Source organism: Hoplias malabaricus, chromosome 2, assembly GCF_029633855.1.
Source record: "Hoplias malabaricus isolate fHopMal1 chromosome 2, fHopMal1.hap1, whole genome shotgun sequence".
NCBI lineage: Eukaryota > Metazoa > Chordata > Actinopteri > Characiformes > Erythrinidae > Hoplias > Hoplias malabaricus.
Genome location: NC_089801.1, coordinates 29,671,533 through 29,732,480, shown reverse-complemented (window position 1 = coordinate 29,732,480; position 60,948 = coordinate 29,671,533). Strand labels below are relative to the sequence as shown.

The following is a 60,948-nucleotide window of genomic DNA, read 5'->3' as shown; positions in this document are numbered from 1 at the left end:
TCTGGAAATATTCAGCGTGATTTCACCAGCAAAAGATTGGTTCCCAAATCAGAAAAATTTATTCAAAGCTCGAACCCTAAAATAGGTTCTTCAGTGTGAAGCATTGAAGCATTGGTGTCAAGCTGAAGAAGCCTCAGAAAGAGCACAGAGCCTTAAATAAACTGGTATAACCCTGTGGACCTGGATGTGTCATTTGCCACATGTTATATAAACAAATAAAAAGAAATTTAAAAAGTGCTCCATTTTTTCGTTTTTGTGTTCAGAGTGACACAAGTCATCCAGGTTCTTGTACCCAGTGCAGTTTCAGTCCCTCTGGTTTTAGGCAGATTCTGCCACTTTATAATGCACCTATTACTTACACAGAAGTTAAACACTGAACCCACAGTTTGTCCAAGCTCCTTTAAAGCTGCACAGGAGCCTGAATTCACCAAGTCCACTGGCAAGTGTGAGCTAGGGGGGTACAAATCCATTTAATGTTACTACAAACTCTTAAGAAGAAGAAGAAGAAGAATATTAATGCTTCATTTAATGTCCTTCTTTAATTTGTAGTACCAATCAACTTTGGTCCTTTAGCAAATACTGAGCATTAAAAATGCATCTTTATACCTTTAAGAGAATCAGAGAATGCATATGGCAAATAAATAGCACAGCGAAAGACAAATACAGCCTATAATTAACAACAGGAAAATTACTACATTTTCTCACCACTCACTATAACACCATTTCTTTAAATAAAGCTTCTCAGATTGGACTGGCACATGTACGCAATAAATATTCCTTGTCCATTTATAGTTCCTTATACATGTTTTGGGCTGGATATTGAGTTGCAAATGTGAAAAATAAAAAAAATACCATATATACCCAGGTCATAATAACTGCATTCTTGTTTTCTGAGACACTGAAAAAAAAATTGCATTTCTGAAGCATTGTTTTTTTTTCAGGTGATTTCCTTCTGTTCAGGCCACTGGCCACCATCAATGTCCAGTAGACCATATTAGTGTACACTTTGAATACACCCGAACGTCTGGACATTTTATTACCAATCTGACATGAACAAACATTGTCTTTCCACAGTTAGACCTGAGATAATCAGGCTTCCAGTCAACAGAGTCCTGCTTTCTTCTCATTCCATAAGTTCTGAGACACTGAGCTGTTTCTCCATCCTCATGCTGATTGAGGTCATAGTGAAAGTCCATGACAAACTCTGACCGTCTTTTTGGATTGTAGTCATGTGCAAAAGTTTATACACCCGTGGGCAAATCAGTAGATTATATGATTGTATAGTATAATCTCAGCAGAATAACAGGAAATCATTGCTAATAGAATGGGATGCTCTGAAGCAACAACAAATAAACTTAAGGTCAACATAATTAATGCTAAGCGTTAGCTAAAGACAACCTGTCTCGGCCTATGGAAAAGTAGAACTTCCGCTTCAGGAGTGATACTGCTTCAGGTACCTTTGGGAAGAGCGACTGGAATGGTGATTGTGATCAAGAACTAATCATCCAACATCAGTACCACTCCACACTAATCTTTATGTGGCTGAATAAAATCAAACCCTCATTGGAATGTGTCAATTTCTAATGTAGTGTTTCACAAGAAAAGTAGTAATATTCCAAGAATTCAGCAACTAAACAGTAACTGTGCATTAAAATGGATTCTCTGCTTCATACTAAACTCAACTTATCATTTGACCAGGGGTGCACAAACTTTTCCATGTAGCTTTTGCCATTTATTCTGTATATTTCATTGTGTTTTTTGCCAGTGTTGTTTCTGAGGCTGGAACATGGCTGGTTTTGTCGGCTGGGGTGGAGGGAGTGTCCAGTTTAGACTGCCACTGGGTTTGTTTTCAGGAGGTGAAGTAGGAGCTCTGCATGGAGTAGAGGCGATCAATGGGGTTTCCCACGCGAGTCTGCAGGGTGCCTGCCTCAGATGCCATGAAACAGTCGCTCAGACTTGTCAAAGATGTGTCGCTGTCAATGTCATGGAAAATTGGGTCTCCTGGAGAGACGCGAAGCAAAACCAAAACATAGTAAACGTTCAAAAGGTTATTACTGTGTAATAAATCAACGGCAAAAAAACAAACAAACAAAAAAAAACATACAAATGTAGGTGATTAAGGTATGCACTTAAGAGGATAAAGTATATACACTACATGTCTAAATATTTGTAGACACTTGTTTTATAGTTTGTGGATTCGGGTACTGGACACAGAAATGGTAGGCTCTGGGCACTAGGTAGATCACTATGCCCAATGCCAAGGGCTGGCTAGAAGTTATTGGGCAGAAGTGGGCCTGCATTAGCTGAAATGATGAAGAGCATTCACTACATAATTCTTCTAATAGCATTTGTGATCAACCACTATTTACTCTATGTATGTACATCAATGTCCTTGTGGCTGGATGCTATCAAATGCCCACAATAATGTTCCAACCAATACTGTAAATGACCTATTAGTCCCCTAAATACACTGGTTGATAGGGTGTCCTAAAACTAACCTAAAACTTTTGGCCACATGTGTCTATATATTTTTTTATTAAAAACAAACATAAAATAAAAACTTATATGAGGCTAGTCTAGCCCTTCCTTGTTTGGGAACAATTTTGGTGTGTGTGTGTGTGCTTAAATGTTTATATATATATATATATATATATATATACACATACACACACACAATATATATATATATATATATATATATATATATATATATATATATATATATATATATATATATATATATATATATATATATATATATATATATATAAAACACATGTTCTGCTTACCATATGGGTTCATGTGATCTCCAGGCATTTGTGGGGGGGTGAGTCCCTGCTGGAAAGGGTCTGTGCTGTAACCGTTTGTATCCATGGCAACAAGCTGCTGTTGTTGAGGAGGGGGCAGTGGTGTGTAGGAGTTCATCAGACTCTCCATTCTGTTTGATATCACCTCTATAACATACACACATTCAGAGTTTAGAGATCCTCAGTTTACACCAGTACAGTTTACACACACTCAGTTTGAACAGTATATGCACAAAGACCACTGAGCACTGGTAACTGTGAGCTCTGACCTTGTCCAAGTCTCTGTGTGTTCTGCTGCTCCTGTTGCTGCTGCTGTCGACGAGCCAATTTCTTCATCTAACGAGGAAATAAAGACGCAAAAATTAGTCCTCTACTTCTTCCCTGAAGATTCATGCAATAGAGTTAAAAGAGCAATGATTTGTTGGTCATAACACAACCATTATACTGACACCCAGTGACTGGGAAATGTCAAAGATTCTGTTCTAAACTTATTTTTTAAGTGGCGTCCTCCATGTTGGGGATCCTCTATATGGAGCATAAACTATATTTAGAAACTACCAAGCAATTTGATTCTTCAACTCATCTGAGTTTAGTTCATAGAAAATATAAAAACTAAAAAAGAATCACTGTCATAAATGTTGTTTAATGGGGTTTAAAACAGATTGCTCCTTTAAATGTGTTTGTTGGTGTTTCCTTACCTTGGCTCTTTGGTTCTGGAACCAAACCTGGACCACTCTCACACTCAAACCAGTTTCTGCTGCCAGAGTCTCCCTCACCTGCACCAAACAAGAAGACTTCATTAATATCGGCCAAGTTTGTCCTTCTGTAATTTGCCTCCTTTTTTTTTTTTATCAGCAGTTAACATCTCAGAGAGTGCCCACTGTTGGCTTTTCAGATCTTTACATGCTGACCTGACTTAATTCAAACTAAAATAATAACCAATGCTTTGGGGGCTTCCAGTGGCACAAGGTGGATTTATCCCACAGGGATCTTCTGTGTCTTTAGGCTGATTAATGCTTCTGCATCAAATCAAGGCAAAGTCTATGAATGTTTAATAACACTATCATGACCATCATCTGATTCGTTCACCTCAGTCAACCAACCAGAAGAGCGTGCTAATGCCCAGCTTTGAGGTTTGAGCAAAAGGAAACCTGTATAATGCTGACTGGTTCTTCTACCTGATTTACATTCCAAACTACTCAAGCATTACAGCGTAAATGCATCAATATTGTAATGGTCTAATAGTCGTACCTTCCGGCATGGTTTGGATGAGACCTCAAAAGAGGCTTTGAAAGCACGACGCTGCTGTGTGGTGAGGATGGTCCTGGGTCGTTTGGGTCTGCGAGAGTCTTTGCCATCATCACTGCCCTTGTTCTGCCCTCCGGAACCTTTCTCCGGCTTCACATCCACATCCTCATCCTCACTTTTATCTGCAGAAACAACAGGATGGTTGAAACTAAGGAATAGCTATCACCACAGAGAGGCAAATGGTAAACCATATTACTTTTTCTTTTTTTTTGACAGATTGACAAGCTTTTCATGTTTGAGAATTGGTCCAATTTCTCAACATCTTTTTACCTCCCGCTGTGAAAACTGCTGTTCTTTCATTTATTTTCCTATAAATGCAAATCTATAAATGCACCTGTGCAAATGAGTGCATTTGTAACACATCTAACGTTCAAACCTAGAATTATTCCACAAAAAGATAAAAAATAAGAACCCTTTCCTCACCAGAGTCGGACAATTCTGGGCTGACGGAGTTGAGCAGGTCTTTCTCTCTCTCGTAGTCGCTCTTACACAGCAGCTGTCCATCCTTCAGCACAAACTCGTCGCCTTTGCACAGCTGCCGCTCACACACACAGCAGCAGAAGCAGCCCAGATGATACACACTCTCCAGGGCACGCATCACAAACTCGGTCGGTGAGATCTTCTCCAGACAACCACTGCATTTAGTGGCAAACAACCTGCAGGAAATATATTGAGGGAGAAAATTAGCACATCCTAAATGGAGCTTCTAATAAGATACATTCGGTTATTAAGAATTAATCACATTTAGGTGAGAAGTGATGTTGAGATGTGTATATATTTTAATGTTGACAATCTAGAACACCCTAGTTAAAAGAAGTTATTAATGTAAATATTCAATATCAATTAAAGGGTTTTCCTTGTAGCGTACATTCAAGTCAAAAATGCTTTTGGAAACAGTTTTTCAGTGAAGAGAAGAATGCTGAAAAACTCTCAGGATTAAACCCATTCAACACACTCCCCTTTTCACTTCCTTCTCTTTCTGCTCTTTCTCTTTTGATGACCTGGTGATAATCTGCTGAGCTGAAGCTCTTTCTACTTCCTCTCTCTGTCACTGATCATTATGCCCGTGTCAGTAATTCTCATGATCCCCTGAGAGACTTTCCTGTCCTCCATTGTGTGTGGTGCCTAATCTGGATCTTTTCTCTTGCTCTTTGTAGAGAGGTGTGTGTTGGTCTTTAGTCACAGCTCTGAACTCAGCACAGCCACGCGTGACGCTCCTGTCATGGAGACCCCACAGAGGGGGCACACTGGGGAAGATGTGCTATGGAATTTGAGGTTAAAGGTAAATAAATAAATAAATAGCTAACCAGCACAATAATACACACCCACATTACACACACACACACACACACACACCAACATTTTTTATTTTATAGAGGAGACATTTAATTACAGTTAATTACTTATTTATAAACTTAATATTACTTATTACATATAGGTCCTTATATCAGATAAAACGTGGTCCCACTTTATATTAAATGCCTTTAGTAACTGTGATAAACATAAAGTACACCTTTTGTTTTGTAACTGCAGATGTATCAACTATCAAAGACAAATTACAGTAGTACAGCTTCTGTAAATACAAAAATTACCCTAAATTTATCTTGATAATTAGAATGTAATTTCATTTACTTAAATGAGTAAAAACCTGAAGTTGTTTATATAAGTATTTACAGGACCTGTTAAATGGTATGTGGCTATATCAGCAGTAGTTACGTAGTTGCTACATGCATTATTAATGTGTAACTACATATTTATTAAAGAAACAATATAAACTGAGCAAAAGTAATTTGGAAGGTTGAATTTAAATTAAACAGAAATGGCAAATTATAATAATAATAAAAATAATAATAATGAAGATACAAGTATATGTCCTGAAAGTGAGAATACACTTAAATTTACATAATACATTTCTTATGGTGACCTATGTATGACCGTAGGTCCCAACACAAAATGTGGTGTGTGCGTGTGTGTGTGCGTGATCTGTGAAGCTGACTTTTGACTGGCACATGCAAGGTGTGTGGTTGAAACTAATCCCTCTTTAATACCACTAAGAAGGCCCTGAGGGAGAGAAAGCTTTCACAGCTAGTCAAACACACTTAGCAAAAGCCCAGAGTGTGTGATCCGTGTGTGTGTGTGTGTGTGTGTTTGTGTGGAGGGGGTTCGCATGGTCTGTGTTTATTTGCTCTGAACCCCTCCGAAATGATTTGCCCCTTTCTTTCATGCCACCAATGTTGCTTACTATAGAGGCCATGTCTGGTGTTTCTTTCTGAAACCTCCTTTCTAGGAATGTTTTTCTTTACATTAAGTCATTTACATTTACATGAGTGACATTCATCCAGAGGAAATCATGCTGCAGACTTGCCTGAGCAGGGAATGGAACCCACTATGCCACACCAAAAACTTCATAACTTACAATGCTTAATTGGGTGCATGTTTTAGCGTGGTGTAATAAGTGGACAACCATCATATGCATGTATCCAGAATCCAGCTGTGAAATACATTTCACACAGATGTGTGCTGTGTTAGTGGTTAAGTGATTGGCCATAATTATATTCTTTTTTGGTTGACTCTTTGATGATGTATTGTGGACTTGCCGGCCTGCTAGGGCCCAGTACCTCTGTGTGTGCATGTGTGTGTGCCACATCCACGTAAAGCAGAAGCATGTGCACTACAAAGCAACTAAAGATGTCATTAAATTCAGCCGCTTCAAACATTGCCTTCCTTCTGATGGGCTGAGATACACTCTGTATGGAAAATACTCTATGACTCTTAACATCCATACACATACAGGCTGGATTAGATTTTTCCATAGTAACTGCGTCCTGACCTTGTCAAAGGCTCAGGGACAAGCCACAGGAAACCTCATTAATTCATGTAGTTCTCTGATGGTTTTATTTAAAGAAACGGAAACCTTTACAGTGCACAGACAGTTCCGAGCTCCTGTTCTACAGTGGCTCAAAAAGGATATGGATGTTTGCACCACACACTTGTGGTTGGTGTAGCTTTGAGGACATGGCAGGCTAAGGTTCCATTCCCAGCTCAGGCAGGAACACCATGCTATAGCGGAGTCCCAGGGACAAGAGTCCTAACTTTATATTAGCCAACCTCTGTGACATGATCAAACTCTAAAGGGCTCTGATAAATGTTTGGTTGATTACCTGAGTGAGCATACACTGAACATTCAAATATTCAGTGGGCAGGTGTTATTTGGGCTCATTCTCAGCACTGCAGTTTAAGTTTGAGTTGTGCTGGCATGCACAGATCAGACACACACACACACACACACACACACAGTATGCGGAGTAACAGATGGACAACCGTCTGTAATTGTAAAACTACCAAGTGCTACAATGTGGTAAGTGGAGCCAATAAACTGGACAATGAACAAACTTAAATGTGTAATTTCACTGCAGACTACAGTGCACAACTTTTTATTTATTTAAATGAGTTAACATAATGTGCAAATTTAACACATTGGGCACAGTGGAACTTTTGCACAAACCATAATTTTATTTTTATTATTTCTTTTTTACATGTTATAAAAGCATGTTTTAAATTAAATAAACAGTATTTATGCAATCAGATCTGCAGAAATTTGGTCTTTGTAAAGGATGTGTACATATTTTCAGGTAGTATGACAAAAACAAAACAATATTTGAAATTAGTCATTTTAAAAAATAATCATTTCAACAGCGGTGGCAAACTTTTGCCTAAAACTCAACATGTTAAGTTCAAACAAATTTCAAAACCGAGTTTTAAACCTTCACGGCCAAGGCTGCTATTTTCTTTTTGACAGCCTTCTTTCAAAGGACAGCTGGTGTGTTTCAGACCATAATCATTTTAGCAGTTTCTCTGCAGACGTCTGCAGGTTTGTGTTCAAAATGTCTTTGCACACATCTGAGTCTATGATCTCATCAATGAACCCAAACTCACCAGCTTGGCTTTGTTTCTCATGAACAAAGTCCTGTAGATGCACTGAAGGAAAATGCATAATAGATTCTGATTCACAATGACTTTCAACTTTAGACTAAAAGGTAAACAATATTAATGAAAGTGATGATAAATTATTTTACATGCTTTCTACAGAGTTCATTTCACATGAGGTATAATCCTTGTATGAAGTTATTTATGCTCCATAGAGTGGGTACCTTGCACAGGGGCGGCCATATTTAAAATCAGTTTAGAACATAGTCCAGAGACACAGTCGGGTCACTAGGTGTCAGTATAATGGTTTCAAAATGTGAAGAAGAATCACTGCTGGCGGCTACTTTGAGTGGTGTATCTGACTGTGACCAGCTGTGATTTTGTACACACAGCCCAAGGAGAATCCATTTGTATCCATTCACTTAACATTGGTATATCCTGCCCTCATCCACCACATTGGGACATCATTAACAACATGAGCTAATCACTGGTTTTATATCTCTTCAGAGGCTTAGGCCAATTAGTGCTAATGTGGCTAATTAGTGTGTGGTTAAACAGAAGCACTACCGGTCAGTGTGTGCGGCTAATGGTGCTGACAGAAGAAGTGTGTGTGTTTGCCCAGGCCCCCTAGAGCAAACTTCTGACTAGCTGTAATGTCTCCTGAAGTCATATCCACAGCTGCTATACCAGCACATTAGCATGCTAATGGCCTGCTTGGTTTTCTAATTACGTCCCAGCAGGTAAACTTAGTAGGGGCGGGGAAGAAGGGCGCAAAATGAAGAGCGCGGGTCTGACAAATAAATACTTTATCTGGACTGTATCCACTGTATCAAAATCTGGACTGAAGGAATGAAAAGGAAAGAAGGAAGTCGATGAGAATGGTGCTTTTTGGAAACCCAACAGTGGAAATATGATGAACAGAAAAGTGGGGAGAGAGCTGGTAAAGTGAACAGATAAATGGCAGGAGGGATGGAGAGAGAGAGAGAACAAGAACAGGTACACACTGTGTTTAAACAGCTGCTCTCCTAAGCTTGGCAGTTCCTTTCAGAATAGAGTTTACTCAACTCCACTACTACACTAGGCTACATGACAGAAGAATGGTGAACACACACACACACTGCCATACAGTCAACATGTTTTTTGGCAAGATGTTTTAGGCAAAAAAAAAAATAATAATAATAATAAAATCAACCTATGAAAGGAAGTAAAAGAAAGTTTAAGATAAGGTAAATGTGCATTATTGGTCACTAAGTGTACACTCAATGTAAATGTACCTTTAAAAAGGTACAACAATGATTTTAAAGTCCATTTGTGTTCCTTAAAGATACATTAATTTCTCTTCTCCAAAAGGAGAGGTGAATATTTGTAATATTTCATTATAGAACTGTGTAAAATAAAGCATAATACAAGTCCCAAATCTACAATTATAATAGAATAAGGTACAGTTATGTTCCCTAACTAAAAGTACTGAGTATGTACCCTTGAGTGTACCACCACAGTGACAATTTTTTTGACAGTGTAGCTGGGACTCGTAAAAAAAATGTAAGTCCCCACTAGACCACCAAGTGGTTTCCATCAGATTAACAGTTTTCAGAATAATAATTCCAGAGAAGCCAACCTAAAACTGAAACAATATGCAGCTGTTGAAAAGCCATTACTGTGAAAAGGAAATAGACAACAAAGAAGAGCATTTGCAAATCAAACAATGGTCTGACCTCAGAGTCCGTATGTAAGATGCAACCAACTTTGGAGTTTTGCTGAAAACTCTATGAAATCCCTGAAGATTTCCCTGAAAAATACAAGTCTTTAAAAAATAATAAAAGCTGGGATAATTTAAAAAAATGGATGGACATAGTGAACTGAAGAACGAATTCTACCACTGCAAGTCATTCACCTGTGCCTCCATATGCAAAGAAGGTATGCTATAAACATGCATGTTGATTCCAAAGTGGTGTTATGCTGGACCTAGATTGCTGTGAACCTGAAACCCTGTTTAATGACATTTTCTTTCTCCATCTGCCCCACTTCCATGTCAATTTGGCTGAGGTAAAGCAGATGCTGGCTTTTAGCGTGACTCTGCAGGAGTCCTGGCTAACAGATGAGGCGTTTCATCCAGCACTGGGCCCAGAGCTCCACTTATGGGTTCTAATGGGCATCTGGGGAATACAGCTGCTTGGCTCAAAGTTCGGCCTATCAGAGAACAGGCGGCACATGATGGACAGGATCATGTTGTTCACAAACTCCACCCACAGTTTAAGGCCACACCCTCAACCTTTCCCTATACAAAACTAAAAATTTATAAAAAGCCCTTTATTATTTCCAACCAATAAGGCAACAAAGACATAACTGTTCTCCCAGCAAAACAAACCTCTCCCTAACATTTGTGTCAGTTCAGGAACTCCACGACTGAAGGTGGCATTTTTATTCACTCGTTTATAACTTGAGCTGTTCAGTTTTGTAGCACTGTTGGTTTGCGTTTGCTTTCAAAATTTGCAGTCACTTCCACATTAAGTAATGTAAATTGGTGCATCTTTTAAGGTGGAACGGTACGTTTGAGTTAGAAGCCAACTGTAACTTTTGTTTTGGCTTTTATAGTTAGTTTTTATTGACTGTGGGAATTACCACAGAAACTCATTTGTGACTTGTGTGGTTTAGTTTTGTAGCTCTTTAGATGTTTGTTTGCTTTAATGCTGTTATGGTTCTCTAAAATTTTAATAAATAATGTAATTGTAACAGCAAAAATGTCACCTATGAAGATGGAACAGACCAACATCTACTCCTATTTTCATGCTTTTCAATGTTCAGAGGTCTCTCCACCATCCAAACAACATTTCTCAGCTGAAAGAGAACACCTGAGACATTTCCCATTTACAGAGCCAGGGCTGCATAAAAACACCAGACCTTTTCCAGTGCACAAACAGAGTGGAGAGCTCACAATTTGGTGAGAAGAGAGAGGAGACATTTTCTGAATTTTATAAAAAGGGTATTGTACTGATAGATATTGAGAGGAAAATGAAAGCAAGAGGTTCCAGGTCTAGTTGAGGAGCACCTGGGTCAGCCAATGAGGATTAGCGAAGCTGCCCAAGTGGCCGGTCACGTTCTCCTCCAGATCTAATAGCAGGATAATCCCTAGTTTAGCTCAGATGGCAAAAGGCCAGGGCAGGCTCTTGAGCAGCAGATGTGTTCAGCCATGTTTTCTGACGCAAACCATATGATCCAGCACTGGGCAGAATCAAAGTGAAGAGCACATGGAGGAGAGTTAATAAAGCGACTGCATAGGGTGAATAGGCCCTGGTATTAACTCATTGTTTACCAAACACAGGGTCATCACATCCCAAGCCTGACTCTAAAGTAAGAGGTGAACGACCAGGCCCAAGGGTAGATCCACCTTAAGAGGGGTTCTCAGACAGGTTCATAATTACACATGACCCCCGATCTTTATCCCAGAGTCTCTAAACAAATAGTAATATAGGGCATGCTAGAGAGGGGGCTTCTTGAGCGTGTGAAAGTGGGATGTTACCCAGCTCTGTCTCTTATAACAGGATCTGATAATCTGCTGGGTGGGGGTTTACGCCAGTGGCCCAGCTGTGAGATTACCAATGCTCTGGCCTGGCCGTTTAACATGCACCATCTCTTATTCACATGCGTGCGCACACACACACACAAATACATATCTAAAATAAAGAACTGACTTCAACAATTAATATGTTTGGGATTATTTAGATTATGAGAAACAAAGAATGCAACCAACTTCTGAGACTGAACTTTGTAAGAGTGGGAATAATATCCCAGAAGATGTATTTGAAAAATACGAAGCAAGCTCCCCCGTAAGAGGATGAAAGTTGATCATAAAACTTGATGTATACTTTTCTGTTCATTTTTATTATTAATATAAAACAATCATGGTTTTATGGTTATATATATATATATATATATATGTGTGTGTGTGTGTGGGGGGGGGGTGTACTTTGGCTGGAAATAAAGAAATTAAGACTGGGCTCTGAGATTTGCACAATCCTGTATACCATCAAGGCTTAGCCCTGGTCCCTTGGGTTTCAGAGACCTTGGATTAGCATGGGTGCGTTTTCCTGCCATCTTAAGGATTTCTCAGTGTGTGTGTGTGTGTGTGTGTGTGTGTGTGTGTGTGTGTGGAGAGGGGAGAGGGGATAGGGGCCAGTTTGTTGGAGTTTTAATTAGCTGTAGTAATCCTCAGATTATTGGAAATGACTCTTGGAATGTTTACTCTAGAAAAGCCCTCACAGAAGTGGGGGAAACTTGAGACGTAAATCACAAGTGTACAGCTCTTGTGCTTCTCTCTTTCAAATGATTACCTTTAAATACATCTTTAAGGGTAGCCCAACACAGTCACCTACTTAAAGTGTTCTTGTTCTTCATAGTCATACCATTATTCTGAAAAAAAAAATAAAAAACTACCAGGAATGTCCCAACAATGATCCCAAAGTCTCAGGACTTTATAGTAAATAGTTAAAGTTTCTTTATAGCAAAGCCATAGAAGAACCACTTATAGACATTTAAACAGGTTCTTAAAATACCAACCATCAATATATAACAGACTCTTATGAATTAGAAAGAAAAACCCCTCTATGTTATATGGCTTTGAAGTTGGTTGGTGTACTGAGTTAAAGCATTGGCCTCCGCTTGACAGGCTAGGGTTCAGTTCCCAGCTTGTGCAGCTGCACCCCTCAGACAAGAATTCGAAAGCTGTTAGTCTATGTCTGTAACACAATTAAAATTGAAAGTCACTTTGGATAAGTGTGTCTGGAAAACAATGCTTTTAATATCAATGTAATAAATAAGTAATAAGGCTAATATCGCTAAACGTTTAATTCTTTAAAAGGAAAATGTAAGATCAAAATGGAGCCATTGCTTGGCTAAGCTTCAAAAAGGAATATGTAGGAACTACTGTACTTTATGCTAATTTCTACAAACACGTCCTAGTGAGTGCCATAGTGGTCCAAACCTCCTCCTTTTTGCTGTGCTCATAAAACTGGCAAGGGACTAGGGGGAGCCTGAAGACAGACCACTCTATGGGTAATGAAAATCTCTCTCTCACACACACACACACACACACACACACACACACACACACAAACACACAAACACACAAACACACAAACACACAAACACACACACACACACACACACACACAAACACACAAACACACAAACACACACACACACACACACACACACACACACACACACACACACACACAGCTTAAAGAGTAAATATTGGACTATAGTTTTTTTTTTCCTGTCAGCTCACACTCCAGCCTAAACTCTACAGGGCGACTCTTAAACAAAAGGCTCAAAGTGTGCAAGGGGCATTGTCCGACAGGCACGTTTCCATGGCAGCCTTGGCAACTTTTCTGGGATACTGGAACCTGATGAAGGGCAAACGAATGGAGGGGTGAATCCCATGGGCTGAATTTACAGAGTCCTGTTCTCATAGGGAAGTTAAAGTTAACAAACACTTCAGCAGTCTCTCCCAAGATTACACCTAGGTTTTGTCTGTAAAACCTTGCACCAAGTTCTTCTGCTTGATCTGAGCACACTGGAGAATACACATTTACAAATCAACAAAGCACACAGAAATATGTGAACATTGCGCCAATTTTACATTTTCAATATCCAATGTTTGTCAAGATATTTCCGTTTATTTGTGGGCACTTCTTATAATCACTGAATTCAGCTGCTTTAAAGTACACAGCTGATACACATTCATTTGTACATGCACAGCTTCAATAATCTCAGGAGAAAAGCAAAACACCAAATAAAATCGGACAGCTGCAAATGAGCGTCAGAATCACCATGTCCAGAGCCAGGCATCAGCTAGAGGGGTATAAATATCCCCAGCATTGGGTTGTGGAGTGATGGAGCTTCATCAAGTACATTTGTTCATGTTTGACTGGTTGTGTTTAAGATCCAGAACTAATTTTCCAACGTCAGTACCTGCCATCACTAAAGCTATTGTAGGTAAAAACCATTAAATCACCACAGCATTATTCCATTAGTCTAAACATTTTCTGAAGAGTAGAGATTTTTACTAGAGAAAACTAGTAAAGCAATTTTGGACAAGATAGTGTCCAAACACAAAAAAAAAGTGTTTGGTAAAAACAAATAGATAATATAAATATTATGATGTCATAATGGGTTGGCATCCAATTAGTTACTTGTTGCTAAGCAATTTATTTGCTACTGTTATTGTTTACAGAATCTAAATCCATCTTATTTATTATACCTGTAATATATTAGTCATACTGACAGTAACCATAATCAACTCAAGAACACAGCGACACAATTTATTACATCATTAATAATAATGATAACAGCTTCCTTTCTGCATTTTGCCAAATGTAGCAAGACCAAATCCCACCTTAAATAGCCCAGCTTACATACATCTGGAGGGCATATGGTACATAAGTGTTAGTGCTGACAGAACGATGATGTGGTCCACTCACTGGATATACACAGTGATTCATGACCGTTAGATGTAATCAAAACCATATTAAGATAACAGAGCGCAATACTAGACATCCACCAGTAGCAGCTACAGGGACCCATGTGTTTGGTTCAAGGAATACATCTATGTATACTATGAGCATGTTCCAGCTCATCTGTTATTGTGAATGAGATTTTTAATCTCATCAAAGTTGTATAAGATTGTATTTTAAATGTGTTTCAAATATTTGAAATGTTTTTAAATGTCTTGTGTAAACTGCCAGTAGCAGCATGTGATTTATTAACATAAATTATGTACAAGTACAGAGGAAAAATATTTAAAAGGAATAAACTGCCTCGTTTCTGTATTGTAGGGTATGTGTTGTGAATACAAAGTTTGTGAAAACTCCATCTGAAGTTGCACCCACTATGGACTCTTTAATCTCCACAGAAAAGGATTAAAACAAACAGGATGATGCCTAGCGTGAACAAACTCAATGCCAAGCATCAGTTAGAGAGGTAGGAACTTAGCACTGAGCTGTGTCAATGTTATTACTGCAGCAAAGGTGAGAACAAAGTGTGTTGATATATGTTGTATGCAAAGGTGTTCACAAATCATATGCCAATATGCCATCAACATATCACTTACAAATCTGCTTCTAAAGAAGAGGGCAGGCAAAGTGTGCAGGGCTAGCTTATCTGTAACCACTTATCCAGTTCAGGGTCACGGTGGGTCCAGAGCCTACCTGGAATCATTGGGCGCAAGGCAGGAATGCACCCTGGAGGGGGCGCCAGTCCTTCACAGGGCAAGTGGGAATTCAATGATTATTAATCGAATAATGCCATGAAAATATTGTCATTAAATTTGATTGAAATGTCCATCCCTAATATAGTGCCACTGTATTTAGCTAAGGTTCCTGTACCTTTGTAAATCACTGAGAGGTTCTTTATGGCAGTGGTGGCCCAAGATTTTCTTGGCAGCTTTATTTGTAAGAGGGGAGAAGGAGGTCTCTGAGATGTTGGGGGGGGGGAAATGAGACAGGAAAAAAATGCCATATACGGTTTCTACAGCGACAGCCTTCAACAAAAAGGAGAATAACAAGAGCAGACCACAAAATATGCAACAGCATGACCAATGCGTAGGCCTTGGTGACGTATTTTAAACAAATGCATAAAACACACACGGACGGCCAGAGAAGCCAGACATTCTCTATAAAGTATTACCCGAGAGAGAGAAAAAAAAAAAGTAAAAATATACAGCCATGAAATAAGTACAATTAAAGAGGTGTTTTGAACTGTGGGCTGCCTGCTGCAACACGTCTCTCGTCCATCTGTGTTGTTTATCACACGAGCAGACAATGGGGATTTCACATGGCAAAGTGTATAGTGTGAGACAGTTTAGTAGCGCACACACTGACATCACCCTGTCATCTCACCGCGCACAGCCTGAGGGGATCTGGCAACCGAGCTGGCCTGTCTGGTGCCCTGCTTTGTTCTCTCTACCTATGTGTATGGTGGTCTGTCTCTGTCTCTGTCTCTGTCTCTCTCCCTCTCTCTCTCTCAAAAGTCATAATAATCCAATTGTTTTCTAACTTTGCTTTTTTTATATTATACAAATATACAGTTGGATTCTTACATTACAATTTCAGTTTTATTTGATATTAAAAATAAAATATTGTATATCGGGCACATCTGGAACAAATATTCTGTTTCTGATCATAAGGAATAATAATAAGAATTTCAATATCAAATGGTGTTTGATTTATTCAGGACTGGGGCTTAGTAAAACATTAAATTAATGAATAATACAGCAGTGTTAGTCAAATTTAATCACTAATTATTATTATGCTTATTATTCTATTATTAATGTGTGTCCCCCAGTTTAAAAAAAAATCTTCATACTATTAAAACAAGAATTACCATCCTAGTTCAATCCGTAAGTGCAATGTGATTACAATTTTAACTGCAATGGGACACTCCACTCTGTAGCAAAGTAAATATATTACCCCAGTCCATTCCTTTGTGCACACCAGTGCTGTCAATATGTTTACAGAGAAAAGTCCCACTGATATGAGGTAGGAACAGTAGAAAAGAGTTCCCCTAGTGGCAGGCCTCCCTATATATCATCTATACAGTTACTAATGCAGCAGGTGGCAGGCACCATGGGTATAATCCCGCCAGCAGCTAAAGTCATTACACTAACCTCAGCAAATTATCCTCCAATCACTCAACACATCTGTCTCCAGTAGCCAATCACAGGAGTCCATTAGGGACTGAAAGACAGAGGGGGGCTATAATACCCCTTAGAGCGTCCATATTTCTATTGTTGCCCTGAGGCTGACAGGCAAGAGAAGCCCAACTACTTGCAGGTGTTGGTCTCCAGCTAAATATCAACCCCCACAACCATCACACACACACATACACTCTCTCTCTCTCTCTCTCTCTCTCTCCCCTCAGGCAACTCTCTCACCTGCTCTTCTGTACACACCCACTAGCTGTCACATAACAATCATTTCATTAATCGATTCACACTCACTCCCTCTAAAGCACACACACACACACCCCACACAGTGGATTGTTTTCAATTAGCATATATTACTAAGTACGGCATGTTCTGTGAAAACTGCCAAAGTGAAAACATTAGCCATAAACTCAAGAGACTCAGGTTGTCCTCAGTTGCTGCTTAAATGATTATGAAACTAAGAAGTTTAAGTTTTCTTCTCTGGTTTTAAAACTATATAAATAACAATAATACAAATCCATGATGTAATACTTTAATATTTCATTTTTCTAAATCGTAACTCAAATCAAAACATAACAAATTTGTGTTTGTTAATAAGACTTCACTCTAGATTTTGGAACACAGCTATAGAGAATTGATTCCAACATAAACACCACTGATGCTGAACGATTACTTCTGGGTCAGAAACATCACTCAGTTCACCCCAAAAATATTGGATGGCTCTCCGTCACGCCACAGTTCCACAGCCCAGATCTGGAGAGTTTCATATCTCTCAAGCTGACACATTGAGCATGGTAACCTCAGGCTCATGTGCAGCTGTCTGGGAGTTTATCTTTCTATTAGTCTATGGAAATTACGGTAAATATAGGATATCTCTCTACTAACTTACATTCAAAGATATTAAGGCTTTTTTTTTTTTTTGTTCTGTACAGTTACCATTTGGGAGATACGAGGTTTTGTTTCAACAGTGTCAGTACACGTTATCTTTGCGGTGCCTGGGTGAATGTCTCTTTTGTGTGGGAGGGACAAAAGCAGTGTCTCTGAGGTCTACGCAGCTGCTGGCTAAGAGAGTGAAGACAAGCTCGTCGCTAAACAAAACACATTAAAAGGGGAGGGGTCTCTGGGTTTAATAATAATAGTGGGCTGGCTGACTTGGAAATTCAGTGTTAAATTCTGACTTGACATAGATATATTACCAAATTATTTTCCCATTCATTATGAAGATCAAAAGGTAAGTGGTATGTTCAAAAGTATTGTATTAATTTTATGTTATAACAGGAGTGATGGATGTTCAGTGTTTTTATATTTTTGACTTGCATTAAAGGCAATAGGCAAGAAACCTAACGTGCTATATATATATATATATATATATATATATACACACACACACACACACACATACATACACATACAGTCTCAATATAAAAATTCAATTATCTTTAACAGTTTCTTATTTGTTAAGATTTGATTTAGCAGAGTCCTGTTTGCAATAATAAGGTAAACAGCTGGATAGACTTAACTGAACTTAAACATTATGAGTTTATGTGGCATGACGTCTGAAGTCACAGACGTAGAACCAGTGTGCAGCTATTTTCAGCCAATATGGCAAATGATCTGGGCTTCAGTGCTTTTGATGTGTTTGTGTGTGAATTTCATGTGAACTGGTTCATATATTTATTTCACTGGGAGGGATGGGGCGCATCAGGTAGCAGCTGTGACACAGCTCCAGAGTCCTGGGGTTGTGGGTTTGAGACCCATATTGGGCCACTGCCTTGAGGAGTTTAGTGTTTTCTCCCAAAATCCAGAAACGGGTAGGTGTACTGTCCATGCAAAAGTGTTATGAGAGCCCAGTTTGCTCTGATAGTGGCTTTCAGCTCTTCTGCATTGTTGGGTCTGGCATATTGCATCTTCCTTTTCCTATGGGGTTAAGTTCAGGTGAGTTTGCTGGTCAATTAAGAACAGAGATACCATGGTCCTTAAACCAGGTCCTGTTGGAAAATAAAATCTGCATCTCCATAAAGTTGGTCTGCAGCAGGAAGCATGAAGTCCTCTAAAACTTCCTGGTAGATGGCTGTGTTGACCTTGGACCACAGAAAACAAACTGGACCAACATCAGCAGATGACATGGCACCACAAACCATCACTGACTCTGGAAACTTTACACTAGACCTCAAGCAACGTGGATTCTGTGCCTCTCCTCTCTTCCTCCAGGCTCTGGGACGTTGATTTCCAAAGAAAATGTAAAATTTACTTTCATCAGAGAACATAACTTTGGACCATTTAGAAGCAGTCCAGTCCTTTTTGGAAGCAAGACGCTTCTGACGCTGTCTCTTGTCCAAGAGTGGCTTGACAAAAGGAATGCGACCCACGTCTTGCATACGTCTGTACATCTGTGCGCATGCGCGAAAAGTGCGTGCAGCCTTTACGGTAGCTCCCGTTTGTGTATTCGTTTTTTCTTTTTAATTATAGTTTTATCTTAACAATATCTATTTATTTTTACAAGGTAACTTAGCGAAGTTTTGCCCTCTCGAATCATGCTAGTAGAGAGAGTTTTGGTCAGTTTTTTCGCTGTGAAAGTTCTAATTTCATGGTGCACCACGGCGCAGGAGCATGGTCCCTTTGTTTACACCCGGGATCAGCTGATCACGCTGAAGCCGGCCGGCATGGAGATCAGGGCCGCGAACATCCCAGACGAGCTCTGGAGACGGACGCACAGGGGATGTAGAGGAGGAACGAACCAGCGCTCGGGGAAATCGAGGGCAAAAAGACAGAGGCTTATGGAGAAAAAGGGATATAAGCGCGTCTTCCCACCGTCGTCATGGGCAACGTTAGATCGCTGGCTAATAAGATGGACGAGCTAACAGCGTTAGCCATGAGTCAGAAGGAGTATCGGCAGTGTAGTTTAATGTGCTTCTCGGAGACATGGCTACACCAGGACATTCCAGATGATAATGTTTCAATCGCTGGCTTTCAGACTGTTCGGGCCGACCGGAACCGCACCGAGAGCGGTAAGCGTAAAGGGGGAGGGCTGGCTGTGTTGGTTAACAACCGCTGGTGCTCTCCTGGTCACATTACCATCAAGGAGCGTATCTGTTGTCCGGACATTGAGCTGTTGGCTGTTGGACTCAGGCCATATTATTTGCCGAGGGAATTTTCCCATGTTGTTGTGGTCGCTGTGTACATCCCCCCCTCTGCCAACCCGACGTCGGCATGTGACGTCATTCACTCCACCATAGCGCGTCTCCAAACTCAACACCCGACTGCCTTCCTTGCCATATCAGGTGACTTTAACCATGTCACTATGGCCAGGACATTACCAAACTTCACTCAGTATGTGGACTGTCCTACCAGAGAGGAGAGAACATTGGACCTGATGTATGCTAATGTTAAGGAGGCATACAGCTGCTCCCCCCTCCCCCCTCTGGGTGGATCTGACCATAACTTGGTCAACCTTAGTTCAAAGTATGTGCCTCAGGTGAAGAGTCAGCCCGTGACCATGAGGACAGTGAGGAGATGGTCAGAGGAGACTTCTGAAGTACTGCAGGATTGCTTTGAGACCACAGACTGGACAGCACTCTATGAGCCTCATGGAGAGGACATTGACGGGCTCACAGAGTGCATCACAGATTACATCAACTTCTGTGTAGAATCCACTGTCCCAACCAGGACTGTTAAATGTTACCCAAACAACAAGCCGTGGGTAACAAAAGACATTAAAGCACTCCTCAATAAGAAGAAGAGGGCTTTCAGAGCTGGAGACCGGGAGGAGGTGAGAACGATTCAGAGGGAACTGAAGAGAACCATCAGGGAGGCTAAGGAAAGATACAGGAGGAAGCTGGAGTGGAAACTCCAGCAGAACAACATGAGGGAGGTCTGGAGTGGTATGAGGACCATCTCTGGCTTAAGGTCCAGCAACAACAGGGGAGTAGAGGGCAGTGTGGACAGGGCCAACGAGTTAAATTTGTTTTTTAACAGATTTGACACTGTGAGCCCTGACTCCTCTGCGGTCGGGCCTCAACAGCCCACTCCACTCCCCCTCCCCCCCTCCTGTGATAGTCCACGTCACACCTCCTGTGATAGTCCACGTCACACCTCCTCTCCTCCCCCACCAGGGACCTCTACAGTGAATCTCACAGCTGACCAGGTGAGAAGACAGCTACAGAGACCCCACACGAACAAGGCTGCAGGCCCTGATGGTGTTCCCCCCAGGGTGCTTAAAGCCTGTGCCACCCAACTTTGTGGAGTCCTGCAACATGTCTTCAACATGAGCCTGAGTCTCCAGAGGGTCCCGGTGATGTGGAAGACGTCCTGCATTGTTCCTGTGCCAAAGACTCCGCGGCCCAGTGACATCAAGGACTACAGGCCGGTGGCACTGACGTCCCACATCATGAAGACCATGGAGAGACTTGTCCTGGATCACCTCCGGCCCATGGTCCAGCCACTTCTAGACCCCCTCCAGTTCGCCTACCAGCCTCGTCTGGGGGTTGAGGATGCCATCATTTACCTGCTGAACCGAGCGTATGCTCACCTGGATAAGCCAGGCGGCACTGTGAGGGTCATGTTTTTTGACTTCTCCAGTGCGTTTAACACCATTCAGCCTGCTCTTCTGGGTGACAAGATGAACGAGATGCAGGTAGACGCCCCCCTCGTGTCCTGGATTGTTGACTACCTGACTGGCAGACCACAGTATGTACGTCTGCAGCACTGTGTGTCAGACAGAGTGGTCAGCAATACTGGAGCCCCGCAGGGAACTGTCCTCTCTCCCTTCCTCTTCACCCTCTACACCACTGATTTCAACTACTGCACAGAGACTTGCCACCTCCAGAAGTTTTCTGATGACTCTGCACTTGTTGGATGTATCAGCAGGGGTGATGAGGATGAGTACAGGGAGACGGTGAACGACTTTGTTGCGTGGTGTGAGCTGAACCATCTGCAGCTCAACGTGACAAAGACAAAGGAGCTGGTGGTGGACCTGAGGAGGGACAAAACGCCGGTGACCCCTGTGTCCATCAGGGGGGGTCAATGTGGACATTGTGGAGGACTATAAATATCTGGGCGTACACATTGACAATAAACTGGACTGGGCTAAGAACACTGACGCCCTTTACAAGAAGGGCCAAAGTCGTCTCTATTTTCTGAGGCGTCTGAGGTCCTTCAACATCTGCAGAACTATGCTGAGGATTTTTTATGAGTCAGTTGTGGCCAGTGCCATCCTTTATGCTGTTGCATGTTGGGGCAGCGGGTTGAGGGTGGCAGATGCCAACAGACTTAATAAATTGATCCGTAGAGCCAGTGAGGTTGTGGGTGTAGAGCTGGACTCGCTGACGGCAGTGTCTGAGAGGAGGGTGCTGTCTAAACTGCAGGCTATCATGGATAATGGCTCCCACCCTCTTTATCACATGGTAATGAGACACAGGAGCACGTTCAGTGCAAGACTCATTCAGACAAAATGCACTACAGAGCGCCACAGGAGATCATTCCTACCAGTGGCTACCAGACTTTATAACTCCACACTTAAAGCACGACACCTTTCACACGAACAGTAATAACAATAGAACAAATTTTTTAATTATGAGTGTAACAACTCAAATGTGCAATACTCATACTGCTGTATACAGTATATCCGTATTTATTATTATAGATGTGTACATATTGTAAAAAAAAATCCTTTTGTGTTAAATTTTTATTAGAGTGTTTATTCTTTTACAACTGGCTGCTACTGTAATAATTGCAATTTCCCCCTGGGATCAATAAAGTATTTCTGATTCTGATTCTGTACGTGGTGTTTCTTGAAGCACTGACTCTAGCTGCAGCCCAGTCTTTGTGAATCTCCCCCACATTTTTTAATGTGTTTAGTTTCACAATCCTCTCCAAGGTGTGGTTATCCCTTTTGCTTGTACATTTTTTTCTACCACATCTTTTCTTTCCCTTCACCTCTCTAATAATGTTCTTGGACACAGAGCTCTGTGAACAGCCAGCCTATTTAGCAATGACCTTTTGTGTCTTGCCCTGATTGTGTAAGGTGTCAATTACTACAGACCTAAACTGAGAGACCATTTAAAAGCCTTTGCAAGTGTTTTGAGTTAATTAGCTGATTAGAGTGTGGCACCAGGTGTCTTCAATATTGAACCTTTTCACAATATTCAAATTTTCTGAGATACTGAATTATGGTTTTCATTAGTTGTCAGTTATTATCATCAAGTTAAAAGAAAAAACAATTGAACTATATCAGTCTGTGTGTAATTAGTATTAGGTGTTAGAATCACACCTAAGCCTTTATGACAGTTTAGCTTTAGTGCCCCACCCTGAATACTCTGGCCTTAAGAGGGTTAATCAGATGATGATATTTTTGCCTCGGGTCATGTGGCTGACACCAAAAGAATTAATTATGATAATAATAATAAATTTATGCCACTGTCAATAAAATAAAAAACAATATCATAACATGATTTTATATAAAAATTGTTATGAAATTATACAACAAATTAGTTCATGTGATCTGTACATTTAAAAGAATTGGCCAAAGCAGCCTGTTTGTAATGTTTTTCACAGACAAAGCCAAAACATTTACAGTTGTCTGTCAAGTTTAACCCCACATATCATGAAGATATAAGTGATAGATAAATGTAACCGTAAACCTCATCCTAACATTTAAACTTAACCCTAAACTTAACTTAGATCTAAGACTCATATACTAATATATAAAATTATTAGTCATTATCAATCATGTGTTATTATATCACCTGGAAAAACAAAGTGCTACTGTTTAAAAATGACAAAAGATAAACAAGTGAGCACACGCCACATGTTCATTTGATGGACATGAACAAACAAGATATGGTACTTGAAAAATTTTGAGATATTTGAAACATGACATTATGTGGGAGCGTTCTTCAACACTCTTTACCATGTACAGGTGTAGAGAATACAAGCACTGCTGGTATTAAACTGCTCATAGTAATAGTCATAAAAATATATAAAGAGTTATCAGACATATGTAACATTTCGGAATAACTCAGATGTAAATATGAAGTCGTAGTGATATTTTATGTTAAAGAAACATATTTATTATTATGACTGATCAGGAGCATAATAATTAGGACATCATTTAAAAAAGTTGTATGTATTCGTGTGTGTGTGTGTGTGTGTGTGTGTGTGTCTCAGCTGGTGAGGAGCACTGACTTTTCTCTATCCACACCAGAAGATGAGATCCTATGGGAAATAACATTTATCTCTCCCCCTCCCACCTTTTTTTTTAATCCATACCCCTCCCTCACACTCTCTCTTTCAGACTGGAGAAGTGCTGAGATTAAATGGAGACTTTAGGCCCTGTGCCTCGAAGAAATTTCAGATAGAGCTCACAGTAAAGGCAGGTGATATAATAAATGTGCTCTCAGCAGGGGATAAGACTGTATTTACCTTAAAACAAATAAGGCCCAAGTATTACATCAACTGCTGCTGCTCAAAACTTTATGCCTCAGATCATTACTCATTCAGAGAGGATTTTATAAATGATTGTTTGTTTCATTGCTCTCTGACAGGTAACAGTTCCAAGTAAAACAAAAGAAAAAGCACAACTCAAGCTGAACTAATTTTACCCTGTGTACAGTCAACAGGGAATGTGCTATTGTAACAAGTACTAGGTGTGATATTATATGTAAGAGATCTGTCTGGTCAATTCATATTGGATAAAATATGGATCAGTTTTACTAAGTGTAAAATAATAAGTGATGGATGATTGACAAGATGGTTCATAGTGGATTAAATGTTAATAAAAAGCTCATGAATAACTATTGGCTGTTTATGTTTGAATTATAAAATAGAACGAAGGCAGGACGGAACCAATGGTATTGTCCATCCATCCATGCATGCATCTTCTGGAAGTGCCAGTCCAATGCAGGAACTCTCTCACACACACACACACCTCTGGACAATTTCACACATTCACCCAGTCACGCCTGTGGACAATTTCTCCCACACACACATTCACTCACACAACTTTGGGAGTTTCACACACTCACCCAGTCACTCACAGACTTATAACTTCATACACTTTCACTCACATTGTCACTCATGCACTCAAAAGTCATGCAAAGTTCAAACACAGTACATTGGCGTAAAGAAACAAGTAGCAGCGGCCTGAAGAGTTGAACAATTAAGGAACTGAGATGTCATGAGAAGCCCCACAAACATGCACACACACAGCAGGAATGTAACACAAGCGCAAGCCACAATTTCCATAGAACACTGTTCTGAACATTACTGCCCAGCACACCCTTCACAGCTGCACTCAGCTCACAGTAATCTTTCCAGGGAAACATGGTGAAAAGTAAGCACATGACAGAGTTTAAAGAAACTGTATCACATAGAATAGTTTATTCCTTCTGATATTTTGTTTATCTGCATCGATGCTTAAAAAATGTTGGCAGGAAGTGGGGATCATTGCTGATGTCATTACTGTCTTATTAGCGTGACACAGCTACCTGTTATTTAAGGTTTAATTTTGAATAAAATGTTGCTAAACAACCTCAGTGGCCTAGAAAAGGGAGTTTTATAACAGTGTCGGGTCGGCATGTGCATGTTGTGTGTGGAGGTTGTGAAGTTTCGAACTCTTCTTAAAAACCATGTTAACAAGAATTTAATCCAAAATTGTGAGAACAGTCTGATCAATTCTGGAAAGGTTTCACACCAGAAGGTAGTGTCGCAGTCACACAGCTCCAGGGACCTGGAGGTTGTGGATTCAAGTCTCGCTCCGGGTGACTCAAAAAAGTGCCCGTAGGTGTGAATGTGAGTACTTGTCGCCCTGTGAAAGATTGGCGCCCCCTCCATGTGTTTTTCTTCCTTGCACTCAGTGATTTTGGGTAGGCTGCGGACCCACCACAACCCTGAACTGGATAAGCGGTTACAGACAATGAATGAATGATATATGACAATTAGTTTTGACACTCCAACTACAATCCACTTTCCACAGTGTGTTTTGTGAACAATGGGAGGAAAGAGTAACACCCAGAGGAAACACATGCAGACACAGGGAGAACACAATAACTACTCACAGGCAGTCACCCAGGAGGGTAGAAGAATGGTCCTGCTTTACACTGGGAGTCCATTAATCCCCCCATCCCACCACACACACACAAATATCTTTTCTGCCATCTGTATGAAGGGTAAATCTGTCGAGAGGAATCTAGGACTAATCCTCAGAGTTATGTTAGTTATTTGCCTGCTGTATCAGGTGAAAACAGGTTAACACTGTGCTAAAGGCAGATCAGCTCATCCTTGCTCCAAGACTTTGAAGTTAAAAAAAAAAAAAAGTAAAATCTGCATTTGCTTTTGGAGCTCTCTCAGGTGTGAATGATTTGACAGATTTCGCTTGGAGCTATGCTCTCCCACTGAGGCATGAATGGATATGACTTAACTACACTTCCCATGCTCGACTGCACCAGTGAAACTCTCTGCTAAATCGGCCTGAGAAATATGGGAAAAATGACATTAAGATAATTACTTATATATATTAATTGATATTGATAATTAGTGGCTATACCAAATATTTTTAATGTCTTTAAGATCATTATTTATAATGTAATATTATATAGTATTTTACATTTTAAAAATTCTAATATTTATCAGAATGTAATACACATGCATACACTTTTCAAGATGTAGCAGAACGCTACAGGTTATTGGCTCAGGTTTTCTCGCAGTGATTTTCAGTTAGGGCAGCCGCCCTGACAACAAAGGGCAGCTGCCTTGACAATGTCGTCCACCCCTCCCCCCCCAACCCCACTGTAAACACTCAATAATAAGAAATCCTTCCGAATTCCAAAGTACTTTCAGTGCTTAATGCGTTATTCCTCAGGTTTCAGTCACACATGCACGTACTGAAGTGTAATCCAGCATTTAAGGTACCGCCTTGACTAACCGATTTTCTGCGGGAAACCCTTTGGCTGTTGGGAAGGGATTGGATTGGCTGTTTAAGAGCCAGGGTGGAAGCATGCTTGGGGTTTGTCTATTCATGGTGCTTTCCTGGCAGTTCACATTTAATGAATTTGATAAACGAAACTATCAAAAGTACATTCTTTTTGTTATTTTTTATGTATCTATTGTTATATATATTGCTATCATTTTATCACTCAGGCCTACTTTCTGGTTAGGTTCCCTAGGGGTTATGTGCATTCTCTCAGTAGTGAATAGTGGGACAAGACGGTGTTATTCTACTGCACAATTTTTCTTACTGGTTGTAGGGATCAAACCAGTGACTTAAACCTGTCCTCTCTATCCCAAACCTGCTCGTCTTACCATTAGGCCACAGCTGCCCTGATTTTAAGATCTAAAAAATATGATGTACAATCCAAAACATAGTCTAAAATATCATTTAAATATTCAGCCACAGAAATCTAATTACACATGCTATGAATGTTCAGGACATGACCCAACTTCTAGGGCAGTTTCTATTGAGTAAAAATCATCTGTCAACAGATTAGGTAAGTCAAGGAAGAGGAACTTTATATAATCTGTCAGGAAGAAGACTGAAATATAGGTCAACTGCATAAAATTTTCAGGACCATCAGGTTTTTAACACTGACAATTTGGTTGCCTTTGTACTTGTTTGCTAGTACAGACTACACCCATGAAGGAGGAAGCAAACTCAGATAAAATTTTTGGGTAGAAGTTTTTGGCATTTTTGGAATGCACTCCTTTGATGAACATTTGAACACTAAAGATGAACAAAGATGAACACTAAAGCAAAGTTGGAGATGGAGCAGAAGTGGGAGCGCATTTGTCTGATGTAGAAATGAATGCGGTGGACATATATAGGGCTTAGGGGAAGAGATCCAGTGTGGTCCTACTCCCAAAACTCCAATTAGTGAAAATTAAAGGCCTAAAAATTTCTGTAAAGCAAAAACATGTTCACATTTTTTTTTATTTATTTGTATATTTTATAATCATGCACAGTTATATAATGTATTCCCATTTAGTAAGAGATTACTCATAAAAAGTAAAATATCTGACCATGCCTAATGAAAGCTTCATATAAAAAAATACTCAATGACTTTAACAAGCTTAAAATATCCATGTTAAAATTATAATGACCTATATAATTCTGTGCTGCAGAATTCCCTAAGGACTAACATACCATTAAAATCCCTTAAGGGTGGTAGCAGAAATTATCTTTAAAGGTGAGGTGGATTTTTGTGAGCTTGTCATGACATTTATGGCTCTAACTGAGAGTCTACTTCTTATAGTCATGGTTTGGTGAAAACACATTTCCAACCTCAGAATCCTCAGAGCTCGCTTGGGAGCAGACCCACTAACAGTGGTATCAGTGGTATTCAAGAATAATACCATAAATGTGCTGCTAGGGAACCTAATGTAAAGGCTGCAATCTTGGTCAATGCTGGGTTCCTCTGAGAGGAATGAATGTCTTGGCTTCAGCAGTAGTTTGATTCCACAGGAGTCTGACAGAAGCTTTTCTCTCTGTCATTATGTTCCATCAGCACTGAGGATTAACCAAGAGCCCGCTAACAGTGCTTTTCATTACCAGCTCAGCTCAGGATCAACCTGAAAATACAGGCACTGTTGGGGAACCCATTATTTACTGCGTAATGTACAACAGTGAGTCCGAATTTGTGTGATTTCCAAATGAATTAAAAATTGCTGTATCTATATGAATACATTTCAACGGTACAGTTGTTTTGTTCAGTTCACATTCAAAGTTGATGCATATATTTTTCATGAAAGAGAGCAAGAGAGCGAGAGCGAGAGAGAGAGAGAAAGAAGTGCAAAGACAGAAATTGGAGAAAGAGCCAGATAGAGAAGAAGTGATATCAAAAAGGTAATGGAAAATATGAGGGGCAAGTAAATGACAGAAATGGGAGGAAGAAAAACAGAGAGAATGAAGAGAAAGAGAACATGAAAGAAAGAAAAAATGACATGAAGGGAAAGAGGAATTGGAGGACGAACCAGGATTAGAGAAAGAGAGAGACAGCAAAAGTAAAAGATATAGAGAGAAAGAAAAGAGAGAGATAATGGAAAGATATAAAGAAAGAGCAGAACAGTTAAATAGTTTTTCCCTCTGTCACTGTCTCTACATTACTGGTTCTTAGAGAACAAGAGAGAGAGAGAGAGAGAGAGAGAGAGATGGATGATGTGCGAGGTATGGATTACATCGCTGGTGTTGGTGTGGCTGCAGGGTGAGCTGAGTTGTTGCAGATAAGCCACTGCTGTGTTATTGCAGGAGGAATATCAATGGAGCAATTACTGATATATGACAGAGCAGTGTCCCTAACACACCCACACACACACCCACAACAAACACATATAATTGTATAATTACATTTCCACTAAACATACACAAATGTACTCACAGTTAATTAATAATGTGTTCGTGTGTAAGAGCATCAATGTGTTGAGCCTAAGGGGGAGAGGCTGCTAAACAGCTGAATCACAAGCTGCAGCACCTCTTAACTATAAAAAAGAAACTACATAGTATTAAGACACCACCCTGCTGTCACACCCTCTGTATAAAAGAATCTAGACATAAACTGTACGGTATCGATTTAATCTCAACAAGTTTTTCAAGGTGTATTTCACCTGAATTCACACCCTCTTAAAAAACTAATCTATTTTAAAAAACTATTTTTTATGGTTAATTTCACTTCAATAGCTCAAGAGCAGCTTAAAAAAAAACACTACAGCTAAAGGAAAGGAAAGGAAAGGAAAATTACAGAAAGGCATTTATGCGTAACCGATATGATGTATGATAGCACCTGTACTTGACATGTACTTATACTCAAGGCAAAATATTACTCCTGTAAAAACAAGTGGAGTTTTCATTGATGACCTAGTTTCATTTTTGTAACATGCATATGCACTCATGCATAACACATTGTAGGTTAAAAGATTAGAGTCACTCTTAGTTTCCCAGTCTTTTAATAGATAGTCATTATTTAGTTTGACATGGATGAACACTGCAGAAATGGCCAGTTTTAAGATTAAATACAATGAATGATGTTATATCAACTATTACATACACCCATGATGCTACCCCTCCAACCCAACAGAGGTCGCTGTCTCCTTTTCCAAATTTAAAAAATCCCAATTTATGCTTCTGTGTTGAACCTATGCTATAGGCAGTGGCCTGATTTGCACCTTGCCAGAAAAGTAACTCATCACGCGTACGCAGACCACAACGACTGTGATTGGTCTGCAGTCAGATGAACATGTCAAGTCAAAATGCTCAAGCCAAGAAGTCCAGAAATATTAACTCGCTACACTGTATTTCCCTAAAAAGTGCACTCTAAAGGTTTGTAAATCTAGTACCACTACACCATTACATTGTGTATTATATTGGGTTGAAGAAGATTTTTGAAATTCAGCCCTAGTGGTTGGTGGTGTAATTGCAGGGCAACGCACAAATATAAACTTTTACAATGGCATAGGACACTTCAGGAAAACTAGGCAAGATTTGTATTTTTTTTTCTGTACCCGGGGATGCTCCTAGTGCAATCAACTTTATATCACTGTACTGAAATTGGTAGCGAAGGGGTGGGTTTCTCACCTCCTCCAAAAGCTACATAGTGCAGTTTCTGCAGTGCTGAGCCAAAAGTAGCAATGACACAGGTTCTATTATCCCTATTACATGCCAGTGAAGCATCACAATGATTTTGAAGCTTTACTTTTAAGCTCAAAATATTACATAGTGTTCCTCTGTTTTGTCTACATAGTTGCAGAGTATAGTTTGAAAATCCTGAGACACCTGTTTCTTAAACAGGCTACGGTTTTGTTTTTCTAACTTTTTTTGCCTCATACTTGTTTTTGTCTTTTGGACTTGTTTATCACTCTGTACTGATTTTGAGGTTTAGCAATAATCATTTTGGTTTTGACCTCGCTTCATGTACCGTGTTTAATAAATCTCCAACTGACTCTTGCCCTCTGTGAGTGATTTGTGACATCTACAGATCCGTAAACCGTTTATGTGAATGGATAGTAGTTATTGATGACTCAAATAAAGCAAAACACTGAACGGTACAAATCATGTTGTTAATTCAGAATGGTTCTTACAGTCTCAAATGTGCACAACAGTTGATTAAAAAAATGCCTTTGGTATTATTGGTTTTAGGTGTTGTTTTAGTGTGGTGACTTTGTGTCATGTGGAGAGCTGTGCGGAGCAGGGAGATTTGTTCAGAAATGTTACGGTTGTTTTCACACATAAACCAAAAGGAACAGCAGATTTTCATGATATAGTGGAGTAAAAAATAAGATATTCGACTTACAGTTAGAGACTTAGGCTAGAGATGTGGTGGAGTTAAAGTACAAAGTCGCCCTAAATGGAAATACTTCAGTAAAGTACAGATACACAAAAAACTACTTAAGTACAGTAACGGATTACATTTAATTCGTTACTGTCCCACTGGTTTGTAGCCTCAGCCATATAAGTTCCACTATGTTAAAATGATGCCCTATAACAGTGTTATAAACAAAACCAATGCCCATGCACTTGGTTTATGACCCTTTACAATTCACAAATTGTCAATGTTATATAACACATACACAGGTAGCCTTCAAAAAACACTTTAACAGGGCTCTCTTTTTAGTGTATGCAAAATAATACCATTTGTCAGGGACAATGGAATGACATGTATAAACTGTTTTCTCTTCTACACTCCGTTGTCATGGCTTTAAAATCACTTACGTCTGGTTCCACTTTGCCCACTTGGTGATAAAAAATAATTAATCCAACAAATTGTTTTGTCCAGGAACATGTTTCCCCACCCAGGGTTACATAGTAAATCTGACAATAACCACAAACCCACCTTCTCCCTCTCTGAGAGACAGAGACTTTGATGGCAAAAAGCCTCATGAATCTATCACGTAAATGCCCCTGGTCAGTGGACATGAAGTGGACAGGGGTCAGGCTTGGAAGTGGAAGAGGTGCTAAGCCAGGGCTGGACGCCTCTCTCCCTGCAGACACTTTATGGGTAGTTGCATTTCACTGGAGGAATGACTCAGCCTTAAACACATCTATAAAAGAAGCGTTTTAGACAGTGTTATTTCAGTTTTGGCAGCCTGGACATTCATCGGCTAAGGACTGAGCTTTGCTTTGATTTTGCAGGGAAAGAAATTTTTACTAATAAACTTTTGATGGTTGTTGTTATCTGTTTTCAGTTATTTAATAATAACTTTTAAATGCATTATTAATTTATTTATTATACATTTCTACTATATTTTTGGTGGTTTGTGCATTAGAGGGCGGCACGGTGGTGCAGAAGGTAGTGTCGCAGTCACACAGCTCCAGGGACCTGGAGGTTGTGGGTTCGATTCCCACTCTGGGTGACTGTTTGTGAGGAGTTGGTGCGTTCTCCCCGTGTCCGTGTGGGTTTCCTCCGGGTGCTCCGGTTTCCTCCCATAGTCCAAAAACACACGTTGGTAGGTGGATTAGCGACTCAAAAGTGTGTGAGTGTGTGTTGCCCTGTGAAGGACTGGCGCCCCCTACAGGGTGTATTCCCACCTTGCGCCCAATGATTTCAGGTAGGCTCTGGACCCACCGTGACCCTGAACTGGATAAGTGGTTACAGATAATGAATGAATGTGTATTTCATTTATTAGCCTGTTGCATAATGGCATGATAATTTTATAACAACCTACAGCACTTGTATTTTTGCAGTTTATAATGCATTTATTGGGAATTCTTGTACAGTGTCAGGTTCAGTGTCATATGTAGCCAGAATGGGCACAAGCTTGTTAATACCAAATTTGTTGAGAATGTATTGGCATTCTGATATGAGAGCAATGGACCACTTGCACAATGTTCTGTGACTTACATCTGCATTCTGAATGACACTTCTCTTTACTTCCGGCTAGCGCCTTTCAACCCATACCCTTCAGATCTCCTCGCCTGTTTCATTAGTTTGTATTGATTTTACACAGTCTTTTTATGTATAGTGTTTTTAATGTTGTAGCGTATTTTATAGTGTTTGTTGTTGTATATCGTCGCTGTCTGATTTAAAACTTGTATATTCAAAGAACTTATTTTCCAGGAACACTGCATTGTGCAAGTGGTCCATAGTGACGTCAGACAGCAATGTTGGTTTGTGTCACAAATGCCTCTCCAGTAATGGAGGTCTATATACAGATTAGGTCCCATATGTTTTTCAAGCCCATATCTCAGCTTAATATGAATGTGTTTGGGATCATCTGGATGTTGAGAAACAGAAAATGCAACCAAATTTTAAGACTGCAGGTGTGTTTCATGACTCACAGCTAATTCATAATTACTGTTTACATTTTTAGCACATAGACAGGTCAATTTTAGTCATTGTAAGGACTGTCGACATTCCACTGACAACTTCTCATGCCTTCTTGTAGCATTCACACAGAAGCTATGGACCTTATTGTCTTCACTGTTTACTGTCTACTGTTTGTTTTATTTGTAAATCATACACTAAGGGTGCATTATGCCCCAGACTGTTGTCACTATTCCCTGCCCTGCCCTTTTTTTATTTCCATTGCATTGTTTCTTCTCAGTACAGTGTAGATCCTGTATTTATGTTGCACCTTAACTCCTGAATTGAACACTGAACTTTAGAAGATGTTCCCGGTGTGTTTTTGACTACACTCTCAGAAGAACTGGTGGTACTCTGAAGGGTACATATTCAGTACTTTTAGATAGGGAATATAATTGTACCATAATCTTTATTAATTGTAGGCTTTAAAGCTGCATTGATTACATATGCCCAATTTTATCTCTAGGACTTATGGCTTTATTATTATCATTATTATTATCATCATCATTATTATTATTTTACACAATTCTATAATGCAAGACTTGTACCTTCTTGAGAAGAGAATATAATGTGCATTTAGGGAACAAAACTGGACTTTAAAACCATTATTTGTACTTTTAGTGTTCAATAATGTATCTGCATTTCTGACAGTGCATTATTTACATAAATGAGTCGGTGGTCGCTTTTATTTGTACAGTATACTGCACTCATTTATATATTGATATGATATTGAGTCAGATCCTGACATTGTAAAATGTCTGAGAGAGAGAGAGTCAGCTGATGTGTTAAAGGAAAGAACACATCAGAAGACACACAGACCCTCTCACACATTGTATGTGGAATAGCAGGGGAGTACCATGTGGTCACACTTCATCTCTAAAACCTCTCTGAACCTGGACCGTTCACACTTTTCTGCTGACAGCATGCTCACTTAGCCAAACACACATAGGCACAAGGCAACAAACACACTCTCACATTTACACACACACACAGAGAACCCACATGACTTTAAAGTATTGGCATATGGCAACATGATGTTTACCAATGGCCTTCACCATCGAAAAAACTATATATAAGGAAGGTAAAATCACAGAAGTAGTAGAGGTCTCTTGTTATACAATGATGTGAATGAGCACAAATGAATAAGCCTATAACCTTCTATCTTAATATTTTCTATAGGGGTTTTCCATTTCTCTTCAGGACTTATTTCTGGGAACGAAATTCCATTTTGTAGGGATTTGTTTCCTTGTGATATACATACATTAGGTGGAGCATAATTGTTAATTGTATTATTAGCTGTCACAGCAGCAATATATATGTAGTAGCTTGCTAATAAGAGCCAGTTTGAACACAGAAAAATCAAAGTATTTGAACACTCTAGCTTGTATAAAAAGCTAAATCCAATCATATCAACATTTGGGAAGCTAAATCTGCACTGAGATTGACTATTAAAGGTATTTGGAAAAGCTATATAGTATAATAAAAGAATGGACCTTAAGATCTCATAATTTTGTGGCTATATATATATATATATATATATATATATATATATATATATATATATATATATATATATATATATATATAAAACAAAGTGGAAATGGAAGGGAAATATCTTAAAACTTCGCTGAGACCAGCAAGAGTGACATGACCACAACATGAACGCAAAGGCCATAAACCAAAGAGAGGTTAGAGGCAAATATTTTTGGGAAACACAAGGCAAGGAAGCAACCAGATACTGAATAAGCAAATGATAAAAATAAACAATAACAAAAGGAAATTGAATTACTCGTCTTTGAGAGCAAAGTTCAGCTAAACTGTCAAGCAGTGGAGCTTGTTCGCTGGAGGACAGTAAGAACAGTGTATTGCAGTTTAAAGAATCCATAATGTAAAAGGCTCTTAGAAAAGTTTCCTAGAAACATTTTGGGCACTGTTGGTTAAATGATCGTGTGAAATGTGAAGTAATGGAAAAAACAAACAAACAAACTGTTGTTGTATTTGACTTTTCAACAAGATCAAACACTCTCTACTATGTACACAAAGAAGAATCACAGAAACAGTGCTGTAAACTGAATGTTAAACAAGATAAATTCCTGCCAATGGTAACCTTTTGACATTAGTGTTAGGTTTGGGGTTAGGTTTAGAATTAGGGTTAGGGCCGGGCTAAGACAGATTTTACATTTACAAACTATTGTATGCATTAATTTTTCACATATGAAAAACCACAGACTGTTTTTACACTCCAGTCAGGGCTCAGATACATTTACACTAGAACCACAAACTGAAACAGCCACTTTTATAAATGCTGAGGGAACGGAGAAGGCACTGACCCAAACCATGTGTCTTTCTCTCTCAGATTGGGCCGGACCCCAACAGCACATAGGCGCCATGCACAGTGGCACATCTCCCCCTCGCCTTGTCTCCGTCCACCTCCGTCAAAGCCCAGCATCCAGGCTCCTGCTGGGAGCCCAGAGTTACAGCTCGGCTCGAGTTACGGCCTGCAGCCGCCCCGAGGAGGCCTTTCGCATGGAATCTCACTCGATTTAAGCCCCCCAGACCCCCGGCCCAGCGCTGCTGTGGGGTACAGGCAAACCGGACCCTGGTGACCTCTGCCTGCAGGGGGTGGTGACGAGCATCCAGAACCACGAACTCCACCACTGGACGCTTGACCTCCCACTCGTTTTGTGTGTGTGTGTTTGGTGCGGGGGGTGGGGGGGGCATGGTTGCAGATCTTGTGAGTGCTGCTTTGCGTTTCTGGAATTTTACTGTAGTGCTGGAAGCCTAATCTGGTATGAACTTGGAATAATAACATAAAACTAGTTTCATTTTTTCAGTTAATAATATGTTTCATGCAGTCTCACCCCACCCTCTCTATCACACCCACACACCACCCAATACAACAATTCAAGAATTCAGCACAGTTGATAATAGGTTTTCCGCAGTTTCCTCACACCTTCAAGGTGCATCATCAGAAGATGGATTTTCAAGTTTTTAAACAGGAAAGACTCACTGGAGTCACTAACGAGACATTTACAGCTTGGGTTCATTTTTCTTTTTTTTTTAATTTCTGATCAAACTGTTCCTTTAAAATGCCCAACACCCCCCCCCCCCCAAAAAGAGGATGAGTAATGGTGACATTAATCCTTGAATCCACAGCAAATAATAAAGGTTCACTTGCTGGAAAAAAGCCAAAGCTGCAGTGTAGATTCAGTCTCCATTAACTCAGCTAGGACTGCCAGGTCTGACCACCAGCTATCTGCCTGTTGTGTATGTAGGCCCTATGTGTGAACATACTCTGTTCTGTAGATAGAGCTGATGAGGTTTGCTCAGAGACGTGTTGGTGTTGAAAAAAAGAGGGTCCGTCCACTTTCGATTGTACGTATCAACTTTAACGCACAACCTTCAAATCTGCCACCCAGAAGCTAGGTGGCTATTCTAGGATGCTAAAAGGAAGACTCCTGCTTTGAGAGTGGCAATCCACACTCAAATATGACTCAAAACAAACTTCCACCGAGGTGGGTTAAGGACACACAGGTAAGCAAAGGCATGTTATCAACCTCTAATTCAGGGAATGTCATTAAAATTCATTATGCTCCAATCAAGACCTGCCAGCTCTGGAGATTGAGCTGACAACTTTCCAGTTACAAGCCTAGTTCCCTAACCACCAGGACACAACTGCCCCCATCGTGTACTAAAGTAGCCGAGTAGGTATATCAACATTTTACCCTTGTTATCAACAACTGAACGTCTAATGAAATTACAATCAGTGTTACAATTCTGTATATTTCAACATTATTTATCAGTTTTCACATAGAATTGGACAAATTATAAATAATAGATGTAAATAAAATGTTTTCTCATTTCTGAAAATAAATGTTTGAAAATAAAACTATGCTTAACAAATGTGCATATTAAAGTGCTTAAAGACTTAAAGTCTTTTAGTTGTGGTTGACTTTAAGCTGACAGTGACACAATATCATCACCCAGCGAGCTGATTGGCTCTTTTTGCCGAAGGGCAGGATTTTATGTGCTACTCGCAAGCTGATTGGATCTTTTTGCCAGAAAGCGGGACTTTTCAATACCAAACAAGCTAAGTGGCTCTTGGTTGCTGAAGGGTGGGACTTTATCCGTAAAAATACTCCATGTTGAACCATTCATTCATTTCATCCAGAGTTCAGTCTCCTTATTTAAAACTGTCATCCTGAAAGTGTCCCAAAAGAGCATTTATATCATCCCACGGGCTATTTTTATTGGCCTGAGGACAGCGGTGTCTGAAGCACTGCCCTGTGTATCTCATTCAATCAAGTTGCATCCCTCAGCATAATACACAGATCTGATTGGCTGAGTAGTGTCACACGTGATATGTATAAAGCATGTGATTGGTTTGTGAGTTTCCTAGACCGTTAAACCTGTACTGTAATGACAAGATGATTTATACCAGTTAAGATACACACTTCAAAATTAAATATTTTCAATTTTTATCAGTTCCCAGTAGTTCTCAAGGGTTTATAAGTTCTAGGTCCAGTTCTGAATGGGACAGCGTCTGTGACCCCACTGAGACTGCAGTCTACCTATCAGTGACCCCTGTCTTTGCATTAGCATTTGACAATTTTGTTTTATTGTTCCTGTTTTGTTTATCTTAAACTTATCTTAAAACCCATTTTTACCTTTGTTTTATTAGTTTTGTTTTTATTTAAGTTATTTATTTGTCCTTATTGTTATTTTATTTTATAAACATCTTTTGTACAGCCCTTTGTTTCAGCTGTTGGTGTTTTTTTTTAAGTGCTCTATAAATAAAGTTGAGTTGTTTATGAGACAAAAAAATGGACACCTCTTATAATTATTGAATTCTGCTAATGTAATGTGCACCAATTTTGGACATATGTTTTTTTAGTACACACACGGTTTGTAGATTAATAGTATGGGACACTGTAGTAGTGCACAGGGGAGCTAGGGAAATATTTAAGAAATACTGTGCTTCCCCTATATTTGCAAACTGTAATTCACATTTACAGAAGTTTCCTGGAATCAAGTAGGAGGGGGTGGTTCCCTACCCTCTGGCAAAAGTTACATAGCACAGTTTCTGCAGTGCTGTGCATGGAGTAGCAACAACAGAGGCTCCATTCTCCCTATTACAGGTCATTGGAGCATCAGAATAATTTTTAAGATGTAATTTTAAGGTATAAATATTCCCTAGTGTTCCTTTAAGAGCCAGATTGGCCTGTGCAGCAGTGGACTTAGGCACTACCAGGGTTCTTTGTAAAGTACGTCTACAAAAACCATATCGTGCAACCCCTTAGTTTTCCCTAGAATTGCACGTAAACTCATAACACAATGGAACTATCAAAAGCACTCCTGAGCCGCGTATGGGCTCACATGCGTGCTAGTTCTGGAACATGCCTGAAGGCCATGTGCTTGCCACACATTCTAACGGCATACTCCCGGCTGTCAGCAACTTCAGCTCTGTAATCCAAACAGCTCTTTCGCACACTAGCCAACCTCCCCAGCTCAGCGTCCACACGCCACCCCCTGCCTCCCGGCTTCTGCCAGAGCTTTTCCTTCACTCCTTTTTTTTTTTGAAGCTGCTAGAAGGGGTCAGGGGACTTGTGCACAAATCATCTTAAGCTAAGAGAGAGTGGGGTGTGAGTAAAGGGGTTTAGTGAGGGGAGGGCCAGAGCGTGTGTGTCAAAGGCAGAGAAACACATTCTTTAAAGAAAAAAAAAAGATTTTTAAAGCTTGTTTTCATAGCCAGTGAGAGTACCCAAACTGAGAAGGGGTTGAAGGGTGCACTCTTGCTTGCTGGTATGCTGGGTCTTTCCCTAACGTCTCCCCTAATATGCCCCTCTAATATCCTTCAGTAATGTGTAGTGTCCCATTACTGTTTGCAGAAAAGCAGTCCCATATCATGATACTCCCACCACCAAACTTCACAGTGAATATCTATCATGCAGCTCTTCTTTTTCACTAAATGTGACAAGCTGAATTGTAGCCAGGATCCTATTTTTGTTTCATTTGACTAGAGTACTGGAGTTTACTTAACGCGCGCCCCCCCTTCTCTCCTCCTCTCTACTCCACTCACAGGACACGGGCTTGTGTTTAGAGTCTCTGACAGCCTGCTGGGTCCAGGAGCCGGGATTTACGCACGGATGTCCAACACCCTTTGATAGACAGAGAGGACACTATACATCTTCAGGATCCTAATAAAAATGAAAGGCTTCATTTTTACAACTTGACACTTGTGCTTGACTCCTCGTTTCTGGGTGAGTTATGGCTATAAGCAATGGGCTAAAGAACAGATCTATAGAAACTTTGAAAAGTCATCATTATCACAGTAACAGAAGAATGATATCATATGCCAAAACTTTCTATAATTTGTACTGTCGCACCAAACTGACAATGCTTGGCCAAAACCAGAATCTAACCTATCTAAAAGGTACAGAAATATACCCTTGAGAATACCACCACAGTGACAGCAAAAGGTACCACCGCAGTGACAGTTTTTCTGACAGTGTAGAATGCTGAGGGCACAAGACATGAGGAATCCTAGTATCCTTCAAGTTAAAAAAAAACAAAAAAGGAGGGGGGGGGCGTGGCTTTAGAGCACATTACAAATGGGATGGGAGTGATGTTACTGCCCCACGGACCACCTGCCATCTCCACATTAGTTCTGAGTGAGTGGAGGTCAATGTGAAAGAAGCCGGGCGATTACCTCCATATCACGATAATGAGATTGGTCTCGGTTCATCTGATCTATTGGCCCATAACAGACTTCCAAAAACAATTGAGCATGTAAATAAAGCTCCTGGAGTGCTGGTACTTGGCCTGCTCTGAAACACATTATCACCCCAAGTAAAAGAAGGAATGCACTGGCCGCGATTCTTGTCAGAGAAGTGTGAAGGAGTGGAGTGCAGGAATGGCTGTGACTTAGTTATATTCTGGGAAGTGTTACCATCCATAAACTAGTCCATATATCTAGTGTTTCTTGCTTTAGAACACAGTAAGGATTAGGATTAGCTATTTTTATTGGTATTATGTGCATTAAAAGGAACACTAGGTTTTACCCTAAAATTACACATTCAAAATCACTGTTATGCTCCACTGACCTACAGGCTCAGCACTGCAGAAACTGCACTATGTAACTTGTGGGGGAGAGTAGGAAGTACCCCCCACACACTTGATTTCAGGACAGTGCTGTAAAAGTGAATTACACTCTGCAACTGTTCCTTTATGTCATTGACTCTAGTGAGATATATATATATATATATATTTTTTTTTTATTCATTTGGAAGATTTTACATTTATCTTGAAACCAACCAAATTCAAAAAGACCACTTCTTTACATAAAATACCTCTGGAAATAATTCATAATATGCTTTTAATATACTTATAACTATATCATAACGCTAAATATTAGCTGTACTGATGAGATTTAAGTTGTTTTACTTGCCAATATTTTTTTTCACCATGAACAAGGTCTAATATAGTTAGGCCACATTTTTAAGGATTATTTTAATGAATTAGCATCTTAACCAGGGCATACAACAACATTACTCACAAATGTGCTTCACTGAATTCATGAAATATGCATTTTCAAGTTCCCGAGGACAGAAAAGGATGCTGTTCTAAGATTCTGTGGTTAGTGCAATGTACAGGGAAAGTGCAAAAAAGAAGCAGGCGACCAAAAGTAAACACGCAGCCGGCCAGCAGTTAACCACCAGCTTGGCAACTTCTTAAAGCAGTGAAGGCTTGCAGAAGAGCCATGGACATATTTGGATGAAAAGACGCTTGGAGGAATGCTGCCAAATCTATACTCTCGGCAAAAGTACAAAGGTAAAGGGGGGGTGCAATCTCTTTAGAACTCTGGGTAAGGGGGCTGGGCTGGGGTAGAGGGGGTGCATAATATCACTCTCATTCTGACTTGGCAGAAGAGCAGAATTTCAGGGGAGTGGACTTCTCTTTTATTCCAGATTGTTCTGTCGCCCCCTTTTTCTCCACATTCTTGACACAAATAAGGGGATTAAGGCAGAGGGCTTCCGTTGAGAACAAAGCAGTGTGTGGGGGGGGGGGGGGGGGGGGGGGGGCTCTGTGTCACAGTCAGTGATAAAAGTGTGAGACTCGGTCGGCCGGTCGGTGCGGAAACATGGGGCTCGCACACCTAATCCCATTAGAAGATGAAGAGGACACAGGAGTGGGGTTTTTAAGGGTGGGGCGTGGGGGTGAGTGGTTCAGAAATGAGGGAAGAAAAGGGTGAAGGCCTGAAATATTCCCCATTTCACACTCTTCCTCTGAACATTTAATGGGACCATGAATCCATATATAGCAATAAAAAATTCTCAAGATTTTTAAAAATAGATAAAATTAAGGTACTGCAGAGCTGAGACAATCATTTGACAAGAATACCACAGAAAGACTTCTTTGCTGGGCAGCTACAGCTTGGGAAAATAGATACATGTACACATCTGTATTTTTGCCAAAACATTGCTTTAAAACAAAGATGAAAAAAAATCATAAGATTGACCAGCAGGTGAGTTCTTGAGCTGCAGGGTGTGTCAGTGTGTGTGTGTGTGTATGTGTGAGTGTGTCCTAGGAAGGTGAAATCTTTTCTCCTGAAGGCAGTGTACTGGGCTGCACCCTCATCTACACACAGCGATAGAATGTTGGAGTGAGGCGTGAGAGCAGGTCTCCAGGTACGCAGCAGCTCAGCAACAGCTCTTAACAGGGCAGTGCCACCCTCTCCTCACACAGAGGCGAGATCAGAGGAGGGAGAGTGTGCTGTTTAAACAAACAGCCCATAAAAGACAGAGAGACAGAGAGAGAGTCATCAACAGCCTCTATATATTTACAAATTAGTTTATTCCTACCCTGTAGCCTGCACACTTAGGCTCCTGAAACAAAGTTTCCATGACAGGTCTTGGCCTTGGAAATATAACATTTTGTCATCGTCCAAAGTAAAACATGCATCTCCAAAATAGTAACATTACAAGAGAAGGGAAAACCTTATCTTCCAATGGAATTCAGTCTAAAAAGATTTTATTCCAAGTCAATTTAGAGTACTTCTGTTGGTCCATTCATCATGGATATTCTTCACACAATGTGAACAGCTACTGTGTTCAAATAAAGCTGAAAAAATCTAAAAATAAATGGAGATACATATTTTTCTATGGACAGAGATGTTTAACTGCTAGAGAACCTTTATTTCATACGTAGGTTCCTTACAGTCCTTTGAAGGATTCTTAGGAAGACTTAAGTGATCTTCACCACCAGGCCTGACCAAATATGTTGGGGCCAAAGTATAAAATTTGTGTTAGGACAAATATCAAACTGTCATTAATATTCAGAGTTATACAAACAGGTTTGTAAACAGAATATTTATGTATGTAATCGTCTACTTTGAGTTAAATATTCTTGAAGAACACGTTTTCGCTTCCATTCCGCTTTTTCTCGGTTGCGCTTCTCTCAGTCTCGCTTTTCCTCCAGAAGTTTCTCGCTTTTGACTTTTGACGGAGGTCGGGACCTAGACAGTCATTGGCTGCTTAAGTTAGGCCCCACCCACCCAGCTGATTCCACGTTACGTCAGCGAGAGCTCGGCAATCTTTCCCTGATTGGAAAAAGACAGATTGGCAAACACAGGTAAGCCATATCAAATATTAGGGTGTGCAAAATCTCCTGGATGGGCGGGGCTTAACTTTAACAGCCAATGACTGTCTAGATCCTGACACAGTCAAAAGTGAGAAACTTCTGGATGCGAAGCGAGACAGAGAGCGCAACCGAGAAAAGGTGTAATGAAAGCGAAAACGGATTCTTCGAGGAAATATTTTGTTTACAAACCTGTTTTATAACTCTCAATATTAATGACGGTTTTCTCAATTATAAAGTGAAATTTATTGTTTATGGGTTCTTTTTTTTTGGTTCTCAGAACTTTTGAACCCATTTTGACGCGTTACCTTTCACGTTGAGTTAAAAATTCACAAGAGTCTGACATACAGAAAGGGTAACTATTTAGACAAAATTACTTTAGTAGAAAGACCTTGAACAGGTTTCCATTCCAAAGAACTCACTGATACCTACCAAGACTACAACTCAAATCAAAACATGTCTGGCTGATTCCACTGCCAATTCCTAATATGTTAGTGGCTAATCTGGTACATTAGGCCTTCTGTTCAGAACCTAAAGACCTAACTATTGGGTTGCAGGAAGGTACAGGAAGTTTGATCGTATAGAAAGCACTGTTGGAACAATTTTTTGGCAGACCGTCACGCAAAGAAAACCTTTCAAATATGATACTGAACTATCCCACTACCCTGGCATCAGAGCTTTAGGTCACAAGCTGAAATGTTTACTGTTAGGAGAAATACATATTTTTTAAAAACCTTACCATTTTTTAAGTGAATTGAATTGTCATCTTTTAAAATATAAAGCCTGGAATTATGATTTACGACAGCAGGAGGACAACTATCTGTACACTAACACATTTCAAATGCCAAATTTGATTTCATGTTATGTAATTACTTTATGGATCTCTAGTTAAATGTCAGTTATAAAAACAGTACACAACAGTCTTTGCCTATTGAGTAATAAAGTGAGATCTGAGTATGTGTACTCACATGACTCAGGAATTTACAAGGCAACACTGGGAAAATCAGATAGGAAGACAATGAGCATAGAGTTATGTGCAAACCTTTGGGTGCCAGATGTTCAAAGTCAAAACAAGTAGTCACCTCTCACACATCTGCACATTTTAACGCATATTTAGTGTTTATTTAACACTATAAATATTAACACCAAACAACAAAACATACTTTGTGTTTAATTCCTATGCTAAATTTAGCAAATAAATCAAAATTGTGCATCTGCCCATAATCATTAATAATTTTGCTATAAAGGATAAGTTAACTCATTTTCACTTAAAAATAATAATAAAAAAATAGAAAGAAGAACATGCAATTCGAACAATGGTCTTGTGACATTGTGACTGGTGAGACAACTGTCTGGAAGAAGCTTGCATCTGAAAAATTTGAAGGGTAGTAACATGAAAGCCAGTGCTGGGAAAGTAAGTCAATACTCCTCAACAGAGAATGCCAAGACAGCAATGCTGGTGCACTGATCCACTCAGCCAGAGGCAAGACAAGCCTGAGCAACAGCAACCAGTGAGAAAGAGCTGTCCTAGCTTCTTCAATTCTCAAATTTTTACTTGTTTTGTAAACAAATACTTAAAAAAACTGCTATAGACAGAGGTACTAAAGTTAATCTCGACTTTACTGTTATAAGTGCCTGCCTGCAAAATTCTGTGAAAATCCTGCATCCCTTTTTGGCACCATGTACATTACACTTTCAGTTCCTATTAGCATCTGTAACATTGCAAGACTATACAGCACAGTTGAGCAAAGTTAAATTAAAAACAAAATAGGTTTTGAACATTACATTCAAAAATCAACCACTTTTACAAGATGCTCAATGCATACGTGAATATTTGATTAACGTTATTAGAATATTGCAAAATATTCAGATGATGGGAATAGAGTAATATTAAAGTAAATTTTAATTTTAATGATAAGCACATACTAAAGCTAGCAGCAGGGCTAACCAAAGCAACATTAGATTGCGTGACTGGGACTATATAATTACTATTATTAATCATGAATTTCTAAGTAACCTACCTTCATTTCTTTATCTTAATAACGCTGATGTAATTTACTGTCACTGTCATTCTCACTGACGTTTTTGTTGAGAGTTTTGTATAAACATGGCAGCTGAAATGGTGTAGGACTGTTAATGAAAACAGAACTGGAATGTGTCTGTGTGTGGTTAAACATTTTCACCTTTGCATAACCACCACAAACAGTCAACCATACTCTTGAATTACACGGACACAAGCAAGTGCTCAAAGGAGCTCAAAGGGCTATGCACCATTGCATGACCTTGTCATTCTTTTGCTGCAGTTAGTACATGGACAATTGTCCAGGTGGACCCCCCGCCATGAACAGCAAACCACCCATATGGCACTGGTAGACCCCCATCGTTTGTTATTAAAATATCAAGAAAAAGAATATGTACTTCTGACCTATATATACACACACACACACACACACACACACACACACACACACACACACACACACACACACACACACACACACACACACACACACACACACACACACACACACACACACACACACACACACACACACACACACACACACACACACACACACACACACACACACACACACACACAAATATAGCAACATGCCTCAGACAGTCGTGAACCCTGAATGCAAATCATTTTAAGGAACATGCAGTGGAAAGTAAAAGCTGTTCATATTCAAACAGCTCAATTTAGAATTGCATCATATACAGATGTGCATATTAAGTTTAAATAGATTTTAAATATTAGCATTTCAGAACTGCCTAAAATGGCAGTGTTTTTTACAGGTGATTTTTCCATAAATGACTGTATGAAATTATTAATTCTGGGACCTGACATTCATTCTAAACACCATTCTGTATAATATACTGGACTTTCCTGGAAAAAAAAAAATCTTTATGCCTGAATTCACTGTGTTCTATACAAAAATAAAATCTACTGAATGATTTTAAATTAATCTACTGTATAAATTAAAGAATAAAACCATTAGAAATAAAAGGGAATTGGGTAGTAATTATGCAGTAGATTACTACAACTCTGATGGTGTTTATATGATGTGGAGTCAAAATGTGGGGTGGTGTGCAGCTGGTTATATCACAATATTGTTGCCCTGATTACTGTGAAATCATAATATGCTATTCCTCTTCTACTGTTAATTTATTACAGAATTGTGCAATTAATTCAAATCAAATCAGATTTTAATCTGTATAGCGTTTTTTTCAACTGATGTTGTTGCATTTACAGAATTAGTATCAGAATTACTGCATAATGTTACTGCAGCTAGAATTTTACTGTAATTTTACAGAACCTTTTTTCATTTTTTACAGTTTATCATAAAAATCTGAAATCCAAATTCCTGCATATAACACCCTGTACAATAACTGTTGAGGATAGAAAGAGGATATCTAATATACTCTCACACCATCTTAAGATATTCATAATGAATGGGAAACTAAATTGTTATGTAAATTAAGTTGGAAAAACGTAAGGAAGTGTGCTTGAATCAAACAGACAAATATTCATTTTAGACAATATATAGTTAAACAAATTTGAAGAAATGCAGTTGTATATAGGAACAGCAGTAATGTTTAAAGGAGGGGAAATAATATTTTTTCAAGCTAAGGGATGTAGATAAAATAACTTGGAAAGATTTATTAAACTGTAATTGTATGTAAACATGAATCAACCACAAAAAGCATAAACAATCAATGTGCCATATTTTTATCCACACTTTGAAACCTAAACGAGGAAGAACAAGAGTACTGAGTACGACTGACAGTAAAAGCGTGTTAAGCTGAGGCTATATATCAGAAGGGTGTATTTACAGAGATTTAAGCCTGGATAATTACAGGCTCGCGAGCGACTGAGCTGATCTGATCTCCGGGCGGTTCTGACTAATGTGTTGCAGTTATTGTTCCATCAGAACAAGAAGCACCGGATTTCTAAACATCAAACTCTAAAAAAGATACTTGATATATTTAAAAGTGGTTCTGTGGAGAACACATGAATGTTTATAAACTAAAATATGTTTCTTTGCAACGCTAGAACCAGCGCTTTCATTTTCCTGCATAAAATTAAATACATATTATGTACAGAGAAAACCTCTACAGATACTGAAGTACAATCATTGTTTATTTGCTGAATTTAAAATATAATAGATGGCCAGAGCAAACTTTATGGCACATTACATATACTGGTTGTAACCTTTTTCAGTATATTTAATGAGTAAGCAAGCATGCACATTAATGAATGAATGAATGTATGTATGAACTAACGAACGAGTAAATAAAATGAATGAATGAAAGAATTAATTCACAGACGTTCTCAAAATAAGATGGTTTGTTTAATCTATGCCCTAGATTTGTTTATTTATTATTATTTATTAATTTTTTTGCAGACTATTATTTTAGCTATTTTTTTTCATACCCAAAATGACCAGGTATCCTTTGAGTCTTCCGTTTTATGTGCAGGGTTGGTAAAACTAAAATTGTTGTAAAAGTGTAAAAAAAAACAGCTATGCTATTTACGTTTTCTACTATGCCTTACAACGGCCTGCAAGTACCTCTCGGTGTTTTTAAAAATTAAGTTGTGAAACGCATTTTTTCCGTATCACCTCTATCTTTCAGAGGCTTTAAATCAGCGAGCGTCTTAATGTTTGTGACAGTTAGTGTTCCATTACTGTAAATCATCACCGCGTTACCAACACCAACAACAAAGCTGAACTTGAGCTCGTTTAACTGCGCATTTTTACTAGTCGCTGAGGTTTGGGGTGTAGCGCTAAAAGCCGCAAAACAGTTAAAGATGCCGCAGTGATGTGACTGTAAATCCAACAACAAAATCAGATGACCAACCCTGGACAATCTGTGTGTCCACAGCAGGACATCACACATAGAGCGTAATCTAACACCAAGTGTTCAATTAGGCCTCCGTGACAGCATAACATCAATAACGTATTAATTCAACGGTAAAAATACGACAACATATCCATTATAACAATAATAATAATAAACAGGAGATTGTATTATAATCTGGATTATATGAATATGAAATACAGACGTAAATTTATTTTGATACAAAATATCGACATTAGACAAATGTTTGAAGCATATACTATATTTAATTTATGTTTAATAAAAATTCTATTTCTGTTTCAGAACAGGGGGGTATTTACAAATTACCATAGTTTATATAAATATAACATTATTAGGCCTATGCCTCATATTTAGATTCAAAACAGCCGAGTCCACATATATGGAACATTATTACGTCAATAGAAAATGCTAATGTAATAAATCTCAACAATTTTTTAAGTACGTTCAGTCTAGGGAAATGATTACTGATTATATTAATTGAATACTTCTCCTCAGTGAGCTTTTTATTCTTTAAATGGACCTTCCTAAACCAATGTAAAAGCACAAATCTCCACAAGTCTGACATAAATGAATCAAAAGTGTTACTTAGTGTAATGACTGCAGAATTATTTTTAACTCTACTTTTTTCGAACAATCATTGTATGATACAGTCCTCTGCAAACGTTTAGGTAATTCTGACCGAATAAACTAAATATATAAACACACACTTCTGCATAATTGAATGTACTGTTGTGTTTATTTACTGAAGTTATTGAGAGAACATACAGCATAAAATTTAACCTGTGATGTTTAATGTTTTTCCATAAATGTCTGGAAACCACAGTGTTGAACAAATACACCTAAATTGCACTATGAAGGTGTCTTCTTTAGAATGAGTTAGCACATTTTCACTTAGAAACGCAAACAATAATGCATTAGGATTGTAACATTTTGTACATGAATAAGTTCTGAAATGAGACTAAACGACAAAACTCATGTTATAAAATAGTACTTGGTTCAAATATTTTGGCACGTGAAGTAACGCTTTAAACTGACATGATTTTTTACAGTAAATACTGGAACTGCAACAGAATGTGTTTAAACTGTTCGTGTATTTAACGCGCATGCGTGGCTTTGTTTACAGTTTGTAGTTTAGTCTCCTCTGTTTTGTTTAAGCTCAGAATCACTGTCTCTGTGGAGTTTGAAATTCCTATGCTGTGCCCTGTTTCTCCAGATAGCTGGTCGTGCGCGTGAGTTCTGGCGAAAAGCTGCGCGAGGCGATGCGTGTATTTCTTTGTCCGGTCGCAGCGCGCGCTCGTGTTTAACAATGTTTAAAAGCTCAGGACAAAAGAAGCGTTAAAAATTCACTGATAGGCGTGAAGAGCAGAACTCACACAACACACTGGACACTGCAGCGGTCACTCAGAACCCGCACAGGATCACAGTGTACACTGACCGATTAACATACACAGACTGAAGACATAGTTCAACACCCAAATTTAAATATCTCATTTTAAACTGAATCATATTTTTATAGTTAGCCTGATATAAATATGATTTCATGAAAAGAAAATAGAAAACAGCTTAATAAAAAATAGTTTAATAAATCCAAAGTTTTGCTTTTGTTGTTTGTAACTTGTAAAAGAATCTCTATTGTTGCTATTATTCTTGGAAATATAGACACATACTTGTCAACAAAAATTGTTTTATACATTACATTAATTTTAATACCTATTACTTGTTCATTTTTAAATATATATATATATATATATATATATATATATATATATATATATATATATATATATATATATACAGTTATAATCCCTCTACTTTCAATATCCTGCTCTTGCTACTAATAAAAAAGTTAATAATAATAATAATAATAATAATAATAATAATTATAAAAATACCATTACAGCATATTTCGAAAAGCAATATTCTTATAGATAGCTATGCTATTTCTGAGAGCCGATGTATCAGCGTGTATATATAACGCTGGTGTAGTATTGGTGTATAAGAGTGCTGAGGTTTGTAATAGATTAATACGCTGCAGTAAAAGCTGTTACTAAGAGTTTCAGTATGAACGTTTATATATAAAACTGACGGAGTGTTCGAGTATAGTATGTGGAAACAGATTTTACTCCTGGTAGTGTACGGAGTTTGCATAACTGCAATGAGAATGTACAGCCAGTGTATTGAGTGCTGATGTAGGCCTAAGAGTGAGTAGTGTCTTACTCCTGCGTAGCTGCTAAATAATTATATAAAAGTGCTGGTGTATAAGAATATAAAAGTATCTTACTGCTGGTAGTCGTGTTTGCAGTAGACTTTGCGCTCACGGCAGTAGCAGCTGATGCTGAGTGGCTGCTGACACACCACGCACTGTAAACACTCCTCATGCCACGAAGAGTCATTAACCCTCAGAAAGAAGCGCTCAGAGATCAGTCTCTCACAGCCTGAACACACGATCTGAGCACTGCACTCAGCACCTGCACAAAACCCAACACAACCCCACCAAACATTTTACACGCACAATACACGGAAATACACGGAGTGCACATATTACAAACATATTCCAACACTGAAAATACATCAATTACCCCCAGGACAAAAAAATAATTTAATTCTGAAAATAGAAAACGCACAAATTATACAAATTACCATCATAAATGAATTTTGCTATACAGACCTGGAACAGTACTGTAAAATGTAGACTGCATTATAACTGGATTTATTCAAAAATGCAGTGAAAATGAAAGTTCAGCCCCAACATTTCATATGACTTATATTTTCTGTTAAAAATGTTTTATTAAACAAAACAATATTTTGCAACAAAAGCAATATCCTCTTGTTACTATATAAACCCTTTTAATATGTTATTGAAAAAAAATCTTATGCAACAGTTTAATTAAGAACCATAGCAAAGGCAAAGCAAATGAAATGGTTCATGAGTGTTATTTATAACATTGAGGCATATGCAAATATTTGAACACCCCTAGTCAAATAAAACATTATTAATTATTATTATTATTATTATTAACATTATTATTATTTAAATAGAAAATTTAGAAGCATGATATAAAATATCAAATATGCCATACATTTTTACAGGCCACATTTTGCGTTTATTGGTCATTTTGAATAGTAAAAAAAATAGTAAAAGTATTATGCTTCATGTCATTTTTTTTAGTTGATTTTTAAATGTGAAACTATGCTGCACATCCTAAGCAGGGAATACATTGTATGAGATTTTTTTCTGCAAATATTGTCAATTACTTTTACCTTCTTTTTGTTTATTTTAAAATATTTATTCACATTTGGGCTTCTTTGTTTGTTTGTTTCTGTCAGTGTGATATATTCAGCAAACAGATAGCAGCTGTGCTTTGAAATGTGGACAATGTTCAGTGACTTAAAACGTCATTCGATCAGTGAGATGGGGTCAAAACTTTTGCATAATCCACTGTCCACATAATCCATTCTATTTACTACGCTGGAAGAGTGTATTATCTTGCCTGTTGTACCTGAACACCTGCCTACGCTATTGATAAATTGTTAAGACATTGAGAGATATACATTAACAATAAGTTTAAAGTGGTAACGCACATAAAATGAATTGATTGATAAAGAAACAAAAACTCACCAAGCATCATTCCCAGTGCAGAGGGTCCATTTCTTAACTGCTCTTCGATTTTAATCCCGTCCAGCATCTTCACACAAGAGCCCTGGCTTCTTGATGAAACAAACAGCTTTCTAGATCTGTTTCAGTGTCTACAGACTGAAGATCGTGTCGGTGGTCCCGTAGTCGCTGCCCCCTCTCCTGGACCCCCGGAACCCTTTGTAAAAATGTACAAAGTTCTGTAATTCAGACTGCTAAAAACCTGCGCATGACTCTCCGTAAGTTCGGCTACTTTTGTTGCTGGTCTCGGCGGAGCTTCACGAGCAGAAACAACGCGACGCTGTCATTCGTTAGACACGCGACAGAAGAAATGTCCAGAAAATAACAAAAGCCGGACTTTACCGGTGTAAACTCCAGAGGCAGGAGAGTGTAGCTGCGGAGTCACGGGCTGGTTGTTGTAGACTGACGGGAGGAGGAGATGGAGAGCGAGGGTGAAAACTCTCCGTAAGCAACACTCCCCGCCCCCCTCCCACTGCGTCACTTTATACTCCGCTACAGCGCGTTTATTTATTTATTTGCTTATTAACGTACTCATTTATTGGTTTATTTATTTATTTATAGCCGTGGGTGAAGTTTTGGGACAGCCCCTGGTCAACTGACATGTGGACATGTGCAAATACGACCACTTCCTCTGTAGAGGACGCATTTAAATATTGCTCTGCATGATTTTGATGTTTTCCAGTGCTGTACGTTTTTGTTGTTGTTGTTGATGATGATGATGGTTTTGTTTTTATGCCTTTGTTTAAATCCCGAAGTATCAGCACAGCTAACTTTCCAGTGTTAAATCACCGTTAGTGTTATCAACGTGAGTAAGAAAATTGTAACACTCTATAACACTGCTAATTGAACACTGATAACAATGACTTAACACTGGTGAATCCGCTGTGAGATAATAATGTGCAAGTGAAATTGTCATTTGACAAGGGATGTCCAAACGTTAGCATATGTGCGTAGTTAAACCGTAAAGATCCGGCAAGATTTAGAGAAACTAACTGGCAACCCAGCTCCCAGGGGAGTAGTGTAAATGTACTATACTGTACAGCATTTTACGACAATTCAATAATCAAATGAAGCGTCAGCTGGGACTTCTATCAGAGCCCGAGACCCCCTTCAGCCCCAGAAACAGGGACCCAACCTTAGCTTCACTCTATAGATGCTGTAGATATAGCGCCATCCACAACACAAACAATTTGCTGATTCACTGGCCCCACTTCAAAGACCCTCGTCTATTTTATGGTTTTCTAACTTATCAAATTTTAAAACATGTATACGTAAACTTATAGAGTGCGTTTAAAATAGTTTTCCTCTAGGGTGATTCTCGTTTTGGCTTAATAAATCCGACTAATTCTGAAATCCTGCCTAGGAGTCCAAAACCTCTAAATGGGCAGAAAATGCCCCCAATATGAAGACAGTAGACGTTTGTTCCCTGAAGGTGTGTTCTTTTATTCCCACTCAGAAAATTTCCTGGGAGCTCCGCCTTACTGCGCTGGGATTGGTCTATGTCGCACTGGCGGATTTTGCTTGTGTTTCTTGTAAGAGTAAGACCAACTAGCCAATCGCAGCCGGCTGGGGGCGGGCCTGTTCTAAAACAGGTGAGTAAAAAGGTGCGTTAAAATATTCTTGTATTATTTTTATCCATTAGTGACATTTGTGCCATAATCGATTTTAATATAACCACATAAACCCTCTTTGTTAGAATGATACACACTGTTTATGTCCAGAGATCTTTGTTCTGATTGGCTGTTTTGTTACCTTCAGAAAGCAGCTTGGGCTGAAACGTTGCTTATAACTTCAGCGTGAAGGGGCGGGGCTAAAAGGCTGTAGGATGAAAAGGAAAAAATAGTGGTAAATACAATTATATAAAAGCTAATGTATTATTATTATTATTATTGTTTAGTTTTTACTCGTGTATTTTCAGGAAGAGTGTTGTGCGCGTGTTAAAAGGGTTATTTAATGCCTACTTTTTAATTAAAGCTGAGAAGAATATTAAGGAGGAAAGTAATAAAGATATAAAGTCTGTGGGTTATTGGCGCGCGATAGGCATCGCGTGAAAATGAACCGGCGCAGATTTTGTAGATACAGAAGCGCCTCCTTATGAATTTTACATGCGCAGAATTAATGCGCGCAAAGATAAAGCAGAGCGCTTTATTTATCTCTGCCTTTATTAATCACAGAGATACGGCGCTTTCTCAAGCTAAAGAAGACCCCTCGAGCCCCAAAGACAGCTGCAGGTGCGCGTGACTCCCGGAGGATTATTCATGACTTCACACAAAGACCCGACAGCAGAGCCGATGGATAAACACGTTTATATCTATATATTCTTTATATATATACACATGAATGACAAAGAAAGCTTTGACAATAGACCTAATTTATTTGTAGTATAATAATAATTCAATTATTTAAATAAATAATAATAATAATAATAATTTGTTGCAAGGTTTGTGTCTTTCAAATTTGATATTTTCAAAATATATTTAACCCACATGTAAGTGATGTACCAATTACAGTAATATATATATATTTATTTATATTTATTTGAGTACACGGTTTATCAAGTGGTACATATTCTTTCTTAATAAAGAATCAACCAATAAACCAATCAGTGAATCTATCGATCTGTATGTATTTATCTATTCATTTACAGAAATCTTTTATTAAGTGAGTGTTTTTCATTTTTGTTGGTTATTCATGCAGAGCTTGGGGATTCTAAAAGCGATTTATTTCTCTTTTACGTTCTTCCTTTTCTTTCTTGAAACAATACTTTATTTATTTGGGTACCTCTATTAGTTAAGATTTCACTTTGTTGCGTTTTTTCTTATTTTATTCTATTCATTCATCGTTTAGTTTGATTTTCAGGCTGTTGTTCTTTATTAGAATTGATTCGTGAACAGTGCAGTTACAGCGGGGGTGTGAACAGTTCTGTGGCATAGTGCAGTCCACGGTGTGATCTTATTGGTCTCCGCTCTTTCAGGAAGTTAAGGTTAGTTTGTATAGGACTGATCCTTTAGAGAATCCCGCCCTCTAGCGGAGAAAGAGTGGAGAAACTCATGAAACTACATTCCTAATATTGTACATGTCCTTCTGGTGCCGCCCAAGCAGCTCTGACTCTCGAGGCATGAACTCCACACCAGTTCTGAAAGTGTCATTTGAGGTTTTGTACCAAGACGTTAGCTCACGTGCAGGTTGTGATGTATACTGGTGCAATGAAGGGATGCACCTGGTCTGCAGTAGTGTTTAAGTCGGTGGTACGTGTCAAAGTAACGTCCAGATGAATACAAGGTTTCCCAGCAGAACACTACCCAGAGCATAATGCTCACATTCCCAATGTACACGTTTTACACAGTGGAGAGACAGGGGTCACCCTGCGCTCTCTGACCAATCTGTGCCAACGTATAGCCCCATGAGTTCCAAGCACTGATGCACTGTGTAAAAGCTTTTGTTCATTAACCCTTTCAGCAATTCGTGCTACAGTATCTAGGGTGCAGCATCTAATCTGGGCTCTCCCCTTTCTCTACTCAACTTTGTCTGGTCTTTGTAGTTATTTCCATTTCCTTTTTTTTTGAGCAAGTTCCAGCAAACACATTCAAAATAGGCAATGTTTACACTGTTAACTGATGCTAAGCACAATAGCATGGCCTAAGCAGAAAGAACCTGTGGCGCAATTGCTTTCCATGAGTAAGTGTGTTAGTATGTGAGTGAATGAGTGAATATGTATGTACTCTATATGTACTGTTGCTTCACATTCATATAGCTGTTTTTCATCTGTGTGCCCTGGACAAATAAAACAGGAAGCAGACTCTGTATACTGAGGTAGAGATGCCTTTATGAGTTCTGTTTTGTATTAAGACGTTAGTCCACTTTATCAAATTTCAGTTACTCTTTTAAAGTAAATTAGTCCAATCTCCATTTACAAGGCCCAAGGCTTCCTCCAAATGGCAGACACCACACAGAACATGGATAATGTGGAAAAAACAAACCAAACCAAATGAACCAGAGCTTTAAACGTCTTGTTGTGGCCATAGTTCAGAAGCTTAAAGAAAACTTTCATCTGGTGACAGTGTATTGCTGTTTACTGGGATTAGACCCATTCTATAACCCTCCGGCGGCTTGACATTTGGTTTTGATTCTGGAGATTTAGATGTAGCTGAGTTTGAATAAGAAAACCAATCTGAACGTAGCTTGACAATAGATCTGTATTTGCTGACCTTAGGTCCAGGTATTTAAATTTCAACACTGTTCGACATTAGACCTTTCATATTATAAGGTATTCAATTTTTAACAGCAGATAGTGTAGATAGGCAGTTTTGTGCATGTATAGGACAGGCAACCCCTGTGGTGGACGGATAGAAGATCTTACTGTATGGCCACTTTATGGCTTAAAGTATTTAGACACCAGAAAATCCAATATTTTTCTTACATGTGTGTCAATAGAGAGTTTGCGCTTTGCAGCAATAACAGCCTCTTCTCTTCTGGATAGTCATTCGCTTACATGTAAGAACATGGCTGAGAAGATTTAATGGTGTTCATCCATGAGAACATTAGTAAGGTCAAATATTGATTTTGGATGATTATTTCTGGACCAGAAAACCACTCCGGCTTATCCCAAATGGAGTGGAATCACTCCATCACTTCAGAGGAGTTCAAATAGGAGACTACTGGGGGCCTGGGGTTATTATATCCCTCTAGCTGATGCATGGCATTGAGCAAGGTGACTATAAGCTCGTGTGTATCTGTTCTAGAGTACTGAAGCTTTCAAGGCAACGTAGACGATCCTGGAGAACCACAGTTCTGATATCAAAACAAACCCCCACCCGCCTCCCATCATTTCATTTCTGTTCACTCAGAAGCTCTGCATCTTTTAAGGTAGAACGGTATGTTTAAGTAAGAAGACGACTGTAGCTTGTTCGTGGTCAAAGATTAACTCGTCTGTAAATTTTTATTCACTATTTGAATTACCACAGAAACTCATTTGTAACTCGAGTCGTTTAGTTTGTAGCACTTTCGGTCTGTGTTTACATTCATACAGTTATCGCTAGCGCTCTATCGAACATGGCGTCAGTTCTACATTAAGTTAGGTAATGCGTTTGAAACAACAAAAGTAAGTCATGAATATAACCCACCTATGGTGTAGGGGCTGTGCAATCCTCACCCTTTTTCATGCTTTTCAGCGTTTGGAGGTCTCTTAGCCGTTTTTTTTTCAACCGAAAGCCTATCCGAACAGGCCCCTTTGTGTGTGTGTTTTTAACTGTTTACCGACACCTGGACATCATAATCACACAAAGGCTGGTTTCCAGCACACATAAAGACAACAGAGCTAGCAAATGGTGAGGGAACATCCTCTGAATTTTATAACAGGTGTTATTGTAAATAAAAACCCTGCCCATCGACTTTATGTTTTGTAACTGTAACAGCAAAAAGAAGTAAATCTTACCCACCTATGGAGCAGAAATGAAGCAACATCCTTATCATCAAATTTTCCACAAGAGCCAGACACAAAGAGAATGGCAAAGGCCTAAATTCCTGACCCATAGGGAGGGGATCTGGGAGCTTGGTTGAGCTTTGGGGTAGGACATTTTGCTGACCCGTTTTGGGACCACTTGCACATAATCTGATTTTCATCCTATGATACAACACTACTGTCCTGATAATCAACTTATTAAGGTATACCTCATATCTACTAAATGGAAGTTTAAAGGAACCATGATGTAGCATTTGTACCTTAAAATTAAATCTTCAAAATCATTGCGATGCTTTACTGACCGGTAATAGGGAGAATAGATCATCTGTCTCTCAGCGCAGCAGAAATTGCACTATGAAACATTTGAAGGAGAATAGCAAACTCCACCTCTCTGTGTCCCCCTTGATTTCCGGACAGTGCTGTAAATGTGAATTATACACTGCAACATTTTTTTTGTAAGTTAATCAATATCTGGAGTATTTCTATTAGCCTTGACAAGTGCCAATGTAGTTGTGCCACGTGAACTATGAATTACATCGTTCTATATGGATTCATAACCCATGTTAAGAAGATTTTAAGGATCCTCATCTCCAAATGGAGTTTGCTTTGTTTTTTGTACAAAGTCTGGATCTCATGTAAAGTCTGGTTTACTTCATACTGTGGTTTTTGTAGTAGCTCTCCACCACTTCAGATGGCAATCTTCCACTTACAAAATAAAGCCTGTCTTCTGAAGCTCTGTCTAATGGAAAAACATCAATCCATAACACTTGAGAGTTTTAAAGGCCTCTGACAACTGGGAGGTCTAAAGCCACTGTTCTTTCCATGACGACAAAAACATCAGAGTGAGGCACAACAGTGGTTAATTGAATCAAAGAAGTTGTCACACATCTGCCCAAACTCTGCTCTATGGCACAGACAGCAGGTCTGAGGCATTTCATAAAAATATATACATAAACTGCTATTCATTGTTGCCTATGCTATTGCCTTTGGTAGGGTGCAGACCAAACAGGTTTACGGAATGAAAAGAGTATGAAAATAATACCAAAAAAGTTTAGATATAGAACTGGAAAAAATAAAAATGTTTTTAAAATGATTTAATGTCACTAATATTTTTATTATTACTGTTTTTGTTTCATTTAGCACATTGTCATTCAAAACAGCCATTAAGTTCTTCTGTAACTGCTTCATCCGTATCAGGGTGTGTCTGGAGCCTATCCAGTCACAGGGTACAAAGCAGAAACACATCCTGGACAGGGCACAAATCAAAGGGTATCACACACTCACCAAGTCATTGGACCCAAGGCTTGTGAACAATTCTGCGTAATGATGAATGGACCAATATAAATGCCCTAGAATTACTTTGGATATAATCTCTTCACATAGACATCTATTGAAAGTTTTTTCCTTCTTCTGTGAAGATGCTATATTGCAGATACATGTTTTTCACTGAAGAGTAAGAATATGAAAGTTTTTGCAAGACAAAAGCAAAATGTAAGCAGTTACTATCCTCCATATGCTTTATATGTTAGGACAGGGGTGGCACAGCAGGTAGTGTCGCAGTCACACAGCTCCAGGGACCTGGAGGTTGTGGGTTCAAGTTCCACTCCAGGTGACTGTCTGTGAGGAGTTTGGTGTGTTCTCCGTGTCCGTGTGGGTTTCCTCCAGGTGCTCGGTAGGTGGATTCAAAAAGTAGTGACTCAGAAAGTGTCCGTAGGTGTGAGTGTGTGTTGCCCTGTGAAGGACTGGCGACCCCTCCAGGGTGTATTCCCACATTGCACTCAATGATTCCAGGTAGGCTCTGGACCCACCGCGACCCTGAACTGGATAAGTGGTTACAGATAATGACTGAATGAATTTTAGGACAGGAAACATGCAATTTTTTATTTCCTGCTCACAGGTGCATAGTGATGTATTAAAAAAAGATGTTCTGCATCAGCAGTCCTTAAACAACAGATCGTTGATTTCATTTTACCAGCCCGTTTAACTACAGCAGCAATGCATTTTCTGGCCATTGTACATCTTCAAACGGTACTATTGTTAACTATAGTGCTCGAAATAACAGCTAAAACAAAAATTGGTCACCAGATATAACTGCATTTTAGGACAAATTGAATCATGTATTTGCACTTTTCAGCAAGATGCAGGTTTCCCTAAAGGCTCAAATGTGAGGATTGAGATGCCCTCATGCAGTCAGTATACAGTGTCTTTACATTCACTAAATAGTATGACTTTAATCTCAAAATAATTATGGAAATATTATATAAAATATTTACAAAAAATATTAATTTAAATTATTACTACAAAATTATTTCATAAATTGCTTTTTATCTTTTTTAGCTGCACTCCGACCCCGTAAATGACTGAAACTGAGCTGACCCTTTGGTTGAAAACTTTGTGGACCCCTTTTGTAGATGCCATAATGGAATACTACAGAAAATAAGAAAGGTGTCTTCTGGATTATATGAAGAACTGTGCTTAATATGACCAGGTGTTTAAGCTAAAAAAATCTAAAGTATGACATCATTTTAGCACTAGCAATATTTATGTTTTTATCCAATTACCAAAGAAGCAGATTGAGTCCAGAAGGGCAGCTGCAAACAGTACCATCTCCAAACAAGAACAGCATTTCAAGGGATTAGGGTTGTACTCATGAAAGTGTTTTTGTGGTTTGTGCTTGTGTTGGATCTTATTAAAGCTCAGTTTAACATGGCCACAGAGGAAGCAGAAAAAGCTTGTGAATTTAAAAACAGAGAGTGAACTCAGAGCTCTTAACGGTGACAAAATAAACTATATTGGAAAGGTTGGAGATGCCACAGTCAATAAATTCAGCTGGTTCACCCATTGCTGACAGATGTTCACTGCACTTGTGCAGCTTGTTTAATCTCCATAGAAAATAATAAAATGAATGAGGCACACCTTGTTTAATGCCAAACATGGGCTAGAGAGTTATATAGGCCCCCAGTACTCTGGAGTATCAGAGCCCCGTCCAAAACCATTGGAATGAGATGGAGTGGAGTTTCTGATCCAAAACTGTCCCCGTCTTTACTAACACTGTGGTTAAATGTCATCAAATGCTCTCAGATATGCTCCATTACCTGGTGTAAAGCCTATCAAGAAAAGCAGAGGGTGTTATTGCAGCAAAGCGGGACAGCTTCATTTCAGGAATAACAAAACAGACATCACACACCAAATTTGTACTAATATTCACATTTATACATGTAAGAAAAACATCCGATGACAGAGCAATAAACTCCACACTGCTTGAATCGTCGCACAATTGAGCTGACAATGAACACAGCAGGTTTATAGGGAGGCAAACAAAGCCATTTCAAACAGATGAGAAAAATGAGTGTAACATAATGGCTCTAATTTGTGCTCCACACTCACTCCTAACAGCCATTCCATTTCTTTTTAAGTTTCAAACTTAACCACAGATTTAGTTTAGTAAACCCCTTAATTTCAATAACTAGCTGCAATCCTAAACATTTAAGTTAGCAATTAAATAATTAATAATAAAACAATTTTACGGCATAAGATTTAACACACAGAGCTTTTGCTTTGAATTTTTTGCTGCCCACAATATATTTTGTGAGATCAATTTGTATTCATTCTGAATTTTAAGTCCTATAATGCTGCAGTGCATCAATGTTCATCACATTCCTTGTTTGTAATGTAGCTGATCCAATTTGATGTCATTTATCCACTTTTATTATTTTGCAGGCTTAGCTGGGTATCAGACTCAATAGCTTCCATTTGTACCAACAGACTCACTGCATTAACAAACAGTATTGATAAATAAAATCCTATAACTGTGTAGCTGCCCTCAGCAACAGCCATGATCATAGACAACAAACTTACTCTGAAAGGGCTAGAGGAACTATACTGACACATGCTGAATGTCACATATAACATTAGCAATGAAATTATGAAGATCTTATAAAGACCATTAAATGATATTGAAACCAAAATTCTTACATGGATCTCCTGTAATATTCAGTGTTGATTCTCAATAAACGTCTGAGCAGATGGCTAATACTGTCAGGGTTACTGGGGTCAAAGAAATGATACGTTATCCATCCTCAGAATTAGACGACAAATTTTTTATAAAAGAAATGTTCTGAACTTTCTGTGCAAAACAAATCTGAAGGTATTTACAGATGATTTCTGTTCATCTTAATATCTGTTAGAATGTTAAACTAAATATGGTTAAACTAAAAGCCTTTTCTTTCGGGCATTATGTAAATGGTCATATCAAATTAATACATTGGTTGTGTACCATTGGC

At 38.9% G+C, this 60,948-nt stretch overlaps 1 protein-coding gene across 3 annotated transcripts; it reads right to left on the bottom strand.

The window, feature by feature from the left end:
* Positions 1-240: 240 nt before the first annotated feature.
* On the bottom strand, positions 241-56,681 carry lmx1ba (LIM homeobox transcription factor 1, beta a). Of its 3 annotated transcripts, none has more exons than XM_066662279.1 (10): positions 56,643-56,681; positions 52,957-53,022; positions 51,169-51,361; positions 49,831-50,017; positions 4,539-4,771; positions 4,059-4,237; positions 3,506-3,583; positions 3,077-3,143; positions 2,790-2,954; positions 241-2,001 (listed from the first exon to the last, which is right to left on the bottom strand). In XM_066662279.1, the coding sequence occupies exons 3-10, from the start codon at positions 51,233-51,235 to the stop codon at positions 1,850-1,852; spliced, it is 1,128 nt and encodes a 375-aa protein (XP_066518376.1). In that variant the 5' UTR covers positions 51,236-51,361; positions 52,957-53,022; positions 56,643-56,681; the 3' UTR covers positions 241-1,849. The 3 variants fall into 3 exon arrangements, with proteins under 3 accessions (XP_066518376.1, XP_066518374.1, XP_066518375.1); XM_066662277.1 differs by lacking the exon at positions 56,643-56,681 and adding an exon at positions 56,328-56,460; XM_066662278.1 differs by lacking the exon at positions 56,643-56,681 and adding an exon at positions 56,357-56,441.
* Positions 56,682-60,948: the final 4,267 nt, after the last annotated feature.

Excerpts from the sequence above, each read along its gene's own strand:
- lmx1ba (XM_066662279.1), bottom strand. The coding sequence starts at position 51,235 with ATGCTGGACGGGATTAAAATCGAAGAGCAGTTAAGAAATGGACCCTCT. Across the intron at positions 3,584-4,058 it reads CATCCAAACCATGCCGGAAG|GTGAGGGAGACTCTGGCAGC; the intron begins GTACGACTATTA and ends TGTTTGGTGCAG. Across the intron at positions 2,002-2,789 it reads AGATCACATGAACCCATATG|GAGACCCAATTTTCCATGAC; the intron begins GTAAGCAGAACA and ends GCGTCTCTCCAG.